This window comes from Zea mays, chromosome 4 (genome assembly GCF_902167145.1).
Source record: "Zea mays cultivar B73 chromosome 4, Zm-B73-REFERENCE-NAM-5.0, whole genome shotgun sequence".
NCBI classification, from domain to species: domain Eukaryota; kingdom Viridiplantae; phylum Streptophyta; class Magnoliopsida; order Poales; family Poaceae; genus Zea; species Zea mays.
This window is the reverse complement of record NC_050099.1, coordinates 216,528,019-216,600,107: the sequence shown is the minus strand read 5'-3', so window position 1 is coordinate 216,600,107 and position 72,089 is coordinate 216,528,019. Positions and strand designations below refer to the sequence as shown.

General features: G+C 43.3%; 4 protein-coding genes and 1 long non-coding RNA gene across 8 annotated transcripts in view; 2 read left to right on the top strand and 3 right to left on the bottom strand.

Moving 5' to 3' along the window:
• Positions 1–16,004: 16,004 nt before the first annotated feature.
• LOC100275087 (uncharacterized) lies at positions 16,005–17,238 on the bottom strand. The gene is made up of 2 exons (NM_001149272.1): positions 17,048–17,238; positions 16,005–16,708 (listed from the first exon to the last, which is right to left on the bottom strand). The coding sequence occupies exons 1-2, from the start codon at positions 17,145–17,147 to the stop codon at positions 16,050–16,052; spliced, it is 759 nt and encodes a 252-aa protein (NP_001142744.1). The 5' UTR covers positions 17,148–17,238; the 3' UTR covers positions 16,005–16,049.
• Positions 17,239–44,554: 27,316 nt separating this feature from the next.
• LOC100303981 (uncharacterized) lies at positions 44,555–50,346 on the bottom strand. The gene is made up of 3 exons (NR_157276.1): positions 49,806–50,346; positions 46,349–46,414; positions 44,555–45,396 (listed from the first exon to the last, which is right to left on the bottom strand). It is a non-coding gene; the product is annotated as an uncharacterized lncRNA (long non-coding RNA).
• On the top strand, positions 44,558–45,262 carry LOC118477007 (uncharacterized). Its single transcript, XM_035967518.1, has one exon. It carries the CDS (start codon positions 44,747–44,749, stop codon positions 45,260–45,262), a length of 516 nt encoding a protein of 171 aa, XP_035823411.1. The 5' UTR covers positions 44,558–44,746.
• Positions 50,347–68,479: 18,133 nt separating the features above from the next.
• The window catches only part of LOC100279214 (uncharacterized), a 7,620-nt gene continuing 4,010 nt past the window's right edge, over positions 68,480–72,089 (bottom strand). The window contains exons 2-7 of one of the 4 annotated variants that reach the window (XR_004857560.1): positions 71,882–71,931; positions 70,966–71,122; positions 70,742–70,852; positions 70,360–70,478; positions 69,040–70,258; positions 68,480–68,954 (exon numbers count right to left, since the gene is read on the bottom strand). Coding sequence is in view for 3 of the 4 variants with exons in the window: in XM_008678842.4 (XP_008677064.1) it covers positions 68,727–68,954; positions 70,130–70,258; positions 70,360–70,478; positions 70,742–70,852; positions 70,966–71,122 (744 nt within the window). In the remaining variant the exon portion in view is untranslated. 4 annotated transcript variants of the gene reach the window in all.
• On the top strand, positions 69,149–69,985 carry LOC109946091 (translation initiation factor IF-2). The gene has a single exon (XM_020552830.2). The coding sequence runs from the start codon at positions 69,164–69,166 to the stop codon at positions 69,782–69,784; it is 621 nt and encodes a 206-aa protein (XP_020408419.1). The 5' UTR covers positions 69,149–69,163; the 3' UTR covers positions 69,785–69,985.

The following is a 72,089-nucleotide window of genomic DNA, read 5'->3' as shown; positions in this document are numbered from 1 at the left end:
TCAAAAGACCATTTTTGGATTCAACAAAGGAGCAAAGGGCCAACCGAAGGCACCTCTGGTCTGGCGCACCGGACTGTCCGATGTGCCACCGGACAGTGTCCGGTGCACCACCGGACATGTCCGGTGTACCAGAGGACTCCAACGCGAACTTGCTACCTTCGGGAATTTCCAGAGGCGACTCCGCTATAATTCACCGGACTGTCCGGTGTACACCGGACAGTGTCCGGTGCTCCAAGGGAGGTCGGCCTCAGGAACTCGCCAGCTTCGGGAAACTCCAACGGCTAGTCCGCTATAATTCACCGGACATGTCCGGTGTGCACCGGACTGTCCGGTGCAACTCCGGAGCAACGGCTATCTCCGCGCCAACGGCTCCCTGCGGTGCATTAAATGCGCGCGCAGCGCGCAGAAGTCAGGCGTGCCCATACTGGCACACCGGACAAGGAACAATAGATGTCCGGTTTGCGGGCCCACAAGTCAGAATCTTCAACGGTCAGAATCCAACGGAACTGGTGACGTGGCTGGGGCACCGGACATGTCCGGTGTGCACCGGACTGTCCGGTGCGCCATCGAACAGACAGCTCCACCAACGGTCAAGTTTGGTGGTTGGGGCTATAAATACCCCAACCACCCCACCATTCATTGCATCCAAGTTTTCCACTTCCCAACCACTTACAAGAGCTAGTCATTCAATTCTAGACACACCAAAGAGATCAAATCCTCTCCAATTCCACAAAAGGCTTTAGTGATTAGCGAGAGAGATTTGCCGTGTTCTTTTGAGCTCTTGCGCTTGGATTGCTTCTTTTCTTTCTCACTTGCTCTTGTGATCAACATTCAATTGTAATCAAGGCAAGAGGCACCAATTGTGTGGTGGCCCTTGCGGGGAAGTTTTGTTCCCGGCTTTGATTTGAGAAGAGAAGCTCACTCGGTCCAAGGGACCGTTTGAGAGAGGGAAGGGTTGAAAGAGACCCGGCCTTCGTGGCCTCCTCAACGGGGAGTAGGTTTGCAAGAACCGAACCTCGGTAAAACAAATCCGCGTGTCACACTTCTTATTTGCTTGCGATTTGTTTTCCACCCTCTCTCGCGGACTCATTTATATTTCTAACGCTAACCCGGCTTGTAGTTGTGTTTATATTTGTAAATTTCAGTTTCGCCCTATTCACCCCCCCTCTAGGCGACTATCAGAAGATTATACCAAAGATGGAGTCCTTGTGCTTTGTGCTCATGCTTTCTCTCCCAAGAATGGAGAGTGACTTGGAGTTACGGCGAAGGATGAGTTACGGAGTGGAAGCCTTTGTCTTCGCCGAAGACTCTAATTCCCTTTCAATACACCTATGACTTGGTTCGAAATAGACTTGAAGACACATTAGTCATAGCATATGAAAGAGATATGATCAAAGGTATGTAAAATGAGCTATGTGTGCAAATCAACAAAAGAAGTTCCTAGAATCAAGAATATTTAGCTCATGCCTAAGTTTGTTAAAAGTTTGTTCATCAAGAGGCTTGGTAAAGATATCGGCTAATTGATCTTTAGTATTAATATAAGAAATCTCGATATCTCCCTTTTGTTGGTGATCCCTAAGAAAATGATATCGAATGGCTATGTGTTTAGTGCGGTTGTGCTCGACGGGATTATCCGCCATCTTGATTGCACTCTCATTATCACATAGCAAAGGGACTTTGGTTAACTTGTAACCGTAGTCACGCAGGGTTTGCCTCATCCAAAGCAATTGCGCGCAACAATGGCCTGCGGCGATGTACTCGGCTTCGGCGGTGGAAAGAGCGACCGAATTTTGCTTCTTTGAAGCCCAAGACACCAAGGATCTTCCCATGAACTGGCAAGTCCCTGATGTGCTCTTCCTATTGATTTTACACCCCGCCCAATCGGCATCCGAATAACCAATCAAATCAAATGTGGATCCCTTAGGATACCAAAGCCCAAACTTAGGAGTGTAAGCCAAATATCTCAAGATTCGTTTTACGGCCGTAAGGTGAGCTTCCTTAGGGTCGGCTTGGAATCTTGCACACATGCATACGGAAAGCATAATATCCGGTCGAGATGCACATAAATAGAGTAAAGAGCCTATCATCGACCGGTATACCTTTTGATCCACGGACTTACCTCCCGTGTCGAGGTCGAGATGCCCATTAGTTCCCCTGGGTGTCTTGATGGGCTTGGCATCCTTCATCCCAAACTTGTTTAGAATATCTTGAGTGTACTTCGTTTGGCTTAGGAAGGTGCCCTCTTGGAGTTGCTTGACTTGGAATCCTAGAAAATACTTCAACTCCCCCATCATAGACATCTCAAACTTCTGTGTCATAATCCTACTAAACTCTTCACATGTAGACTCGTTAGTAGACCCAAATATAATATCATCAACATAAATTTGGCATACAAACAAGTCATTTTCAAGAGTTTTTGTAAAGAGTGTAGGATCAGCCTTTCCGACTTTGAAGCCATTAGCAATAAGGAAATCTCTAAGGCATTCATACCATGCTCTTGGGGCTTGCTTGAGCCCATAAAGCGCCTTAGAGAGCTTATAGACATGGTTAGGATACTCACTGTCTTCAAAGCCGGGAGGTTGCTCAACATAGACCTCTTCCTTGATTGGTCCATTGAGGAAGGCACTTTTCACGTCCATTTGATAAAGCTTAAAGCCATGGTAAGTAGCATAGGCTAATAATATACGAATTGACTCAAGCCTAGCTACGGGTGCATAGGTTTCACCGAAATCCAAACCTTCGACTTGAGAGTATCCTTTGGCCACAAGTCGAGCTTTGTTCCTTGTCACCACACCATGCTCATCTTGCTTGTTGCGGAAGACCCATTTGGTTCCTACAACATTTTGATTAGGACGTGGAACTAAATGCCATACCTCATTCCTAGTGAAGTTGTTGAGCTCCTCTTGCATCGCCACCACCCAATCCGAATCTTGTAGTGCTTCCTCTACCCTGTGTGGCTCAATAGAGGAAACAAACGAGTAATGTTCACAAAAATGTGCAACACGAGATCTAGTGGTTACCCCCTTATGAATGTCGCCGAGGATGGTGTCGACGGGGTGGTCTCGTTGAATTGCTTGGTGGACTCTTGGGTGTGGCGGCCTTGGTTCTTCATCCTCCTTGTCTTGATCATTTGCATCTCCCCCTTGATCTATGCCGTCATCTTGAGGTGGCTCATTCGATTGATCTTCTTCTTCATCGACTTGAGCTTCATCCTCATTTTGAGTTGGTGGAGATGCTTGCGTGGAGGAGGACGGTTGATCTTGTGCATTTGGAGGCTCTTCGGATTCCTTAGGACACACATCCCCAATGGACATGTTCCTTAGAGCGATGCACGAAGCCTCTTCAATACCTATCTCATCAAGATCAACTTGCTCTACTTGAGAGCCGTTAGTCTCATCAAACACAACGTCACAAGAAACTTCAACTTGTCCAGAGGACTTGTTAAAGACTCTATATGCCTTTGTGTTTGAATCATATCCTAGTAAAAAGCCTTCTACAGTTTTAGGAGCAAATTTAGATTTTCTACCTCTTTTAACAAGAATAAAGCATTTGCTACCAAAGACTCTAAAATATGAAATATTGGGCTTTTTACCGGTTAGGAGTTCATATGATGTCTTCTTGAGGATTCGGTGTAGATACAATCGGTTGATGGCGTAGCAAGCGGTGTTGACCGCCTCCGTCCAAAACCGATCCGAAGTCTTGTACTCATCAAGCATGGTCCTTGCCATGTCCAATAGAGTTTGATTCTTCCTCTCCACTACACCATTTTGTTGTGGAGTGTAGGGAGAAGAGAACTCATGCTTGATGCCCTCCTCCTCAAGAAAGCCTTCGATTTGAGAGTTCTTGAACTCCGTCCCGTTGTCGCTTCTAATTTTCTTGATCCTTAAGCCGAACTCATTTTGAGCCCGTCTCAAGAATCCCTTTAAGGTCTCTTGGGTTTGAGATTTTTCCTGTAAAAAGAATACCCAAGTGAAGCGAGAATAATCATCCACTATTACAAGACAATACTTACTCCCACCGATGCTTAAGTAAGCAATCGGGCCGAATAGATCCATGTGGAGCAGCTCAAGCGGCCTGTCGGTCGTCATGATGTTCTTGTGTGGATGATGAGCACCAACTTGCTTTCCTGCTTGGCATGCGCTACAAACCCTGTCTTTCTCAAAATGAACATTTGTTAGTCCTAAAATGTGTTCTCCCTTTAGAAGCTTGTGAAGATTCTTCATCCCAACATGTGCTAGTCGGCGATGCCAGAGCCAGCCCATGTTAGTCTTAGCAATTAAGCAAGTATCGAGTTCAGCTCTTTCAAAATCTACCAAGTATAGCTGACCCTCTAACACTCCCTTAAATGCTATTGAATCATCACTTCTTCTAAAGACAGTGACACCTACATCAGTGAATAGACAGTTGTAGCCCATTTGACATAATTGAGATACGGAAAGCAAATTGTAATCTAAAGAATCTACAAGAAAAACATTGGAAATAGAATGGTCAGGAGATATAGCTATTTTACCAAGACCTTTGACCAACCCTTGATTTCCATCCCCGAATGTGATAGCTCGTTGGGGATTTTGGTTTTTCTCGTAGGAGGAGAACATCTTCTTCTCCCCTGTCATGTGGTTTGTGCACCCGCTGTCGAGTATCCAACTTGAGCCCCCGGATGCATAAACCTACAAAACAAGTTTAGTTCTTGACTTTAGGTACCCAAATGGTTTTGGGTCCTTTGGCATTAGACACAAGAACTTTGGGTACCCAAACACAAGTCTTTGACCCCTTGTGCTTGCCCCCAACATATTTGGCAACTACTTTGCCGGATTTGTTAGTCAAGACATAAGATGCATCAAAGGTTTTAAATGAAATGCTATGTTCATTTGATGCAATAGGAGTTTTCTTCTTAGGCAACTTAGCACGGGTTGGTTGCCTAGAGCTAGATGTCTCACCCTTATACATAAAAGCATGGTTAGGGCCAGAGTGAGACTTCCTAGAATGAATTCTCCTAACTTTGCTCTCGGGATAACCAGCAGGGTACAAAATGTAACCCTCGTTATCCTGAGGCATGGGAGTCTTGCCCTTAACAAAATTAGACAATCTTTTAGGAGGGGCACTAAGTTTGACATTGTCTCCCCTTTGGTAGCCAATGCCATCCTTGATGCCAGGGCGTCTCCCATTATAGAGCATACTTCTAGCAAATTTAAATTTTTCATTTTCTAAGTTATGCTCGGCAATTTTAGCATCTAATTTAGCTATATGATCATTTTGTTGTTTAATTAAAGCCATGTGATCATGTATAGCATCAATGTTAACATCTCTACATCTAGTACAAATAGATTCATGCTCAACAATAGATGTAGAGGGTTTGCAAGATTTTAATTCAACAACCTTAGCATGTAACATATCATTTTTAGTTCTAAGGTCTGAAATTGTAGCATTGCAAACATCAAAATCTTTAGCCTTAGCAAACAATTGTTCATTTTCATTTCTAAGGCTAGCAAGAGATTAGTTTAATTCTTCAATCCTAGCAAGCAAATCATTATTGTTATCTCTAGGATTGGAAATTGAAACATTACAAACATGTGAATCAACCTTAGCATTTAAACTAGCATTTTCATGTCTAAGGTTGTCAATCATCTCATGGCAAGCGCTTAGCTCACTAGATAGTTTTTCACATTTCTCAACTTCTAGAGCATAAGCATTTTTAACCTTAACATGCTTTTTATTTTCCTTGATTAGGAAGTCCTCTTGGGTGTCCAAGAGATCATCCTTTTCATGGATGGCACTAATCAATTCATTAAGTTTTTCTTTTTGTTGCATGTTGAGGTTGGCAAAAAGAGTACGTAAATTATCTTCCTCATCACTAGCATTATCATCACTAGAGGATTCATATTTAGTGGAGGATTTAGATTTAACCTTCTTTTTGTCGTCCTTTGCCATGAGGCACTTGTGGCCGACGTTGGGGAAGAGAAGTCCCTTGGTGACGGCGATGTTGGCGGCGTCCTCGTCGTCGGAGGAGTCGCTTGAGCTTTCGTCGGAGTCCCACTCCCGACAAACATGGGCATCGCCGCCCTTCTTTTTGTAGTACCTTTTCTTCTCCTTTCTTCTTCCCTTCTTGTCGTCGCCCCTGTCACTGTCACTTGATAATGGACATTTAGCTATAAAGTGACCGGGCTTACCACATTTGTAGCAAACTTTCTTGGAGCGGGACTTGTAGTCTTTCCCTCTCCTTTGCTTGAGGATTTGGCGGAAACTCTTGATGACGAGCGCCATTTCCTCATTGTCGAGCTTGGAGGCGTCGATTGGTTGCCGACTTGGTGTGGACTCCTCCTTCTTTTCCTCCGTCGCCTTGAATGCGACGGGTTGAGCTTCGGATGTGGATGGATCATCAAGCTCGTTGATCTTCCTCGAGCCTTCGATCATGCACTCAAAACTTACAAAATTCCCGATAACTTCCTCGGGGGTCATTTTAGTATATCTAGGATTACCACGAATTAATTGAACTTGAGTGGGGTTAAGGAAAATGAGAGATCTTAGAATAACCTTAACCATTTCGTGGTCGTCCCACTTCTTGCTCCCGAGGTTGTGCACTTGGTTCACCAAGGTCTTGAGCCGGTTGTACATGTGTTGTGGCTCTTCCCCTTTGCGAAGCCGGAACCGACCGAGCTCCCCCTCGATCGTTTCTCGCTTGGTGATCTTTGTGAGCTCATCTCCCTCGTGCGCAGTTTTGAGCACATCCCAAACCTCCTTGGCGCTCTTCAACCCTTGAACTTTGTTATACTCCTCTCTACTTAAAGAGGCGAGGAGTATTGTTGTTGCTTGAGAGTTGAAGTGCTCGATTTGGGCCACCTCATCCTCATCATAATCCTTATCCCCTACAGATGGTACATGTGCACCAAACTCAACGACATCCCATATACTTTTGTGGAGTGAGGTTAGATGAAATCGCATTAAATCACTCCACCTAGCATAATCTTCACCATCAAAAGTTGGTGGTTTGCCTAATGGGACGGAAAGTAAAGGTGCATGTTTAGAAATGCGAGGGTAGTGTAGGGGGATCTTACTAAACTTCTTACGCTCTTGGCGTTTAGAAGTTACGGAGGGCGCATCGGAGCCGGAGGTCGATGTCGATGAAGTGTCGGTCTCGTAGTAGACCACTTTCCTCATCCTCTTTTGCTTGTCCCCACTCTGATGCGGCTTGTGGGAAGAAGATTTTTCCTTCTTCTCTTTGTGATGAGAAGAAGATTTCTTCTCCTTCCCTTTGTTGGAGGAGCTCTTCTTCTTCTCCCTCCTCTTGGTGCGCGACTCTTCCGATGAAGTGCTCCCGTGGCTTGTAGTGGGCTTTTCGCCGGTCTCCATCTCCTTCTTGGCGTGATCTCCCGACATCACTTCGAGCGGTTAGGCTCTAATGAAGCACCGGGCTCTGATACCAATTGATAGTCGCCTAGAGGGGGGGGGGTGAATAGGGCGAAACTAAAATTTACAAATATAAACACAACTACAAGCCGGGTTAGCGTTAGAAATATAAATGAGTCCGCGAGAGAGAGGGCGCAAAACAAATCGTAAGCAAATGAAGAGTGTGACACGTGGATTTGTTTTACCGAGGTTCAGTTCTCGCAAACCTACTCCCCGTTGAGGAGGCCACAAAGGCCGGGTCTCTTTCAACCCTTCCCTCTCTCAAACGGTCCCTCGGACCGAGTGAGCTTCTCTTCTCAAATCAAAAGCCGGGAACAAAGCTTCCCCGCAAGGGCCACCACACAATTGGTGCCTCTTGCCTTGATTACAATTGAGTGTTGATCTCAAGAGCAAGTGAGAAAGAAAAGAAGCAATCCAAGCGCAAGAGCTCAAAAGAACCCGGCAAATCTCTCTCGCTAATCACTAAAGCCTTTTGTGGAATTGGAGAGGATTTGATCTCTTTAGTGTGTCTAGAATTGAATGCCTAGCTCTTGTAAGTGGTTGAGAAGTGGAAAACTTGGATGCAATGAATGGTGGGGTGGTTGGGGTATTTATAGCCCCAACCACCAAAAGTGGTCGTTGGGAGGCTGTCTGCTCGATGGCGCACCGGACAGTCCGGTGCACACCGGACATGTCCGGTGCCCCCGCCACGTCATCACTGCCGTTGGATTCTGACCGTTGGAGCTTCTGACTTGTGGGCCCGCCTGGATGTCCGGTGCACACCGGACATCTACTGTTCCATGTCCGGTGCGCCAGTATGGGCGACTCTGACTTCTGCGCGCGCTGCGCGCGCATTTAATGCGCCGCAGGTAGCCGTTGGCGCGGAGAAAGCCGTTGCACCGGAGTTGCACCGGACAGTCCGGTGCACACCGGACATGTCCGGTGAATTATAGCGGACTAGCCGTTGGAGATTCCCGAAGCTGGCGATTTCCTGAGGCCGCTTCTTCTTGGCGCACCGGACACTGTCCGGTGAATTATAGCGCGAGTGCCTCTGGAAATTCCCGAAGGTGGCGAGTTTGCGTTGGAGTCCTCTGGTGCACCGGACATGTCCGGTGGTGCACCGGACACTGTCCGGTGGCACACCGGACAGTCCGGTGCGCCAGACCAGAGGTGCCTTCGGTTTCCTCTTCGCTCCTTTGTTGAATCCAAAACTTGATCTTTTTATTGGCTGAGTGTGAACCTTTAACACCTGTATAATCTATACACTTGGGCAAACTTAGTTAGTCCAATTATTTGTGTTGGGCAATTCAACCACCAAAATTAATTAGGGACTAGGTGTAAGCCTAATTCCCTTTCAGTAGCCCAGGCCCTAGCGAAGCTTTAGAAGGGATTAATCGAGAGGAGAATCGCTATAGTCCTGGGAATTGCTCGTCGAAGCGGGTTCTCCGTCGCCGGACCACCATCTGCGTGGCCAGCCTCGCCGTCATCTTCACCGTCGATAAGAAACCCACTTGCGCATTCGCTGTTGGTTGCACAACGTGTAGCATCACTTTGATTTGTGATGGCTCGTCAGCTTGGCTAGCTGGCCCTGCACCGGCGATGGCGCTGCCAATGGTGCCCTGCACCGCCGTACTCTACCCTAGCGAGGAAGGGAGAATCAGGGGTGCCGTCGATCTCTAGATTGAGGGCTCAAATTAGAAGTGTGATACCCCCTTTGGTTATTTGGATCGTGGCTGTTGGATCGGTGTCAACGGTCCAGATTAGGGGACCCTCATACCGGTTCGGCCAATATCACGCGGGGCGTTGGGTTCTGATTGAGTGGATGCTGTAGGGTCTCAATGTTTTAAATCCGGAGCATTGATGCAGGATCCAATGGCATCAGGCGAGTACCGGTTCAGTGGGGCTTGATTTAATCCCGCGCGTCCAACCCTGATCCATTGGCCGAGATCTAGTCATACCCCTTCGCCGTGCCAGTTTGCAATAGAGCCCTCGAGTCTTTTAATAATAGAAATCGCCGTCCTATGTTACAAACAAAGGCCCTCAGAATAGTTTTAAAATTACAGATAGGGCCCAAGATTTTGCAAAGCAACCCTTAGAAGTGTAATAAACTTCAAAAATTCATAATTAATTCATTATAGCTCTGATTTGACCCGTTCAAATTGTGTTAGTCTCATAATGATTTTCCTACATTTTATTAACTATGTTTTATCAGGAAGAATATTTCTAAAAAATAACTAAGTTGTTTGACCTCTAGTGATCAAATTAACATTTCTTATACAAGTTAAATGTGATATTTTAAATTGTCTATAATTATAAACCTACTACAAGGTAATCTCTAATCAAGTTATAATTAAAGTTAAACTAGTGAATTCCTTCCTCACATGATCAAAACAACATAGTTTTACTATGAGTATCTTTGGAAAAACATAACTTTTTGACCGTAACTCCGAATTTGGTGGTTCTCCAACCTAGGATCTCGTTACGATGCATAGAATATTATTATGCAGTTTGTGCTTATGTTTGGTGTGATGTTAATTTTACCTATACCATGTTTGTTTGTATTGCTACGAATAGCAGTGAGGTCACGAGGATATGAAGATCATCCTGGTACCTGGAATCTCGAGTCCTAGGCAAGTTGTGCCCTTGATCACTCCTTTTTATCTAATAATGTTCGCTGTTAATCACTGTGACATGCTCAGGTTAATTTGATGGGACCTAATAGGTTTCCCTAGCATTGTTTATTCACCACCTTGCAAACAGATGGATTATCGAGTAGATTTTCTATTGCTCTACTTGGTTTTGGGAAACTAATGTTTTATTATGGTCATGTTCCAATTATGTTATTGTTTAATTATGGTTCATGATAAGATCATATTGTTAATTGGAACATGGAGAACCACCCGGGAAAACAGTGCTACCACAAGGGTGGTATGTGATGCCCTTGGCTGACTAATTAGGAAAGCTAGTGGAGGACTACCTTACCCGAAAGGGACAAGGGCAGTAGGGGAGTTGTCGGTATAGGGAGGTTCTCGGACTGATTTTGCTGCGATGGCTTTTTAGACGGGGGATCCCTATACTGCGCTTCCTAGAAACTGTAGCGGGTTTTCTGAAGCTAGTGGAACTTTGTAAAGGCCTCGTAGTGGTACCCTGCCTCGCTTCCTTGATAGAGGTGTATGGGGTCTGATCAACCCCGTGGCAAATGGGTAACACGACTTGTGGGTAAAGATGTGCAACCTGTGTAGAGTGTAAAACCGGTATATCAGCCGTGCTCACGGTTATGAGCGGCTCAGACACTCACATGATTAACTTATGGAATTAAACTCAATTTGTCATTTGCATTGCATTGTGGGTGTTGATTTATCTTGATCTCCTATTTAATGGGTTGGTATCTACTTATACCTAGTAACTGCTAATAAAATTTTGACCAACTTTAAAAGAAATGCTCAACTTTAACCATCCTCTTTGGTAAGCCTTACACTTCACATGAGCTCCCACCATTGGTGAGTTCATGCACATTATTCCCCACAACTTGTTGAGCGATAAACGTATGTGAGCTCACCCTTGTTGTACTCACATCCCCCAGGTTAGGAACATGTACCACAGGATGAGGCGCATGGAGGATGCTGCGATGAGATCGTGAGAGGTCTAGGTCGTCGTCTCCTAGTCAACTTTGGTTGTTGGATTGTTGTCTTCATATGATGTAATTATTTAACTATTTTGTATAGAACTCCCTTATATATTAATGTTGTGACATTCGTTTCTGTACCATGAGTCATCATATGTGTAAGACTTGGTCCTAGCACACTTGGTGATTATATCGCGCCCGGATTTTGGTGCCCCTGGAATCCAGGTGTGACAGTTGTGGAGTCTAGTGCATGTTTCAATCAAGCGCGTGAACGACTGGGTGATGGCCAATTGCTCGCCGGGGTCCGTGGCGTCGTTACAGTCCACACTACTTCGCAGACAGGGATCATCGCGACACAATCAAGGGTAAGGAAGCCACCCATGTGTTCGCCTTGACCTCTTCTATGCGTAGCACCATCGGGATTGAGTGTTGGAGCACCAGCGGACTAGTGAGTACCTCGTTGGCATTTGCGCCGCCGTGGGCGCTTGGGGCTCGCCACACTCTGTTGTTGGGGGTAAAAGATGAAGTAGTGGCCGTGGGATCTCAAGTGATCGGCCCCGATTAGAATGAGCCTACTGGTTCGTTAAGGGGGATTTGGGGTCATGGATCATGGATCCAGTGGTCAGTGGGCACGTACCGTTTTGAGTCAAAATCAATCTAATTTGGTGCATCGATCTCTGATCGGGTGGCCCATAGTGCGCATTGTATCATAAAAACGGGGATCTAATCTGAACCCCCGGATTTAGATCAGGCGACTCAGGATTGAGGATACCCCTTCGGCGTGGTCAATATGCTAAAAAGGCCCTTGACTTATTCAAAACCAACCCGCAGTCCTACCAGTTCAAACAACCTTACGATCAGGTTCAGTTTTATTCGAAATAGCCCCTGTACTCTTTAGAAATATTATCCGCAGTCCACAGCCCTAGGAAATTCATAGAGTAATACAAGAAAATAGATTTCTAGTATATAAATAAATCTACAAGCTTAGGATATTCATATCCCCTTCGTTTAAATATCGATTTAATTCGTTCAAGTTGTGTTAGACTCGGATTAATATCGCTTACACTTTAGTAACCTTATTTTATCATGTAACATATTTTTCCAAAATATATATTTGTTTAACCTATAGTTAGTAGACTAGTCAGGATAAACAAAGTTAACCTGGCTATAGTTATAATTTGACTAAAATATAACCTCTAATCAAGTTATAACTTAAGATTAAAGTTGAATTAGTTATTTATTCATAATATATATGACATGATTCATATAAATTAACATAGAATATATATCACCTACAAACTCCAGAAAACTATATCTTTTGAACTGTAACTCCGAATTTAGTGGTTCTCGAACCTGCGATCTCGTAGCGGCGCGTAGAATATTCTTACATTGTTTGTTCTCATGTTTGGTGTATGGTTTTATTTATTTACTCGTTGTCTATCTATATGTATTGCTATGAGTAGCAGTGAGGTCACGAGTCACCCGAAGACCAATTTGGTGAAGTACTTGGGATCTCAAGTCACAGGCAAGTTGTGCCCTTGATCACTCTTATTTACCTAATAATGTTCCAGTTAATCACTGTGGCATGCTCAAGTTAATTTGATGGGACCCAATAGGTTTCCCTAGTTTTGTTTACCCCACACCATGCAAACAAGTGAACTATTGGGTAGACTTGCTATTGCTCCACCTGGTTTTGGGATTAATGTTACATTTGAATTATGATCATGTTCCAATTTTGTTGTTAGTTTAATTATTGTTCATGACAAGATTATTGTGATAATTGGAACATGGAGCTTAACTTGAGATAACAGTGCTATCACAAGGGTGGAATGGGACACCCTTGGCTAAGTAATTAGGAAAGCTAGGGATAGATTACCTTACCTGAAAGGGGTAAGCTGGGAGGTGTCACTGCAGAGTATAGGGAGGTCCTCGGGTCGAACTGCTGCGATGGCTTTTCGGACAAGAGATTCCTATGATTCCTTCTTCCTGAATCCGTAGCGGGTTTTCTCAAACTAGTGGAACTTTGGAAAGGCCTCACAGTGGATCCCTAGCCATTCACCTTGGAAGTGTCTAAGGGTCTAGCTAACCCTGGCTAATCGGGAAACATGTCTTGCGGGTAAAGATGTGCAACCTCTGTAGAGTGTAAAACTGGTATATCAGCTGTGCTCACGGTCAGGAGCGACTCAAGACTCTCGCATGATTAACTTATGGAACTAAACTTAAACTATCATTTGCATTGCATTGCATTGTGGGTGTTATTATTAATTGTCATGTCTTATTTAATTGGGTTGGTATTTACTTATACTTAGTAACTGCTAATAAAACTTTGACCAACTTTGAAAGCAACTCAGCTGTAACCATCTCCTTTGGTAAACTTTACACTTCACATGAGCCCCACTGTAAGTGGACTCATGCACATTATTCCCCACAACTTGTTGTGCGATGAACGTATGTGAGCTCACCTTGCTGTACTCACATCCCCCAGGTAAAGGACAGGTACCGCAAGATGAGGAGCATGAAGGATGTCGCGATGAGTTCGTGAGAGGTCTAGGCCGTCGTCTCCCAGTCAACTACGGTTGCTCGATCGTTGTCATCATATGATGTAATTATTTAACTATTTTGTACATAACTCCATTATATAGTAAAGATGTGACATTCATTTCTGTACCATGAGTCATCATATGTGTGAGACTTGATCCTAGCACACATTTGAGACGCACCCGGGTTTGGCCCTTAAATCCGGGTGTGACAACCCACCACCAATTGTACAAGACTTGTGATAATGCAAGGCTTGGGGAGACATCCAAACTTAAAAATTTATGATGGATCATTCTACTTCTATCATCACACAATAGTTGTGACAGGGTATGGCCCATTGTTACATGGTGATCTCCATTTCCAATAATCTACCCGTCATGTTGATATCCTTCTCCATGATGTATTATGCCATCCTTCAAGTGACGAGTCCTTCAAGAAATATCTAACATAAGCTAGTAAATTAAATTATATGTATGCCTTGGATCATCACATGTTGACATGCGGGTCATTACATCAAATTGACAACACATATGGCTCCAACTGTATTGACCTACTCATGACACACATGTCAAGAATTGATTACATACATGCATCATATACACATAATGGCCATACCAATCACAAAATTCCTGCAAAAACAAGATAGGCATTTTCGACATCTAAACTTAAAACTCTTGGAACCCTATTTTCCAAGCCAATTTTGAGAAATCTAATTTCACTAAATGCGGCGAAGCAACAAAAATTCACATGTAACTTTTCCTATAGATCAAATTTTGATATAGAATTCTCCTCAATCTGAGTTAACCACGAAAAGTTTTGATTTACTGTAAGACACATTCACAATGATTAATCCGATCGGGTACCAGATACAATCTACTACTGCACATTATATGAGCATGACATATAAAACTATGTTTTGTTTTGAACAATCATATTGATCTTTTCTTACTGCAACTGGTATTACCTGTATCACTTAACTCCGATGGCAGAATTCCGACCGGTAGGAGTATTTCGTCAAATGACCATTGCAGCAAGAACAACAAAACATGTTCATAGATCATCCAGAAAAGTCGTATATCACTATACGAACACACCCCGAACCTAAAACTTGACAACTATGGCCATAATACCATTGTAGGATTATGGGGAGGTTACACTAGCGCAAAACAAAATTTATGGACTCCATAAAGAACAAGAACTATTGCAGTTACAGATCACAGGATTACCAGTAGACACTTAGATGCAGCAAAAACCATCTTGATGTAGACGAACGCGTCGAGCAGTGTCGTATGTTGCTGATGTCCTTCATGTCTTCGCGCAGATGCAGCAGAAACCGTCTTGATTTAGACGAACATGTCGAGCAGTGTCGTGTGTTGCTGACGTCCTTCATGTCCTCGTGCGGTTCGCCCTAGTGCTTTAGATGCAGCACCTTTGAGGTATCCACATGTATAGGGAAGAAGCGTTACACACCGGGCTACTAGTCTGCGATCTGCGATGAGACAAGGAGAGGAGTGCACGACTGATGGTGGGCAAACTAGAGTTAAATTCTTGCTACACCTCCACCCCTCAGTATATAGGCATCCCTAATGGGCTCCTGAATCAGAGGCTCATTAGTGCTCCTAAAACCTAGTCTAATTCAGATCCCATCCAAAAGATATCACTTACCATAGTGGCATCGAGGTATGGAACCTAGTACTTCAAAAGAGAAGTTCAACAGAGTTCACTCATCTATTCAAAATTTCATATAGTGCTGGTTTGGGGTATTAAAGATGAAATGCTAGATTATCTATAAGATGCCATGTTTTTCCATGATGACACAAAATAAGATAGTTGATGCTACCATAGCTCTTCATGATTTCATACGCAAGCATGTAAGCAAGGATGAAAACTTTGATAATTTCGATTGAGATCCAAACTTTGTTCCAACTATCCTAGAAAAGTACAACTAGTATGTAGTGTTGCAACATGCCTCTGATGGATCAACATCAGAATCAATATGCATTTCGTGATACTTTGGCTACTTCTGTCGCCTTAGCATGGAATTAGATACAAATGAATACCATATCGTACTATGAACTATTTGGTTGTAGACAATGGACATGTCATGTTTTGTGATTTTAACGTCTTCGATGGTCTTTTTATTTCATATGTGTGGCAAAATTATTTGTACATAAATTATTTGACTAAAAAATGGAACAAAGGGCAAGAATATCAAAGCAACCTCAAAATCCTATTTTCTAGAGTTAGGGACACCCTGCTAGCCAAACACCTCCTCCTAGTTGGCTCCAACTCCACGCGGAGTCTGCTCCACATGGAGTTATGGAGTTTAGTAGAAATCTATGGAGTTGGAGCCATGCTAAACAGGGCCAAATGAGGCCTTAGGCTTGTCGCCTGGTACACCTTATATTTTTGTATAGTAGCCAATCAAAATGTAGTGGCATGTAGGCAACAAGAAAACTTATCTTATTGAGTTCACATCAAATATATGCTTTAGTTACATTGCTTAATGTTTGCAACAACATTCCCATTTAGCATCCGCTCTCTCAACACAATAGCTTTTTTTGGGTTTAAAGCCATTTTCCTTGCACATGTTCTCGCAATCATGAGTCAGACAAAATCTGTTATTGTAGGGGTAGCACGTCTCGGGCTTTGGCTTTAGGGAAACAGTCTCGGACAAACTACATGGTAGTGATGATGATTGCACCAATGGTAGGGAAGATGACCAATAGTGATGACGTTGTGACATCTCTGATAAACCATGTGGTGGTGAAGATAACACTTGTGGTGATTGTGGTGACCTATGATGATGATGGTGTGATGTCTCAAACAAGCTACGTGGTGGTGACGACGACACTAGTTCCAGTGGTGGTGGTGACGACACTGGCGGCAATGATGGCGACCTATGGGAATAATGGTGTGACATCTTAGACAAACTACATGGTGGTGGCAATGGCACTGCTGGCATTGGTGGTGACTTGTGGTGATGATGGTGTGACTGCTCTAACAAACTGCGTGGTGGAGATGATGGCACCAGTAGGGGTGAAGATGGAGGCGACCTATGACGATGGTGGTGTGACATCTCTAACAAATTACACGGCGGTGGTCTATGTGGTGGCGGTGGCCTAGGGGGACAAGGAAGACGTGCTTGGGGCTGATCTTGGCCTACACATGCAAACAACCAATACAAAATAGTCAAAAACATGTTGTTGTGTATTCCCTTTGTTTCAAACTATAGTTTCTTGGATTTCTCTAATTTTCACCAAATTTATGAAAAATGTACCAACATCTAAAATATCGAATCAGTTTTAAAAATACTCTATCAACCTATTTCGTTAGTGTATTTATTTAAATTTGTACATGTTGATATTTTTATGGAAACTTGTTTAAATTTAAAGTAGTTTAACTTACGATAAAGATAAAGTGAACTGTTATTTGCGACTAAAGGATTAATATGTAACAATGTGATGTGGAAGTAATTATCTCTATATTATATACATATACCTTTGCATGACGGTGAGGCTGAACAAATGATCACAAGTATTAGGAAAAATGTACTTGTCAGGTGTACATTCCTCGTTGTCTTGCATTTTGTAACTACCATGAGATGAGAGCACAATATTACTCTCTTTTCTGTCTCTGTTTTTCTTGTTTTACTTTCTTCGGGAATGAGAAGAGGTGCACTATGTATATGTATTTGTTTTTCTATGTCAACGTGCAAGTGTTTATATATACGCCACAAAATCTTACACAACAATTATTATAAAAAATCTATCCATGCATACCTTAACAATTATATCTATCTATGTATCTACCTATCTACCCATGTATATATTTGTTTGGCTGCGTCTCTGTTTGCCTGTCAATCCATTATCTTTTTATATATCTACCAATCTCGATCTATCTGTCTATCTATTTACCATTTTATCTGTCTGTCCATCTATTTGTCTGCCTGTGTATTTATTTGTCTATCCATCTATCTCTATCTTTATGTTTATCGATATGTCTATCCATCCATCTATCTCTATCTATCTATCTATCTATCAGTTTGTCCATCTATGTATCTGTCTACATATATATCTATTAATTTGAATGACTGTCTGTCTAGAAATAAAGAATATGCAGTTTTTTAGAGCTAAAGTATTCTCAATCATGTGTTTGTGTCACATCATAAAAGACTATATGGAATATATGAACTTGTAGACTTAAACCCAAGGTATGTTTGTCATCTGTTCATATGAGATTATGAATGTATTATAATTTTATATACATACTGTTAGGATTTATGGGTTAGGCCCAATTGAGAAATTCAATTAAATCCCAGGAAAATCTCAAAAGCCCATATATGTGTATGGTTAGGGAATGGTGGAACCAATAGTACCATCTTGCTAGTCCAAGTGGAGTGGAAGTAGTTTAAATATGGAGACCACACTCACTCACCAAGTCATGGATGAGAGGAGAGAGCGTGGAGAGCCACACGCGCGCGCTCTCGCTCGCCTGGCGGGGCGAAGGACGCGGGTGCATGACATGCGCGTGAATGGTCCGCCGAAATCCGGCCCCTCGCCTTGCGGGGGCGCGACATCCTTTTGCCGTTTTAATTTTTTGGTTTCTTGGCTATCAAGTTCAGAATCCTAAACGATTGCTATAAAATCTAAACTGAACGCGAGATTTTCGCGGGCAGATCGGATCGAAGATAGCTATCTGTTCGCGGACTCGGCCCTATAAAAGGCGCCTGGCAGCCAGCATCCAGATCATCCCAGATTTCGCTTTTGTCTCTGTTCACAGCTGCGCCGCCTTCAGTTCTCTTCATCCCAACCGCCGACGTGCATAGGCGATCGGGAGAGCAGGTCTCCGGAAACCTTTGCCTTCGAGATCCTGCACCGGGAGAGGGCGAATAAGGTTTTCGGGAAGCGACCTCATGCCACTTCTCGTGATCTTCTGACGTCGTCGACCCACTGATTCCGCTGATCATCAACCCCTCTGCTTCGACATTGTCGACCCTGTTGATTCAGGCCCGCGCCATCTATCAGTATGTCTGATCAGTACACATCATCTGATTTGACTTTTAACTTCAGTTCTTCTAATTTGGTCATGATTTATATTCGGAATTTCATCTGGAAATTGTCTAATTATTCAACAATCCAAAAACCTTATTGTAGACAATTTCCTAGTTTTTCTATGGCTGCTTTTACCGACGCGCTGAAGCCAGAAAAGTTCAATGGTATGCACTTTAAGAGGTGGCAAGTCAAGGCCACGCTCTAGCTTACTGCTATGAATGTGTTCCATGTTAGTAAAGGCAAACCTGAGGGCGCACTGACTCCTGAACAGGAGAAAGAGTACGACATGCCAATACTTAATTTACGGGAGCAGTTCTTAGCGTCCTTGTTGACCGTCTGGTTGATGCGAATATTCAGCACACAAACGGGAAAGAGTTGTGGGATGCACTTACTACTAAGTATGGTGCATCAGATGTTGGTAGTGACCTGTATATTATGGAGAGCTTTCATGAATATAAGATGGCTGATAATCGCTCTATTGTAGAGCAAGCTCATGAAATACAGTGTATAGCCAAGGAGCTCGACCACCTTAAGATAGTCCTTCCTGACCGATTTGTGGCTGGATGCATTATTGCAAAGTTGCCTTCTACATGGAGGAACTTCGCCACATCTCTGAAACATAAGAGACAGGAGATATCAGTTGAAAATCTGATAGCGTCTCTGGATGTTGAGGAGAAAGCTCGGGCTAATAAGGACACGGTATCTAAAGGAGGCGAGGGCCACTCCAGCGCCAATATGGTTCAAAGGAACCACAACAAGGGCAAAGGAAAGACAAAATCTAACAAGCCCAACAAAACTACCAACTTCAAGAAGAAGAAGAACAAGGCTGAACTGACATGTTTCGCATGTGGCGAGACGGGTCATTTTGCCAAGGATTGTCCTGATCGAGCGGACCGTCGTGGCAAAAAGGGCAATGCCAACACAGTGATCGCTAGCAATGAGGAAGACAAAGGGTATGGTAATTTACTTTTCATCTTCTCAGTATTTCAATCACCGAGTTGGTGGCTTGATACTGGTGCTAATGTTCATGTGTGTTCTGACATTAATTTGTTCTCTTCTTATCAGGGTGCCCAGGATTCTTCTGTCCTAATGAGGAATGGGTCACATGCTTCTGTTCATGGCATTGGCACGGTGGATCTGAAGTTTACTTGGGAAAGATCGTGCAGCTGAAGAACGTGCAACATGTCCCTTCTATACACAAGAATCTCGTTAGCGGAACCCTTCTATGTAGAGATGGGTTCAAGGTATTTTTGGAGTCCAATAAATTATTTGTGTCTAAGTCTGGACAATTTATTGGTAAAGGCTATGATTGCGGAGGCTTGTTCTGCTTTTCTCTGTTAGATTTCAATAATAAGTCTGTGAACCATATTTGCGCTAATGTTGATGATCTTGTGAGTATTTGGCATTCTCGTTTGTGTCATATTAATTTTGGCTCTATGTCTCGGCTTTCAACCATGAGTTTAATTCCGAATATCACCATAGTCAAAGGTTCTAAGTGCCATAGTTGTGTGCAGTCGAAGCAACCTCGAAAGCCTCACAAGGTTGTTGAGGAGAGACACCTGGCACCTCTAGAACTCATACATTCTGATCTTTGTGAGATGAATGGTGTGTTGACAAAATGTGGCAAGAGATACTTCATGACATTGATTGATGATGCATCTAGATTTTGCTATGTATACCTGCTAAAAACTAAAGATGAGGCTTTAGACTACTTTAAAATCTATAAGGCTAAAGTTGAAAACCAACTAGAGAGAAAGATCAAACGTCTTAGATCAGATCATGGTGGCGAATTCTTTCCCAAAGTCTTTGATGATTTCTGTGCAGAACATGACATTATTCATGGGAGGACGCCTCCCTATTCACCCAAATCAAATGAGATTGCTGAAAGGAAAAACCGTACGTTGACTGATCTGGTGAATGCCATGTTAGACACTTGTGGTTTATCTAAGGCATGGTGGGGGAGGCAGTCCTGACTTCATGTCATGTTCTGAATAAAATTCCTATGGGCAAAGAAGAGAAAACCCCTTATGAGAAGTGGGTTGGGAGAAAACCAACACTTTCATACTTGCGCACTTGGGGGTGCATGAAGAAAGTCAATGTACCAATTAATAAAAAGCGCAAGCTTGGTCCAAGGACAGTGGATTGTGTCTTTCTTGGATATGCTTCGTGTAGCATAGCATATAGATTTTTAGTAGTTAAATCTGAAGTTCCTGATGTATATGTTGATACTATTATGGAATCACGTGATGCTACTTTCTTTGAACACATATTTCCAGTGAAAGACATTCATAGCAATTCTAGATACTCTTATGAGATAACTCCTGAACATAGTACACCTGTTGAGAGTTTTGAACAGCCACATGAAATTGTCCTAGAGGAGGATGACAATGATGCTCCTAAAAGGAGCAAGAGACAAAGGGTTGAAAAATCCTTTGGTGATGATTTCATTGTGTACCTTGTGGACAATACTCCTACTACCATTGCAGAAGCATTTGTATCTCCAAATGCAGATGATTGGAAAGAAGCAGTTCATAATGAGATGGACTCCATTCTTTCAAATGGTACGTGGGAAGTCACTGATCGACCCTATGGATGTAAACATGTGGTTTGTAAGTGGGTGTTTAAAAAGAAGCTCAAGCCTGATGGTACAATTGAGAAGTACAAGGCTAGGCTTGTGGCTAAAGGCTATACTCAGAAAGAAGGAGAAGACTTCTTGATACTTACTCACCTGTTGCTAGAATGACTACTATTCGAGTACTACTTTCCTTGGCTGCCTCGTATGGTCTCCTTGTTCATCATATGGATGTAAAGACAACTTTTCTTAATGGAGAGCTATACGAGGGAATCTAAAAGGAACAGCCTGATGGATTTGTAGTAAAGGGTCAAGAAAGCAAGCTGTGCAAGTTATTGAAATCTCTATATGGTCTGAAGCAAGCACCAAAGCAGTGGCATGAGAAGTTTGACACGACTCTAACGTCTGCAGGCTTTGCCATTAATGAGGCAGACAGGTGTGTATATTATCGCTGTGGTGGGGGCGAAGGAGTTATATTGTGCTTATATGTTGATGATATATTGATATTTGGCACAAACATTGATGTGATCAATGAGGTAAAGTCTTTTCTGTCAAAGAGTTTTGATATGAAATATCTGGGGAAGTTGATGTGATTCTAAACATCAAGCTGATTAAGGCAGATGGTGGGATTACTCTCTCGCAATCTCACTATGTTGAAAAGGTTTTGAAGCGATTTGGCTTCTCTGATTGCAAACCTTCTCCAACACCTTATGATCCCAGTGTGACACTGCGAAAGAACAAGAGAATTGGTTTAGACCAATTTACATACTCTCATATCGTCAGTTCACTCATGTATCTTGTTGGTGCAACAAGGCCCGATATTTCTTTTGCTGTGAGCAAATTGAGTAGGTTCATGTCAAACCCCGGGACTGATCATTGGCATGCACTTGAGCGGGTTATGCGTTACTTGCAAGGTACAATGAGTTATGGAATTCACTATTCTGGTCAGCATGCAGTACTTGAAGGATATATTGATTCGAACTAGATATCTGATGCAGACGAGCTTTATGACACCAGTGGTTATGTTTTTACTATTGGTGGAGGTGCGGTATCATGGAGGTCATGCAAGCAGACCATATTGACGAGGTCAACCATGGAAGCTGAGCTAGCTGCACTTGACACAGCAACCCTTGAGGCAGAATGGTTGCGTGAACTCTTGATGGACTTGCCGGTGGTTGAGAAACCAATACCAGCAATCCTTATGAACCGTGACAATCAGACAATGATTGCTAAAGTGACAAGTTCTAAGGATAATGGGAAGTCATCAAGACATGTCAAAAGACGATTGAAGTTTATCAGAAAGTTGAGAAACTCCGGAGTTATAAGTGTGACTTATATTTCAACAGATAAAAATCTGGCAGATACTTTTACCAAGGGACTACCACGTAATGTGATAGAAATCGCATCGAGAGAGATGGGTATGAGACCCGTATAAGTTGCCATGGTGGAAACCTAGTCTATGTGATCGGAGATCCCGTGAATTAGGTCCTGAGAAGAACAAGCCATTGTTTAACTGAGGAGAGTAACCTTTGACCCTCTTGAAGTAAAGATGCAATACTCTCAAATGATGTAAGGCAGGTTGGCTTTGTGCTTTAATGTGTTTTGTTGGCTTGTATTAGCAAAAATGTTGTCCTACAGAACATTCTTGAAAAAACACACCTATATGAGTTAGATTGTCTAACGTCGCAGTCTATGAGATCTGGGTGATCTCTAGTAAACTCATGAAGAGACCTTGGAGTATGACGTATATGCTCCACCCGAGAAGGTATATGCTCCACCCGAGAAGGGGACTACTGGTAGCCAAGTACTGGTCATGGCTTTAAGTGAAACCTATTCACACAAAACTTGCAATTCAAGGCATAGTTCATTGTCCAAGTTGTGGGTTGGTGTAGCTTGGAGTTCTAGGCGGAAGTTCAACTTAACAGTCTCTGCTGAAACACTAGTATATTAAACAGTATTGAACAGTGGCGAAAACTGAAGATGGGCATTTGAGATCTGGTGGGGGATTGTTAGGATTTATGGGCTAGGCCCAATTGAGAAATTCAATTAAATCCTAGGAAAATCTCAAAAGCCCATATATGTGTATGGCTAGGGAATGGTGGAACCAATAGTACCATATTGCTAGTCCAAGTGGAGTGTAACTAGTTTAAATATGGAGGCCAAACTCACTCACCAAGTCATGGATGAGAGGAGAGAGTGTGGAGAGCCACACGCGCGCGCTCTCTCGCTGGCCTGGCCTGGCCTGGCCGGGCCGGGCCGGGGCGAAGGGCGCGGGTGCACGACATGCACGTGAATTGCCCGCTGAAATCCGACCCCTCGCCTTGCGGGGGCGCGACTTGCGCGACTTCCTTTTGCCGTTTTAATTTTTTGGTTTCTTGGCTGTCAAGTTCAGAATCCTAACCGATCGCTATAAAATCTAAACTGAACGCGAGATTTTCGCGGGCGGATCGGATCGAAGATAGCTATCTGTTCGCGGATTCGGCCCTATAAAAGGCGCCTCGTAGCCAGCATACAGATCATCCCAGTTTTTGCTTTCGCCTCTGTTCACAGCTGCACCGCCTTCAGTTCTCTTCATCTCGACCGCCGACGTGCATCTGCGATCGGGAGAGCAGGTCTCTGGAACCATTCGCCTTCGAGATCCTGCACTGGGAGAGGGCGAATAAGGTTTTTAGGAAGCGTCCTCACGCGACTGCTCATCGACCCCGCTGATTTCGCTCATCATCAACCCCTCTGCTTCGACATCGTCGACCCTGCTGATTCCGGCCCGCGTCATCTATCAGTATGTCTGATCAGTACGCATCATCTGATTTGACTTTTTACTTCAGTTCTTCTGATTTGGTTATGATTTATATTCGGAATTTCATCTAGAAATTGTCTAATTATTCAACACATACACATATATGAACATGGAGGAATTTCTTTTGCCATCCAATTATGGTCCAAGTCTGACTATTGGCCACCAAACTAGGTATCTTCGAACATCCAACTATTGAAAAACAAGCCAACTTTGTCTATTAACTTGTTCAAATGGTTGGTTTTTGTTGTATGATTTTTCTCTAAAATGAATGAAAGTATGGTTACATATATAAAAATTATAACTAATTCATTTTAGATATAAAAATCATGAGTGCAAATAATTTTTTTTATAAAACTATCAATCTATTTGTACTTTATTTAGAAGTACTTTTTGTTGTTAGCATTTTATTAGTTAAGTTATGACGACTATTTTCCTAGACATTAAATGCTTGACGGTCGGACACTCTTTGTTTAGTGTTTAGTCAATAAATATGAGAAATTAGAAGGTTTAAACGGTATGCACTGTAAGAGTAAACTTGCATATTTTGTATACTATGAATTCCATATTATTTTTTAAATATAACTTGGGCAATTGACATAGTTGCACAATAAAACATAGACAATTAGATAGACATAATGACTAGATAGTGCTTATGTATTCCTCAAATAACTAAATGATTAGCTGTCATTACCCAATAAGATTACATTAGCCAACAAGTCTTAACAATGACATAAATATCAAATAACGTTACCAAGTTAGTTATTTATCGACAAGACTATCATTTAAACACCTCAACCATTGTTTAGATGCATTGAAATTCACCATCTAAACATTTTTTCATTGCTTTCACAATTTAACTATTTTTGTTTAATTGACCATTTTGGACATAAACTACAAGTATACCAATAGCTTAGCATTTACAATTGTGTAGAAGATGATTTAAACGAGTTTAGGTGAATTGCTGGCTATGACTATTTGTAATACCCAACTTGTGAATAATAAAAGGGAAGAATTAATCTCCTTATATGCATTACCCTCTGTTCATTAGAACATGTGAATAATCATATCTAAAGTGAATAAATTAACTAATGAAGCAACTAATCTATGTATCATGTTGGAGATTTTGCTTGAACACTTAATTATAATAATAATGAGAAATTAATACTAAAATTAGGGTTTAACCTAATTTGAAATCTAGAAATTGAAAATGATATAGAAAAGAAAAGGAAAGGAATCTATACTATAAAGAAAAAGATATAAATAAGCAATTATATCTATTCATGCTGGTACTTTTATTTGTGCATTTAATCTGTGTGTGGGACACTCAAACAAATTTGAATTCAAATGTTGGATTTGAAATTGGGAAAGAAATTCAAAACAGAAAAGGAATAAAAAGAAAAGCGCAGACGGTGTTTGGGCTGAAACCTTCCCGGCACATTGGCCTGCACCGCCAGCCTGACCCAGCTCTACGCGCCGACAGGCGGGCCCGGTTCGTAAGTCTCCCGCGCGCGTGTCTCTGCTGAACTGTCGTTGACGGGAGGACCCACCTATCATCTTGCAGCTCACCGTTGCAACGAACGCGCGGACTGCGCGACGGCTCTCCTTGGAGCAGCTGGCTGACCCCCTCCACCTCGTCTCGGTCGTTATAAGGGAATGCTAGTCATGACCTCTCCTTCCCTTACCCTCGCGTTCCACCATAGTCACGCAGTCATACACTATATCGCCGTTGGGAGCATTTCTGCGTCGCTCATGGTCCGCTCCCGCCGCTGTGCGCTGTGCCGCTGCCCAGGGACCTAAAAGCGGGTCAAGGGGGTTCGTAGAATCACTGGGGAGCCATACATACTCTCGGGCTGAGGGATTTATCACTGGGGTTACCGGAATTCCTCGCCGGAGACCATGTTGAGCCGCGGATCCAATTTCGCTGTGTGCTGTGCGTCGTCACCCCAAACACCGGTACGTAGCCTCGACTGAATTCTACGCTTGATTCTCATCGAGTAGCATTCACCGCGGTGGGGAATCGTGCACTAGGGCGGAGACCGTGTGTCCTCCAGCGGTGCGCCACCGCAAGTTGGGTGGCGCCGCCGCGTCAGGTGGTGGGCTAGGGAAGAGGATCCTCAATTGTTGGATTGAAAAGTGATGGTCGGGATTAGATCTTAGGTATCATTCCAACGCGTTAAATCGTGACCGCCGGATCTACGCGAACGGTGCGGATTAGAATGCGTACCTGTTCGTTTGTTTAGATCGAGAACAATCGTTTGGATCGGACGACTGATGTTTAGATCGGCTGTGGGCTGTTGGATCTAAATCCTGGGGCCCATGTGGCGTGCCAGTTCGTTTTAAGTGTTATTGGATCCCGACGCTCGTTTTCTAATCGGACGGCCGAGATCCAGACATACCCCTTCGGCCGAGAAACTTACATAAGAGCCCCTGCAATATCAAGGATTGAACCCGCAGTCCACACAGAAGCGAAGACTAAAGCACATATGTCCTGAATTTTTCACAGAGCCCCCTGTCATTCAAGGAAATAGTACCCACAGTCTAGTAGTAAATAAGAAGGGGATAAATTAATTCAGAAAATGATTTCTTGTATAAAAATAATAGAAATTTGTTTAATTCATAAGTAATTCATTTCAACTCCTTTTTGATCCATATTCTAGTTGAATTAAATTTGTATTAATATTGTTTATCATCCAGTAACTCTGTTTTATCATGAAACATAGATTAAGATTATCCACTTAGTTCATTCTATACCAAACACTTAAAACTTTGGAATATCATAACTCTTTAGCTGTAACTCTGAATTTAGTTATTCTCGAACCTACGATCTCATTATGATGTGTAGAATATTACTATGCAGTATGTTCTCATGTTTGGTGTGATGTTAATTTCTCCTGTATCATGTTTGTTTGTATTGTTGCGAGTAGACGGGCAGGCAACTGAGGACCCAAGTGCTCAGCAAGTGGAAAATACTGAGCAAGAGCTCGTTGAAGGCAAGTTGTGCCCTTGATCAATTCCATCTACCTAATAATGTTCCTGTTAATCATTATTTTCTGCATAGGTTAATTTTGCTGGGACCCAATAGGTCACCCTAGTTTGGTTATCTTTATACCTTATTTACCACTTAACTTTTGAGTAGTACCTGCTATTGCTCTATGTGGTTTTGGGTGTTAGGATACACATATTCATGATCATGCTTTTATTATTAATGAGTTATTTACTGTTCATGACAAGATCATTATGTTAATTGGAACATGGAGAACCACCTGGGAAAACAGTGCTACCACAAGGGTGGTATGGGACGTCCTTGGTTGACTAATTAGGAAACCTAGTGGAGGACTACTTTACCCGGACGAGGCAAGGGTAGTAGGGGAGTTGTCGGTATAGGGAGGTTCTCGGGTTGATTTCGCTACGATGGCTTTTAGATGGGGGATTCCTATATTGCGCTCCGTAGAAACAATAGTGGGTTTTCTGAAGCTAGTGGAACTTTATAAATGCCTCGTAGTGTTACCCTGCCTCGCTTCCTTGATAGAGGTATATGGGGCCCGTACAACCCCGTGGCAGATGGGTAACATGACTTGTGGGTAAAGATGTGCAACCTCTGCAGAGTGTAAAACTGGTATATCAGCCGTGCTCACGATCATGGGCAACTTGGACCCTCACATGAGTAACTTATGGAATTAAATTTAATTGGTCATTTGCATCGCATTGTGGTTTATTTATTAATTGTGATCTCTCATTATTTGGGTCGGTATTTACTTATACTTAGTAACTGCTAATAAAATTTGACCAACTTATTAAAAGTAATGCTCAGCTTTAACCATTATTTGTTGATCAGCCTTACACTTCACATGAGCTCCCTCCTTTGGTGAGTTCATGCACATTATTCCCCACAACTTGTTGAGCTATGATCTTTTGCGAGCTCACCCTTGCGATATATAAACCCCCCATAGGAGAAGAACAGGTGGCCCAGGAGGAGGTCTACTACGAGGAGTACGAGCTTGTCTAGGTGGCGTCTCCTAGTTAGCTTAATGGCACCAAGGAATAATTATTAGTTCGATTTATTGTTATCATTTATTTGTGTAAGAGTCTTCCGCTATGTAATAATGATTGTGACATTTATCTCTATACACTTGGTCATTATATGTGTTGTTTTTCTTTGGCGCACATATGAGACGCACCCGGCTTTATCCCTTAAATCCGGGTGTGACAGAAGTGGTATCAGAGCAAATGTTGACTGTAGGACAAAACCTAGATAGAACTAGACAAACACCCTTACCTACTTACCTTACTCTGATTCTTTCTATACTTTTTTGATCATGTCTCACCTTTGGTTGTTCTACTCTGACTATTAGAAAGACACGAAGGATTTCACACCTTGGAATCCTACATCTAAGACCCCCTAAACAGATAGGAGACCTAAGACATATATATAATATATTCTCTATCTAAAGTGTTTGGATGTTTGTTCTGATGATAATGCTTGATTTGCTTCTTTCATTGGCTGATATAGTATAACAGGGCATTCTAGCATGTACCACCATAAGGTAATGTATTAGTATTAGTAGGTGACACACTAATCTACTGAGCTATTAAGACCCCAAAAGATCATGATCTAAAAGTGGATGTCTCGTAATTACTCGTCTTATCTGCAATTCTATCTTACCATGTGGTTCTAACTCAGTTGGCCAATACCAGGAAGGGAGGCGGTATCAACCTACCTGCCAACAACCGTCATAGAAGGATTGTTAACCAACCACAACCGGCTGGAACAGATCCCGTTGCTGCCGCTCAGATGCAGCAGCTGCAGCAAATGGCAAACACCATGACAGAAATGCAAGCGCAAATGCGACAAGAACGTCACGAGATGCGCCAGGAGCAGCAGGAAATGTGACAGGAAATGAGACAAGAACCACTAGAACAGCAACAACTACCACCACCACCACCAGCAGCTCCACCCTAGGACAAGCACCGGGAATTCATGAGTCACTAGCCACCAACATTCTCTAGTTCTCCAGATCCTCTATATGCTGATGATTGGCTGAAGACAATGGATAAAATGCTCAATATTGCTCAATGTACTGATCGAGAGAAGGTTCTCTATGCGTCGGGTCGTCTCACTGGCCCCGCTGCTGACTGGTGGGATTCCTACTGTGCTGCCCATGCTACTGCTAACACTATTACCTGGGCAACATTTTCTACACATTTCAAAAACTATCATATTCCTGCTGGCCTGATGAAAATAAAGAAGAAGGAATTCTTATCACTCAAGCAAGGCAATATGACAGTGAGTGAATACTGCAATGAATTCATTCAGCTGTCAAGGTATGCTCCAGAGGAGGTTGCTGATGATGAAAGGAAGCAGGAGCAGTTCATGGACGGACTCATTGGACCACTCTAGTTTTAGCTGGTATCCCACACCTTCCCATATTTCTAGAGGCTTCTGGACAAGGCCATCGCACTTGAACACAAATGTGTTTAGCTGGGCGAGATGAAGCGGAAGGCTATCACCCAGGGTCATGGGAGCAGTAGCATCCACCCTCGCTATTTTCCACCCTAGGGTACACTAGCTCCTCTTGGCGGAGGGAAACAGTTCTACCAACAACCTGCTCAGCAGACACCACAGGCAACTCCGCAGACTCCGCATACTCGTCAGGCTGCCCCCACTAGCACCCTGGCGAGACATGCTGGCTAGGGCACTACTACAGTCACCACCTGCTTCAAGTGTGGTGAGGTTGGGCATTACACCATTGCTTTTCTGAAGAGGAACCCCAACACACCCGCTCAAAGCAATGTTTAGGGCAAGCAACAGACTCTGGCTTCCGACAAGGGGTTCAGTATTGCCAGAGTCAACCAAGTCAGTGTTGATGCTACTGCTGATGGTGCTGATATTGCTATCGGTACGTTCTTTATTATTTTGGTTCCTGCAGCTATATTATTTGATTCTGGAGCTACACATTCATTCATTTCTGCTCGTTATGTCAATACAAATGAGTTACCACTTCAAACTATGCAAAAACCCATGATAGTAATCACCCCCAAAGGGCCTGCTGAAGCAATTTTTATGACCAACCGATTAACACTGACAATCATGGGGAGGGAATTCTGGTTTATTCCTATAGTATTAGAAGAGAGTAGTATAGATCTAATTCTTGGTATGTCATGGTTAAGGAAAGCAAAGGCAGTTATACATTGTGCTAGGGGAATCGTAGAACTCACCAGTCCAAAAGGAGAAAGATTCAAAGTCATGATTACCTTAACCCCCTCCACCAGACCTGCCATATATCTAGTAGATGGTAAATTTGTGGGCAGACACATCCGTGTGGTTAGAGAGTTCCCAGATGTCTTTCCAGAGGAGTTACCCAGAATGCCACCGAATAGGGAAGTTGAGTTTGTTATTGATCTCTTACCTGGAACCGCTTCTATTTCTAAAAGGCCATACAAGATGTCAGTGGAAGAATTAAAAGAACTTAAGAAACAACTAACAGAGTTTTAGGAGGCGAGGTGCATTCGTCCGAGTTCCTCACCTTGGGGAGCACCAGTTCTGTTTGTACAGAAGAAGGATGGTTCACAGAGGATGTGTGTCGATTATAGATCACTTAATGATGTCACAATTAAGAATAAATATCCTTTACCTTGTATTGAAGATTTATTTGATCAGATGAGAGGTGCCAGGGTATTATCTAAGATTGATCCCAGATCGGGTTATCATCAAATGAAAATTAGGCCTTCTGATATTTCCAAGACGACTTTTCTCTACCCGATATCGTCTATAAGAGTTTACTATCATGTCGTTTGGCTTGACTAATGCACCGACCTACTTCATGAATCTGATGAACAAGGTGTTTATGGAGTATCTTGATAAGTTCGTCGTGGTATTCATCGACGACATCCTGGTCTATTCCAAGAGTGATGGTGATCATGAGGAACATCTGCGATTGGTACTACAGAAGTTAAGGGATAATCAACTCTACGCCAAGTTCAGGAAGTGTGAGTTCTGGCTTGACGAAGTACCATTTCTTGGACACATCATCTCTAATGGTGGAATATCAGTGGATCCTGCTAAAGTGAGAGAGGTAGTGGGATGGAAGATACTAAGCTCGGCCACTGAAATCCATAGTTTCCTAAGACTCACGGGTTATTACCAGCGTTTTATTGAAGGATTCTCCAAGATAGCGAAGCCAATGATCTCACTACTAGAAAAAGGAAGGGAGTTTAAGTGGACTCATGAATGTCAAGAGAGTTTCAATCAACTGAAGTTTAGATTGATGTCACCCCAGTATTGGTTATGCCAGATCTGCAGAAGGGATTTGATATATATTGTGATGCGTGCCGCCAGGGCCTGGGATGTGTTCTTATGCAAGAAGGACATGTCATTGCCTACGTGTCTCGCCAGTTGCGGAAACATGAGTTGAACTACCCCACTCGTGACATAGAACTGGCAGCCACAGTGTATGCTCTCAAGATTTGGAGGCATTATATAATGGGGACTAAGTGTTGAGTCTATACTGATCATAAGAGCTTAAAGTATATCTTCACTCAGAAAGATATCAACCTTAGGCAACGCCATTGGTTGGAGCTCATCAAAGATTATGACATGGAAATCCACTATCATCCGGGCAAGGCAAATCTAGTTACGGATGCCTTGAGTCAGAAGGAGCATGTTCATGCAGCTATAGTTACCCAGCTACCAGATGAGTGAGCAGAAGATTTTGAAAAGCTCAACCTGGGAATAGTTGCTCACAAAGGAGTTACCATAGAGGTGGAACCTACCTTGGAGCAAGAGATACAAAAGGGTCAGATCGGTGATGTTAGAATTCGAGAGACCAAAGGCCTGATGGCAGAAGGTAGAGGTCCAGACTTCGCAGAGGATGAGTAGGGACAACCTGGTTCAAAAATAGGATATGTGTTTCTGAGATTGACTGTCTTCGTGAAACCATATTGAAGGAAGCTCATGACTCAGCCTACTCCATTCACCCCGGCAGTATCAAGATGTATCAAGATCTGAAACAAAAGTATTGGTGGTACGGTCTGAAAAGGGATGTTGCTTCAAATGTGGCAGTGTGTGATGTTTGCCAAAGGGTAAAAGCTGAACATCAGAGACCAACTGGATTACTTCACCCGCTGAAGGTACCTGAGTGGAAGTGGGAAGAAATTTGTATGGACTTCATGTTGGTCTACCCCGCACTTCTGCGGGGTATGACTCTAATGGGGTGATTGTGGACAGACTAACAAAAGTGGCTCGCTTCATTCCTATGGGGACTAATTACATGGGGGCCAAGCTAGCTGAATTGTATATGGCCCAGATAGTTTGCCTACATGGAGTACCTAAGAAGATTGTGTCAGACTAGGGATCCCAGTTCACTTCTTGGTTTTGGCAGAAGTTGCATAGTGCTTGGACACGAAGTTGAATTTCATCTCGGCCTACCATCCCCAAACTGATGGGTAGACCGAGAGAACCAACCGAGTACTATAAGATATGTTAAGAGCTTGTGCTCTTAAACATGGTGGCAGTTGGGACAAGAGTATACCCTATGTGGAGTTCTCTTAGAATAATAGTTACCAGTTTGAAGATGTCCCCATTTGAAGCTTTATATGGCAAAAAATGCAAGACCCCTCTGTATTGGGATCAAACTGGTGAAAGACGATTCTTTGGGCATGAAATTATTAAAGAGGCAGAAGAACAAGTTCGGATGATCAAGGAGAACTTGAGGATAGCACAGGTTTGACAGAAGAGCTATGCTGATAATAGAAGAAGACCACTAGAGTTCAAAGAGGGTGATCACGTATACCTAAAGGTGTCACCAATTCGTGGTATGAGTAGATTTAAAGTTAAAGGCAAGTTATCCCTTGATTTATTGGACCTTTCAAAATCCTTAAGCGAGTTGGGGAGATGGCTTACCGGCTTGAGCTACAAGATCATCTATCTGATGTACATGATGTGTTCCACGTATCTCAACTCAAGAAGTGTCTCCGTGTCCCAGAGGAGCAACTGCCATAGAGAAGCCTAGTGTGCAAGGTGATCTAACCTATACCGAGCATCCTATCAAGATCATTGACACTTTAACTCATGTTACAAAGAATAAAGTGATAAAAATGTGCAAAGTGCAATGGAGTCATCATGGAGAAGATGAAGCTACTTGGGAGAGAGAAGAAGAAATGCAAGTAGAATTTCCCCGCCTTTTTCCTAGCTTGTAGTAATCTCGAGGACGAGATTTCTTTTAAGGGGGTAGGATTTGTAATACCCAACTTGTGAATAATAAAAGGGGAGAATTAATCTCCTTATATGCATTACCCTCTATTCATTAGAACATGTGAATAATCAATCATATTTAAAGTGAATAAATTAACTAATGAAGCAACTAATCTATGCATTATGTTGGAGATTTTGCTTGAGCACTTAATTATAATAATAATGAGAAATTAATACTTAAATTAGGATTTAACCTAATTTGAAATCTAGAAATTGAAAATGACATAGAAAAGAAAAGGAAAGGAATCTATCCTATAAAGAAAAAGATATAAATAAATAATTATATGTATTCATGCTAGAACTTTTATTTGTGCATTTAATCTGTGTGTGGGACACTCGAATAAATTTAAATTCAAATGTTGGATTTGAAATTGGGAAAGAAATTCAAAACAGAAAAGGAAAAAAAGAAAAAGAAAAGCGCAGATGGTGTTTGGGCCAAAACCTTCCCGACCCATTAGCCTGCACCGCCAGCCCAACCCAGCTCTACACGTCGACAGGGGGCCCGGTTCATAAGTCTCCCGCGCACGCGTCTCTGCTGGACTGTCGGTGACGGGAGGACCCCACCTGTCATCTTGCAGCTCACCGTTGCAATGAACCGCGCGGATTGCGCGACGGCTCTCCTTGGAGTAGCCGGCCGACCCCCTCCACCTTGTCTCAGTCGTTATAAGGGAATGCTAGTCACGTCCCTCTCCTTCCCTTACCCTCGCGTTCCACCATAGTCACTCAATCATACCCTATATCGCCGCTAGGAGCATTTCTGCGCCACCCGTGGTCAGCTCTCGCCGTCGTGCGTCATGCTGCCGCGCGAGGACCTTAAAGTGGGTCAGGGGGGTTCATAGAATCACTAGGGAGCCATACATACTCTTGGGTTGAGGGATTTATCACCGGGGTTACCGGAATTCCTCGCCGGAGACCTTGTTGAGCCGTGGATCCAATTTCGCCGTGTGTTGTGCGCCGTCACCCCCAAACACTGGTACGTAGCCTTGACTGAATTCTACACTTGATTCTCATCGAGTATCATTCACCGCGGCGGGGAATCATGCACCAGGGCGAAGACCGTGTGTCCTCCGGCGGTGCGCAACCGCAAGTCGGGTGGCGCCGCCGCGTCTGGTGGCGGGCTGGGGAAGAGGATGCTCAACCATTGGATTGAAAAGTGATGGTCAGGATTAGATCTTAGGTATCGTTTCAATGCGTTAAACCGTGACTATCGGATCTGCGTGAACGGTGCGGATTAGAATATGTGTACATGTTCGTTTGTTTAGATCGGGACCAATCGTTTGGATCAGACGACTGATGTTTAGATCGGCTGTGGGCCATTGGATCTAGATCTAGGGGCCCATGTGGCGTGCTGGTTCGTTTTAAGTATTATTGGATCCTGGCGCTCGTTTTCTAATCGGACGACCGAGATCCAAGCATACCCCTTCGACCGAGAAACTTACATAAGAACCCCTACAATATCGAGGATTGAACCTGCAGTCCACACAAAAGCAAAGACTAAATCACACAGGTCCTAATTTTTTCACAGAGCCCCCTGTCATTCAAGGAAATAGTGCCCATAGTCCAGTAGTAAATAAGAAGGGGATAAATTAATTTAGAAAATGATTTCTTGTATAAAAATAATTTTAGAAATTTGTTTAATTCATAAGTAATTCATTTTAACTCTTTTTGATCCATTCCAGTTGCATTAAATTTGTATTAATATTGTTTATCATTCAGTAACTCTGTTTTATCATGAAACATAGATTAAAATTATCCACTTAGTTCATTCTATACCAAACACTTAAAACTTCGAAAAATCATAACTCTTTAACCGTAACTCCAAATTTAGTGATTCTCATCCCTACGATATCATTACGACGCGTAAAATATTACTATGCGGTATATTCTCATGTTTGGTGTGATGTTAATTTCTCATGTACCATGTTTGTTTGTATTGTTGCGAGTAGACGGGCAGGCAACTGAGGACCCAAGTGCTCAGCAAGTGGAAAATACTGAGCAAGAGCTCGTTGAAGGCAAGTTGTGCCCTTGATCAATTCCATCTACCTAATAATGTTCCTGTTAATCATTATTATCTGCATAGGTTAATTTTGCTGGGACCCAATAGGTCACCCTAGTTTGGTTATCTTTATACCTTGTTTACCACTGAACTTTTGGGTAGTACCTACTATTGCTCTATGTGGTTTTGGGTGTTAGGATACACATATTCATGATCATGCTTTTATTACTACTGAGTTATTTACTATTCATGACAAGATCATTATGTTAATTGGAACATGGAGAACCACCTGGGAAAACAGTGCTACCACAAGGGTGGTATGGGACGCGCTTGGCTAACTAATTAGGAAAGCTAGTAGAGGACTACCTTACCCAAAAGGGGCAAGGGCAATAGGGGAGTTGTCGGTATAGGGAGGTTCTCGGGTTGATTTCGCTGTGATGGCTTTTCAGACAGGGGATTCCTATATTGCACTCCATAGAAACTGTAGCGGGTTTTCTGAAGCTAGTGGAACTTTGTAAATGCCTCGTATTGTTACCTTGCCTCGCTTCCTTGGTAGAGGTGTATGGGGCCCGTACAACCCCATGATAGATGGGTAACATGACCTGTGGGTAAAGATGCGCAACCTCTGCAGAGTGTAAAACCGGTATATCAGCCGTGCTCATGGTCATGAACAGCTCGGACCCTCACATGAGTAACTTATGGAATTAAATTTAATTGGTCATTTGCATCACATTGTGGTTTATTTATTAATTGTGATCTCTCATTATTTGGGTCGGTATTTAATTATACTTAGTAACTGCTAATAAAATTTGACCAACTTATTAAAAGCAAAGCTCAGCTTTAACCATTATTTGTTGGTCAGCCTTACACTTCACATAAGCTCCCACTTTTGGTGAGTTCATGCACATTATTCGCCACAACTTGTTGACTATGATCTTTTGTGAGCTCACCCTTGTGATATATAAACTCCACACAGGAGAAGAATAGGTGGCCCAGGAGGTCTACTACGAGGAGTACGAGCTTGTCTAGGTGGCGTCTCACAGTCAGCTTAATGGTGCCAAGGAATAATTATTATTTCAATTTATTGTTATCATTTTTTTGTAAGACTCTTTCGCTATGTAATAATGATTGTAACATTTATCTCTATACACTTGGTCATTATATGTGTTGTTCTTCTTTAGCGCACATATGAGATGCACCTGGCTTTATCCCTTAAATCCGGGTGTGACACTATTATCTATTTAGTTATTCTTAGTGACAAGAAAATGAATAATGTCTACCAAGGGTCATGCTACTATCATATTACAATTTCAATAAGGAGGGTATCTATGCTAGATGCTATAAGGCTTGAATTGCTATGGCATCCACAACTTATCTATCAAGTGCTATTGCATTAGGTTTCCTCTTCAAGTGGTAGCTCTTTTATGTGATAATTGTTCATCTTTATCACGAAGTGCTGCTATTGCCACATTTATTGGTCAGATCTAGTAGTCTATTGAGTATCCTCAAAAAGGAAAATACAATCCTAGAAATAATAATCACTAATGAACAAAAACAGGTCTAGTAATATGGAAAAAATATTGGAATCATTTTCATTGACCGACAATATCAGTTCTTAATTTATTGAGCGACAACATTTCAACATCTGATTCCTTATCAACTACACATAGCCATTAGAAACCTAACCGATTAAGTGGCTCATGGTATGGCTTCTCTGCCTCACACAAGGGCAACATACCATGGTACCGAAATCATAGCTAGAGCTAGAGCTAGACATCCGATGGGTGGTAATCCAATAGTACTTGCATAGGCCCTACATGGTTATATTTTATGATAGAATGTTGGTGGGATTCCCTCACCACCAGACTCTCCATTTAGGATCCCTTCACCTCCTCCACCACCTCATAAAAGGAGCCCTTCATCTACACCACCTCCTCCTAAAAGCCTAAGGCCCCGTTTGTCACACCCGGGTTTCAGGGGCACCAAGACCCGGGAAAGAACATAATCACCAAGTGTGCTAGGACCAAGTCTTACATATATGATGATTCATGGTACAGAAATGAATGTCACAACATTAATATATATTGGGGTTCTATACAAAATAGTTAAATAATTACATGATATGAAGACAATGATCGAGCAACACAAAGTTGACTGAAAGACGACGACCTAGTCCTCCACTAGCTTTCCTAATTAGTCAGCCAAGGGCATCCCATACCACCCTTGTGGTAGCACTGTTTTCCTGGGTGGTCGCTCCATGTTCCAATTAACAATATGATCTTATCATTAACAATAATTAAACACCAACATAATTGGAACATGATCAAAATAAAACATTAGTTTCCCAAAACCAGGTAGCGCAATAGCAAATCTACCCAATAATTCATCTGTTTGCAAGGTGGGGGAAAAACAATGCTAGGGAAACCTAATAGGTCCCATCAAATTAACCTGGGCATGTCACAGTGATTAACAATGAACATTATTAGGTAAAAAGGAGTAATCGAGGGCACAACATGCCTTAGACTCGCGATTCCAGGTACCAGGATGATCTTTAGATTCTCGCGACCTCACTGCTATTCGTAGTTATACAAACAAACATGGTAAAGGCAAAATTAAAATCACACCAAACATAAGCACAAACTGCATAATAATATTCTACGCGTCGTAACGAGATCGCAGGTTCGAGAACCACTAGATTCAGTGTTACGATTAAAGAGTTGTGATTTTTGGAAGATTTAAGTGTGGGATAAAAAGAAACTAAGTGTATAATTTTAATCATAGGTTTCATGATAAAATAAGGTTACTAGATGATAAACAACATTATTATAAATTTAATGCAACTGGAATGGTCAGTTTGGAGTTAAAATAAATTAAACCAGTTTCTAGAATTATTTTTATACTAAAAATTCGTTTACTATAATTTTTTGTTCAATTACGAGGTCACTGGATTGCGCGCATCAATACCGGAAAGTATGAGGTTTTATTTGTAAACATCGAGGACTCGGTTGCCATTTCTTTTGACTACCAGTGAATTGTGGGTTGATTTGATAAAATTATGAGGTCTCTTTTGCATAATTCCCCAGCCGAAGGGGTATCGACTCATGTCATTCGTCCGATCGCCTGCCAGCGGCCCCAGATTAGATCAGCACATAGCCGAACTGGTATGCTATCTGGGACATCCGATTAGGGATCAACGATTAACATTTAATGAAGGGCTTATCTAATGTACCCCGCCCGATCGATTATTGGTGGTCAAGATCGAACGAGCGAAGTGTTAAAATGTGATCGGATCCTGGCCACTAGATCCGTGATCCACAGTTGACACTCTCCCCTCACCTGACCCCAAACCGATAACCTGCCTCTAATCTACACCGTCCATGTGAGATCGACGGTCTGCACTCCCTCTTCTCCCCTTGGTCTCCAGGCGACGGTGTCGCCATAGCCCACTTCTCTCACCTGCGCTTGGGCCCAAAGCACTTTGGCCAGCCCACTACCGAATTCCGCTGCGCAGCCCACGACCGCGCTAGCTGACATGTGGGACCCCCTGCTCAGACCCGCCGCCTCGCGCTCACAGGGCACGAGAACACTGACTAGTGGGGCTCATCGTGCAGGTCCTTCTCCCTCCCGTGAAACTCGTTGTGTTGTTGCAACCGTGCCAATAGCGTCGGGTCGGTGCTCCTTCGCGGATATTTAAACGAAGCTACTCCCCTCATCCACCCCATACTACCGCCGCGGCACCGAACGCCAGATCGCTAAGCTGGGCGCCGCCGTATCATGCAAGCAAAGAAGGGGGTGGCATGCCTGCGGGGAGAAGCGCTGGCTGCTCGCAGCTGGTAGCAAGGTATGGATCCCCTCCCTGGTTCTTCCTTGCTCGCCGCGTCACAGGGAAATGTTTCGGGAGAGGTTAGTGCACCAGGGCGAGGTTTTGGGAAGCTCAACCATGGCGCCACCGTCTGGCCATGGCTCACCACCAGCCGGAGTGTGCAGGGGAGAAAGGAATGCCTGAAAGAACATTGTGGTCCGTAGGATCGGAATGGATGGCTAAGATTAGATGTGACATACCCCTTCACCACCTCGGATCTGGGGCGTTGGATCGTGATCGTGCGGTTCAGCGCGCTTACAGGATCATAATGCGCCCCGAAGTAATCTGGACCATCGGGCATAGATCCGACGGTTGAGATGTGCTCATACCCTTTCGACTTGATGGTTTTGCAGAAGAACCTTCGCCCTTTTGACTTATCAACCCACCATCCCTTTCCATGTTAAGTAATTCGGTATAGGCCCCTGGATTTTACAGATTGATCCCCGGAGCTAGAAAACTAGTATAAAATGATCCTAAAACTTTTTAATGCATATCTTCCACGTTTTAATTCTGATTTAGTCCATTCAAGTTGCGATAGCCTCGTAATAATATTGCCTACACTCTAGTAAACCTGTTGTACCATATAACATGTCTTCAAAAAAATGAACATTTACCTACCGATGTCTATGTATTAAATCAACACTTTCAATCATAGTTAAATATGATACTTTAAATTAATTATAAATATGAAACAACTACATGGTGATCTATAACCAAGTTAAAACCTAGATGAATAAGGTGCCTATTTATAATATGTCTTCTTTCATGATCCATGATAATTAAAATATGATACAACCTTTATTTAAATCACCTTAGGAAAACATATATTTTTAACAGTAACTCCGATTTTAGTGGTTCTCAAACCCACGATCTCGTAGCGACGCGTAGATTATTATTACACAGTTTATTCTTATGTTTGTTGTGATGTTAATTTTTCCTATACCATGTTTGTCTGTATTGCTACGTTTAGTAGTGAGGACACGTGTCATCTGAAGAGCAAGTTGGTACATGGAATCTCAAGTCCCAGGCAAGTTGTGCCCTTGATCACTTCTTTTTACCCAATCATGTTCTTATTAATCGTAATGATCTGCATAGGTTAATTTTGATGGGACCCAATAGGTTACCCTAGTTTGACTATCTTTATACCTTGTTTACCACTGAATTTTTGGGTAGTACCTGTTATTGCTATATGTGGTTTTGGGTATGGAGATACACATTATTCATTATCATACTTTTATTATCAATTGTTATTTACTGTTCATGATAAGATCATTATGTTAATTGGAACATGGAGCGACCACCCGGGAAAACAGTGCTACCACAAGGGTGGTATGGGACGCCCTTGGCTGACTAATTAGGAAAGCTAGTGGAGGACTACCTTACCCAAAAGGGGCAAGGGCAGTAGGGGAGTGGTCAGTGTAGGGAGGTCCTTGGGTTGATTTTGGTGCGATGGCGGTCAGGTGAGGGATCCCTGCATTGGAGCTTCCTAGCTAGAAACTGTAGCGGGTTTTCTGAAGCTAGTGGAACTTTCTAAAGGCCTTGTAGTGGTACCCTGCCTCGCTTCCTTGGTAGAGGTGTATGGGGTCCGATCAACCCCGTGGAAAATGGGTAACACGACTTGTGGGTAAAGATGCTCAGCCTCTGCAGGGTGTAAAACTGGTATATTAGTTGTGCTCACGGTCATGAGCAGCTCGTACCCTCACATGATTAATTTATGGAACTAAATTCAATTTGTCATATGCATTGCATTGAGGGTGTTGTTATCACTTTTGTTCTACTACTTAATTGGGTTGGTATTTACTTATACTTAGTAATTGCTAATAAAATTTTGTCCAACTTTAAAAGCAATGCTCAGCTCTAACCATCCTCTTTGGTAAGCCTTACACTTCACCTGAGCTCCCACCTTTGGCGAGTTCATGCACATTATTCCCCACAACTTGTTGAGCGATGAACGTATGTGAGCTCACTCCTGTTGTCTCACCCCCCACAGGTCAAGAACGGGTACCGCAAGATGAGGCGCATGGAGGATGTTGTGACAAGTTCGTGAGAGATCTAGGCTGTCGTCTCCCAGTCAACTTTGGGGTTGCTGGATCGTTGTCTCCTTATGATATAATTATTTATTTATTTTGTACATAACTCCTATTATATAGTAAAGGCGTGGCATTCGTTTCTATACCATTATTCATCATATGTGTGAGACTTGGTCCCAGCACACCTGGTGATTATTTCGAGTCCGGGTTTTGGACCCCTAAAACCCAGGTGTGACAACATCTCTCTATAGCTGCTAGATTTTGTAAGTGTTTACTATCTCTTTTGTACATGATTGAATACTATATATTTAATGATACATGGCATTTTCTTACACCTACTTTATTTTATGAATCATGGAGATCCATAGATGTCATAAAGAAGGGATTTTCAATATCGGCTTCATTGATCTAATGGTTATTAAGCAAAAAATAATTCAGGACTTATGCGCACATGTCCTAAAAAATACTTATGTTTTTTTTCAGAAGCAACATTATATGCAATACATACTTCTTTGTTACAATTTTAAGTTAGTGTCCACTACCTTTACATGGAAACATATCTGGTGCAAACCAGCCTCTCCGTGCAACCATGCAAACTTGTAATCTGGTCCATATGATGTTGATCCAAGGGACACAGGGGTGTGTATAATTTTACACTTAACCACCCGCTGCTAATCACACTTTTTCAAATCTCCCCTCCCACTCCCCCCGCACGCCCTCTTGGATCAACATCATGTGGTTCAGATTAAAAGTTTGCACGGTTGCACGGAGGGGTTGGTTTGCACCAGAAACGTTCCCCCTTTACATAGCCATATACATTTTGTAACTAAATATATAATCTAATTTTCTCTCTCTATTTATAACATTTCTACAGGTTTCACTAGACACCTCTGCTGATCTCAATAGATGTAGGTATTGTACCTGGTGATCTCAATAGATCTAGGTATTGTACATATCTTTGAGTCCATGGGAAGTCATGTCATAGAGTTACAAGAAGTAGTGCACCTTCTTAATTAGTAATTTTTACCATTCGAACTTAACTCTCTAAACCTCTAAATGATTAAATCATACACGCACCAAGGACTTATCATTTTTGTTATTCAAGGCATGGAGACAGCTACACAAAAAGCAGCCCAGACTAAAGGAAATTCTTGAGCTTAAGTCTAACTTTTTTGTATGTATAAAACTTGCACATCTTCCAAATTATTTGCCAAAAATAATCCATAACCTTTCCTAATTTTACTATATGATGTAGGAAAAGCAAAACAACCTTTATGGATACTATATTTGTGGATTTATTCATACCTTTGTATGTAACAAGTTAGTGGCAAAAGATATCAAGATACATCACTAATGTCTACAATATTGATTTCACGATAATAAAGTGTATCAGCTTTGAATTTAATATAATAATATATTTTTATTAATGGTTTTTGGAAAATCATGGTTGATAAAGTTGAAGGAAGAACTACACCTTTGAAAAAGATTCAATTGTTGGGGGTCTCCTTCACTACCGAAGGTCCTTAGGATGAAAAAATCGTTTGTAATTCATTTTGACAAAGATACGTCAAAGGAACCGAGTGCCGAAGCTGTGACAGACACGCAGGAAATACAACGAAGTTTCGACAAGAATTAAAGATTCGACATAAGAGATCACGAACATCATACATGAAATCAAGCCAGTAATGAAAATACCTGTTTATCCTTGATATTTGTATTAGAGCAACGTATAGATATTAGGGTCATAATTGTACTTTTGCTTGGTCTGCGTCCCATGCATATAAGTAGAAGAACAGTACCCCCATACTATTCACACATTTATTGGAAGGTTGTACTCGCATTTTCTCCTTCGAGCAAGCCGAAGGTACAAATGTAATATGCAACTTGTATCACTTTATTAACATATAATGCAGATCTCGACATTATTCTGACATGCAATATAAAATGAATGCTTGTTATAATATTACATTGTAATATTATTTGTATGAAAAACGAAGACATGTCCTTCATGGCCTTCGTCCAAGATCCATTATCTCTGAAAGAAGATAATGCTTAGAAGGACGAAGGTCCTTAACGTTTAACATTTGTGTTGCCTTGTTTCTGATTCACAGCAATTGAAAACAAGTAACCAACACCAAGCAGTTCAACAACATCTTATATGATTCATATACACCGAGATCATATCCAAAAATGGAGAGTTCTATTATGATGGACAAAATATCCCGATGCCAACAAAAGACGATGTATATTGAGAATATATAAAGATATATTTAGTTAGGAGACTTCATAGCACTTGTTTGTGTGTGTTATATAGTTATTTGGAGCCTAGGGCTTCAAATAGTTATAGAAAGTCCTAGTTGGCTCCCTCCCCGTATGACCCACACACGTACGGCCCCACCACCCCCACATCCCACATCTAGATCATGTGGGCGCGATATTTTATGATCTATTTTTATGTCAATTATATACACGATTCCAGGTTTTGAGCTAAAAATTATCACGTTTGAGCGTAAAATAGTGTCAGACATAGCATAAAATCATGTTTCCGTCACCTCGCATGCGGGGTCCTGTTTTTATGGAAGGTACAATCATCACCCATCAGGCGTGCATGCAATTTTTGATTTTTATGGCAGGTGCGGTTTCAGACCCAAAAATAATGGCAGGTATAAAAATTATGGCAAATCTAAAAATTGATGTGCATGTGAAAAATTTGGATGCGGGACACTATTTGGGTGCAACCCAGATTTGAGCTTAAAAATTCTCAAGTTTGAGCATAAATAATGTCATATATAGCCTAAATGTTGATTCACTCCCAAGAACAGCCCCCGCGTCCATGCAGCCACCATAATCAAGAGATTTGATTGCGGGAGTTTATTAGGGGATTTAAATAGTTATGTTTTCAAGGAATTTGATTTTTTATGGTAGTCATAGACACCATAAATCATGCACTTCCTTTTCACCGTGCTCATGAAAATATGCATGTGGTACATTGGTAGGTGCACTCCAGTTCGAGCGTAAAATGCTTCAATGTTTAGCTAAAACTCCTCAGCTTTGACCGTAAATGTCGAGCCAATGTGAGAGACGTTTACAACTCTTATGCGTTGTATTCATGATCGTAAAAATCCTAAAGTTTAAGCACAAAATAGTGTTATGTACAACGATTCAATCCAAACCAACAGCCACCACGTCCATGCAACAACCATAAATCAAGGGATTTGATTAGGGAAGTTGACTATGAGATTTGATTAGGGGAGTTGATTATGGGATTTGATTTTTTATGGTAGGTACATACACCATAAATTAAGGAGTTTCCTTTTCACTGCGCACACAGAAGATATGCATGCGGGACATTGGTGGCGCACCCCAGATTTGCATAAAATCCTATAACTTTTAGTGTAAAATCCTCATTTTTATTGTAAATATCGAACCAACGTGAGAGCAGTTAATAACTCAAATGTGTTGAATTTATGATCGAAAAAATCATCAAGTTTGAGCGTAAAATAATGGCAAATATAGTGTAAATGCTATTAACATAAAAATACAAGTTAGAGACGCCATATTCATCATCATAAAATCATCTAATGGAATATCTAAAGTACTGCAGTGGTTGGCATAAAAAGCAACCATGGAGGCATAAACATGGATCTGATGAGCTCCATCGCTGGAGGATACCCCAAAGTCGTCGGGTTGGAGGAGACTGTCGCCGGAGGATACTCGAAATGCGCAGGATTGGAGGATGTCACGGGGCCCGTGGTGCGGATGGTGAACCCCGCACACGCCTCTGGGGAGCCACCTCCGGGAAGCCACCGGTGTCGTGCCTTCGGATTAGGGAGCCGCTGTCGTTGTGCCTCCGGGTCGAGGAACCGACATCGCGCCACCGGATCTGCGAGCCACAGTCGCTGCACCACCAGATCGGAGAGCCGGTATCGCCATGCCTTCGGATCGGAGAGCTACCACCGTCGTGCCTCTGGATCAAGGAATTGTCGTCGCCGCCACGCATGGTGCCGCCGTCGCACGCATCCCGGGGTCCACCGCCATCGCGCACTGTCACACCCAGATTTAAGGGGCAAACCCAGATTTAAGATCAACACATATAATGACTCAGTGTATAGAGACAAATGTCACCAACTTTATTACATAACAAAAATGTCTTAAAAAATAACTGATAATAAATAAAGCAAAATAATAATATTATCATCCCTTGGCGCCATCATGCTGACTGGGAGACGACACCTAGACCTCATCGAACTTGTCGTAGTAGTCCTCCTCCGGTGGCACCTGCTCTTCACCTGGGCGGTTATCGCAAGAGTGAGCTCATAAAAGTTCATCGCTCAACAAGTGTGGCGAATAATGTGCATGAGCTCACTTACGGTGGGGGTTCATGTATAATGTAAGGCTGATCAACAAATAATGGTTAAAGCTGACATTGCTTTTAATAAGTTGGTCAAATTTTATTAGCCTTTAGTAAGTATAAATGTATACCATCCCAATATAATAATAGATCATAATTATAATAAAACCCACAGTGCAATGCATATGACAAGTTAAGTTTAATTTCATACGTTACTCATGTGAGTGTTCGAGTCGCTCATGACTGTGAGCACGACTGATATACTAGTTTTACAGTCTGCAGAGGTTGCACATCTTTACCCACAAGCCGTGTCACCCATTTGCCAAGGTGTCTAGAAATCCCATTCATCTATACCGAGGATACAAGGCAGAGTAGCACTAAGAGGCCTTTCCAAAGTTTCACTAGTTCGAGAAAACCCGCTACAGATTCAGGAAGAAGGAAGCATAGGAATCCCTCGTCCAAAAAGCTTTACAGACAGTCCGATCCGAGGACCTCCCTATACTTTGTAGCGATGCACTCCCCGCTTGTCCCTTTTGGGTAAGGTAGTCTCTCCCTAGCTTTCCTAATTACTTGACCAAGGGTGTCCCATTCCACCCTTGTGGCAGCACTATTTACCTGGGTGGTTCTCTATGTTCTAGTTAACACAATAATCTTATCATGAACAACAAATAATCCAACAGTAATAATAAAGCATGATCACGTGTTATAAAATATTACTTCCCAAAACCAAGTATAGCATAGCCAAACTACCCAATAATTCATTTGTATGCAAGGTGTGAGGTAAACAAACTAGGGCAACCTATTAGGTCCCCTCAATTTAACCTGAGCATATCACAATGATTATAGAGAACATTATTGGGTAAAGAAGAATGGTCAAGGGCACAACTTGCCTTCAGCGAGCTCCTGTTTAGTATCTTCAACCTGCTGTGCTCCGGGCTCCTCGGTCACTTGCTCGTCTACTCACATCAATACAAACAAACATTGCATAGAGAAATTAACATCACACCAAACATGAGAACACACTGCATAATAATGATCTATGCGTTGCAACGAGATCATAGGTTCGAGTACCACTAAAATCGGAGTTACGGTTATAAAGATATGATTTTATAAATTTTAGGTGATTAAATAACCAAATTACATTCTACGATAATTAATATAAAATATGTGGGACATACAATTTAAAGAAGTAATTAATTCAACTTTAATCTAACTTATACCTTGATTAAAGATCATATTTAGTCAAATCATAAATGGACAAAGTTAATCATATTAATTGTGATTAGAAAAGTAAGTCCAATAAATATTGGGTTAATCATATATTTACTTATCTTTGAAAACACTAAACAGATGTTGTTATTGTGTAGATAGTTTTAATACGAAGCCAAGCTAAAACAAAGAAGTTATAAATTTATTGAGTTTCTAGAATTGTTTTTTACATTATAAATCATTTTCCAGACATTTTATAATTTATTTTCTTTGTTTTGTCTCGGTTAGGAGTGGTAGCCACTAATATTTAAAAGGTTAGGGACTATTTCGCATAAAACCGGACCTCAGCGCAAGATTCTTAGAACACAAGTGGACCGCGGGTTGGTTCTTACAATTCCGAGGGGCTCTTTACAATTGCGACTGGTCGAAGGGGTATCCTTCGCCCTGATCCGCATGATCCCAAATCAACGACCCGAATTAAATTGTGGTCACAAAGAGGCGGTACACGGTCATGGTCATTGGATCCGAGATCAACGGTTAATAAAGGTCCACGCCAAGACCTATCCCCAGCCATTCGATGTGATCGAACGACTCTAGTTTTAAATAAGCGAAGAGACACGCGTCTTCTAATCCTAGCCGTTCAGCAATAGATCGATGATGTGATACCCAATTTTCAAAAAGAAGAGAAATTGAAGTTTATTCTTTTTTTCTTTGTTTTCTCTTCCGGGTCCTGTGCTACTGAGGTTTGGAATTTTTAGGAAGCATTCACCAGTAAAATAGTAGAATTCTTGTTGGACTTGTGCGCTGGGGTCGGGAGCAGACGTGAGAGCGAGTTGGGTCGTGGATCTCGATTCGGCGGTGGGGAGCCCACAAGTCCCCCCCTTAACCCCAGCCCCCCTATTCCCCTTTTGTTGCAGCCGCCCCCTTCCCCTCTTCCTTTGTTGGCCGCCCCCCCCATCTCTCCCTCATTCTCAAGTTCTTGCAGCAGCCATCCCCTACAACCCTAGTCGCCACCCCCCCATCTCCTCTTCTCCATGTGTCGTCCTTCCTCGTTCGGATCTTCTTTGTGTTGGTGCAAGTTTCAAGTGGAGAATTGGTAGGAAGAAGGAAGGAGGAAAAGGTGGAACTCAAGGTGATCTTGAGGTTATCTATGTTTTTGCGCTGAAATTCAATTGGTTATATGTTTAACTATGTGAATCGGTAGAGGTGCTGTCCAGAATTTTTGTGGGTGGGCGAACAGCAGCAGTTCTAGTAGTTTCTAGGGATTTTTCGTGGGTAATCGGTGGGAGAATCATGTAGAGCTTTGTCATACCTTTCCAACGAGTACTTATGTGCTCGATTCGGAGTTATATTTTAGGAGATATCGTTGTTTGAACCCAGCTAGGTTGCTGTCCAAAAACAGATTGCAGGGTTTATCTTGTGGACTGTTTTGGGCTAATTAGAGGTTGGAATTTAATTATCATTTGAATACAAAACTTGTGGGGAATTTTATGTAGATGCTTCTGAAATTTTTGTTTGTTACCACTGCTGTCATAATTTTAAAGATATCAAATTGTCAAGCAGCGCCGCTGCAGTTGGTGGGTGATGGGGGTGATAAGTCACTCGCGACGGGTTCGGAATTGTGCGTAGGTGCGGCGTCGTTTATGATCATTTGTTATGTGGATTTGTGCACTAAGTTGTGTGTCAAAAACAGGTGGTAGACTTCCGGATCGCACTTAGGGCTTTGTCCAAATTCCCCGGTGAAGGCAAGTAAAATAGTGATGGTTTATCCTGTCGGTTGATTAATGTGTCCTATACTTGATTATATTTATGTCAATTGTGTTCATCCTCATATTCCTTGTTGGGTACCGTTGCTTGAAGATATTTATGTTCTATTAATTACATATGTTGAGGGTGTGGTTTGATCAAGTTACACATGTTGATTATTATTTGGAAGGGGTGGAAGTATATGTTTAACACATGTTATTTGGGGTGGACTCATGTTGTTGACATGGATCGTGCATTCATCATCCTTTGCATGGAAGTTTCGTCGCGATCTTATGGTCCGACCGTACCGGTACAATAAGCATCATACGTTGCCCGAGAAGGGGTATGATGCAGCTTCATATCCTTAAAGGTATGAAGGCAGAAGTCATTACTGCATCTGTAGCCATGTGCATTCATGGGTGAAGTGTGGAACCTGTTATGGTGGTGTGGATATTGTGGATCTTCACTTTATGATTCATTTTGGAACTGAGTAATTGGTTACTTGTTTACTTTCTGCAATTTAATATTCAAGAAGGAAATTGTGAACTACGTGGTTGTTTAAACACGGTTTGTTTACATTGTCCAATTGTTGTTTGATCTTTTTACTTGCTGAGATGTGTCATCTCACTCTTGCATTGTTTGATGCAGGTACTTGATCTTTGCTTTTGGGAAAGAAGGGAAGTAGCAGCACGGCCACTACACCCTTAAATAATTGTACCACTGCTTAGTAATGATGTTAAACAGGGGTTCAAGTCTAGGGGATTGATATGTTCTAGCCTTCATGGTAGTCGAATTTGCTTTTGGGTTGGCTAGATTTCCTTTCTTTTTATTTTGGTCATGAATATTCATTACTACCTTTGCATTCTGATTATACTATGTGGATTATCTTTCTTTTACATTATGTATAAACTTTATGTTCCTCTCGTTATGCTACTTTCAAGGGAGGTGCTGCCGGATTTTTATTTACTTTCTATCTCTATTTCTTTTCTTATGTTGTTTAAGTTTTGTGGGAACGGTATTTGGTAACATTCATTGTGTGGGAGCAATGGGGTGTTATAGACGACCTAGGGAAACTTATCCTACCCTAACGGAGAAGTGCGGTGGCGCGCGCCGAACCGTGGCATCGGACATCACCAGAAACCGGGATTCGGCGACCTATCGCTTGATCCCTATGGAGGGTTGCTGCAAAACGATGTCGTGACCCTAGTGAACCCATCTAGGGCCATAATAGCTAGAACCAGGATGCCAAACCGCCCTGCCCACACGACCAGCAACCCTACGATGGTGCTATCACTCAGGCAAGCGATTTCCGCAGTTAAGGGGACATGCAAACCACGATTCTCGGCGCTATGCATTAGGGAACAGTAAGCGGGCAGCAAGGTTGTTTCTCACCAGAGTTGAGGTTGTGATAAGGCCGAGCTGAATCTCGGTGCGGCAGGTTCACAGCGTAGATTTGCTCTGATGAGCAATATGCCGCGAGCGGGGTGACACCGGCCTCAGAAGGTCCCCGAGCTGGCTTTTACGGATCCACAGGGCACACTGCGATGCTTCAACGAAATGAATTTGTCGGTGAACCCGGGAGACTCGCTTAGACGCCTTGCTCTCACACGGCGGCGTCTTCAATCTCTCCCTCGCAGATTTGGGCAATGGCTATTGGTGTGCGGCGAAGGAAAAGGGAAGGCAGGGCTTCGGCGCAACCTTTTATGGCTGCCAGAGGTCGGTTAGGAGGTTGGCTGTGTTTGGCCAGCTGGGATCTCACTGGCGGCAAGGTTCTCGGGGTCGGTCGACGCAAGAGTAAGATCCACGAGGCGTGGGCTGACTAGTGAGGTCACGGGACAATAATGGAGGGGCGCGTGCGGGTGCGGGTGTGGGTGGCTAGTGAGCGGGCCCAGCTTGCCAGTGACAGGCAACCACACGAGTGTGTGGATGAGGGTTGACGGTGGGTCTACCTGGCGGCGGAGGCTCATGTCCTCGCGACCTCCCAGAGGCTGACCTAGGCCCGCTTATTGACACACGCACCAGTGGCTGTGTTGGCTGCGGAGGTGGGAAGCAAGTTGTACTAGGCCGGTCGAAGGAAATTGGGCCCAGCATAGTCTTTGCCCCCCTTCCTTTTCTTTTCTTTTATTATTTCCTTTCTTTATGTAAATTTCAAATTCCTATTCAAATTTGATTTTTGAGTTTCAATCACAAATCAAATACTCAGACAAAACTCTCAACATGGATGCACATTTATTTTATTTATATAATTGTTTGTTGTTTAAATCGAGCCTAATATTTGGACTATGTAGGAAACGATGACGCCTAAGGGGTGGGTGAATTAGGACTTCTAAAAACTCTTCTCTAAACTAGGCCACAATTAAATCCCTAGAACAAAACTTATGCAAATAAATAATCTAGAATATGTAAACTAGGTTTTGTGTAAGTGTTGCTATCTCTACCGCAAAGCATAAGTTTCAATCCTAAATATTCTAACTGGAAAGGAGAGATTGAAACTTAAGTACTTAATGTAAATGCGAAAGGTAAAGAGCTAGTATAGAAAGCAAACTCTCGTGGATGATGCTGGTATTATTACCGAGGCATCCGGAACCACGCAAGGTCCTGACTAATCCTCGTTGGTGCCTTTATGCAAAGGGTAGCCCATGCGAGGGCCAAGCACCTCAGTCGAGTAACTCCGTAATGAGCCACAGGCATTCTCCATGCGCAAGTGGTGCTCCGCTTCTGGCTCCTCTCGGATGCTCCCCACCATCTCCACTATCGAGCTTTCGGTCGAAAACGTCGTGGGCCTCGTTCCCTCTGGTACATGGTGGCGGCCGTGACACAGACTCGATTGTCATGGTCTCGCAAGACTCTCGCCCCACTCGGTACAATTACAACGACTCGCGCAAGAGTCGAGGGTTGTGTGGTTTTTCTAAACTCACTCAACTAAATAGGATTGACCTAGGGCAAGGGCATAAGCGGCCTAAGGGGGTGTTTGAATGCACTAAAACTAATAGTTAGTTGGCTAAAAATTGCTAGTGGAATTAGCTAGCTAACAAATAACTACCTAAATATTAACTAATTTACCAAAAATAGCTAATAGCTGAACTATTAGCTAGGGTGTTTGGATGTCTCAACTAATTTTACCCACTAACTATTAGCTCTAGTGCATTCAAACACCCCCTAACTAACCTAAGCACTTTGCAAATCACATACGCTAATCATCGACTGATTCTATTAAGCACTTGGGTATATGAGCACTTGGAAATGTCTACAATATGTCTTGGTATGTTGCTTGGGCTCCCACACCTTCAAATGGCCGATTGGTGGGGTATTTATAACCTCCCCCACAATTCTAGCCGTTAGATAGAAAGCTAACTGCTATGTCATCGGGCGCACCGGACAATTCGGTGCACACCAGACATGTTCGGTACCCTGGCCATGTCAGCTGACTGTTGAAGTCTGTAGCAGTCGACCGTTGGTTACGACCGTTACCCAGACTGCCCAGTGCACACTGGACAGTCCGGTGCTACAGCCCCAAGAGCCACTGGTTGCGGGCTCTGTACACAGACTGCTTCGTGCCTCACCGGACAGACCGGTGCACACTAGACATCTACTGTTCACTGTTCGGTGCGCCACGAGAGTGCTGGCTGACTGCCCACTTCATGGATTTCTTCGTTGTTTCCTTGGGCTTCTTTTGTTCTTGAGTCTTGGACTTCTACACATCTTTTAGGTCTTCTTTTGAAGTGTTGCATCCTTAGTGCCTTTAGTCCAATCCTCTTCCCATCATGTGAACTATAAACACAAACACTAGCAAACACATTAGTCCTTAGGTTATGTTGATCATCAAACACCAAAATCACTTAGCCAAATTGTCTGGGGTCCATTTTCCTTACAATCTCCCCCCTTTTTGGTAATTGATGACAACACAACCAAAGCAAGCAAATATAGCAAACATTTTAATGAAAATATGCCTTGCTAAGATGCATGAATGACCCCACACTGTGAGATTATGGACTTAAGCCTCCCTCTAACTCCATAATCCACCTACTTCCTATTTTAGACCAAGGATACTTGTAGAATCAAAAACTACTTGAAAGATCAAGATTTTAAATTTTTTACATTGGGTGGTGTTTGATATATTTTGAGTTGCTTTGGTCCCTAAAACTTCTCCCCTTTGGAATCAAACAACGAAAAGGAAGACATTAAAAGCATATAGGAAGCAAATTAGACTTGCCCTCAAAAGATTGACCACTTGTAGCTCTAAAAGATTACTCCCGCTAAAAGACTGTTCTCCCCATTTGAAGAATATTCTCCCTTTGTCATTGACGAAGAAATACTCGCCCTGTCAAAGATCCTCTACCTAGGAATAGCACATGAGAAAGAGAAGTGCAAGATATGATTTGATTAGACTAACACCCCCTATGCATAGTTAAAAGATGTATTTTAACAACATATGCACTTATAGCAACATGGGAAGCATAAGATATGAAATGTAGTCTAATCAAAGTCTAGAGAAGACATGTAAATGATACCAATTGTGGAATGAAACCACTTGTGGAATCAATTGAAGATTTTGAAAATTCTCGTAGATTTGCAGTGAAAGCTTATTGTCTTTCTCCGAGGACTTCATTTACCTTCAATGAGACTTACTACATATAACAGACTTGAAAACAAGTATTAGTCTCAAAGGCTTAGATTATAGAGTAACCTCGCCCTAAAAGTGTGCATACAAGTTTTGAATACTTGTAGGAGACATGCACTTTGATTTTGATATCAAGAGGGGAAATTATCTATAGTCTGAGCTTTGGCACATATAAGTTAAATGATACCAATTGAAGCATATTAATTGTAGGATATACTATATGAAGATACCAATTGTAGTGTAAGTATCATTTACTTAGGAATGTTAAATAAGCTATGTGTTGTGCTTAACTAAACATTTTAAACCATATAGGTTTTCTCAAGAATATGAATTGAAAACCAGCATTCCTACCATACGATTGACCTAGTATGCATGCAATTCTAATTAAAAGTAAATACCACATGTAGAACTAGGCATGTATGGTAAAAACTAGATATAAGAAAATAGATACGCATATCTAAAAACAAGAAATACAATAAATCTAGTTACCTTAGTCATGGGTGGGGAGTTTGGGTCCAAAGTATTCACTAACCTACTTGGCAATAGACTTTATCCAATATGATGCATCCCATGATATACATCCTAATTTTGCCAAGTCTCCAAATTCCATGAAGTCCTTCAAACTTCTCACTTCCCTCTTGGGATCCATACCTTCTTGGTGCTTTTCATGGTCGAGATAATCTCCTTTGGCACCCAAATGCGTTTGGCCCCCTTTCCTTTGTTGGCTTGATTGTTAGCCTTGATTGCTATCACCTTTCCATTCTTTTTCTTCTTGATCAAATATGGTGTAGCGACCTTTTTATCCATCTTGCTGATGTAGGTGTTGAAGATTTTGTTTGTTGGCTTGAGCCCTTGCTTTTGCTTATCCCCGGTCTTCGCCTTGCATTGGTAAGACTTTAGCCTTCCTTGTGGCATAGCCTATAAATCACTGTTTCTCCCTCCACGGGCTTGTTCACTCCTGCAGTGGTGTTATCCTGAGGAAGTTGGATTTGTTTGGCTTTGCCTTTCTTGTCATACAAGGCCTTGCCAAGTTGAGCCACTTCTTGCCTTAATTGCTCATTCTCCTTTGCAACCTCATTTGAACATGTTTCTATGACAACATTCTCAACAATAACTTGGTTGCAGGGGTTAGAATCATCAAAACAAGAAGTAGAAGCATCTTTCTTAATAATTTTAGGAATTTCAACTAAAGATGCTCCTAGGGTGCTACCGATATTTTCTAGCTTAGTAGTTAGCTCATTATTGTGTATGCTAAGAATTTCCATTTTCTCTAGAAAGTTTTCATATCTTCTTAAGAGCTAGCTAACTTAGCCTTAAGTTTTTCATTCTCTTTGATAAGGCTATTATTGGTAGTTGAGGATGGAGCATTAGACTCTGATTGCTCAATTTTAGTTGTTAGCACACAATTCAAATTTGTAAACGTTTCAAATTTTTCTAGCAAACATTTATAATCATTTTGAGAGCTAATCAACTTATTTTTCAAAGTTTTAAGTTGAGCCTTTTGTTTAGTGCAGACATCCTCAAAAACTTTAACGGCATGTGCAAGTTCATCTAAGGAGGGTTTTCCCTCATCATCACTATCATCACTAGAGGATGAATACTTGTTTTACCTCCTGCTATAAGGCATTTTTGTGATGACCATGAAGAGCGTGATGAAGAGCGGTGGCTGCGTGTTCTTGGAGGTTCATCTTCGCTTGAAGAGTCATCCCAAGTTTTGACACTCGTAAGCGCCTTGCCTTTGTTCCTCCTATTTGTGGGTTCGTCCATATTTGTACAGTTGTCCCTGAAGTGGCCCTTCTCCCTGCATGCGAAGCATCCTCTCTTTCTTTGTTTTTTCCTGTCAATGTTGAAGAGAAGATCCTCGACCTGCAGGGGCACACCCATTAGATTAATCTTGCGAATCATCCCCATTACCTTTCCAACGCGTCGGATTGTTTCTTCGTCCTCGGAGGATGATGTTGAGGGTTCGTCATCTTCATCATCCTCACATTCTTCTTCTTCCTCTTCTTCACTTGAGGGTTCGTGATGATGCTCCCATATCTTTGTTGTGGCAGTAGGGAGATAATCTTCCTCACAATGTCTACATCACCTAGCTTATTAATTCCAATAGAATTGAGATCATTGATGATTAGATTCAAACGATAATACATGTCTCTAACAAGCTCATTATCATCGATAGCAAAATAATTGTAATCATTTAAGACTAGGCAATGTTTTTGCTCACAGACATTGGATGTGCCATCATGGAGCTCATGCAATTTTAGCCAAATCTCATTAGCAGTTTTTATGTAAAAATTTGATTGAAAAAATCCATGCTAAGAGATTCATACAAGCAATTTTTGGCTCTCGCATTCAAATGAATTTCTTTTTCCTCACTCGTGGTGAGCTTCTTAGGATTTTTAGGTGGTTTCATCCCACCACGAGTGACTCTCCAAACAACTAGATCAATGACCTCTAGGTAACAAGCCATTCTAGCACTATAATATGGGAAGTTAGTGTCGTCGAAGTGTGGTGGTGTATCGGTATCCATCCCCTTCCTCTAAAAGCGTCGGCTCGATTAGCGGTGAAGCTAAAACGTTTCAAATGAGCCAAACCGGGCTTTGATACCAATTGTAGGAAATGATACGCCTAAGAGGGGGTGAATTAGGACTTCTAAAAACTATTCTTTAAACTAGGCCACAATTGAATACCTAGAACAAAACCTATGCAAATAAACAATCTAGAATGTGCTAACTAGGTTTTGTGTAAGTGTTGCTATATCTACCGCAAAGCCTAAGTTTCAATCCTAAATATTCTAATTAGAAAAGAGAGATTGAAACTAAAGTACTTAATGTAAATGCGGAAGGTAAAGAGCTAGTAGAGAAAGCAAACTCTCGTGGAAGATGCTAGTATTTTTACCGAGGTATTCGAAACCACGCAAGGTCCCGACTAATCCTCATTGGTGCCCCTACGCAAAGGGTAGCCCATGCGAGGGCCAAGCACCTCGATCGAGTAACTCCATAGACAATCGCGGGCCTTCTCCACGAGCAAGTGCTGCTCTTCTTCCGGCTCCTCTCAAACGCTCCCCGTCGTCTCCACTATCAAGCTTCCGGCCAAAAACGCCGTGTTCCTCGTTCCATCCGATACACGGTGGCGGCCGTGACACAAACTCGATTGTCACGGTCTCGCAAGACTCTTGCCTCACTCAATACAATTACAACGACTCACGCAAGAGACGAGGGGTTTTATAGTTTTTCTAAACTCACTCAACTAACTAGGATTCACCTAGAGCAAGCGCAGAAGCGGTCTAACTAACCTAAGCACTTGGTAAAGCACCTATGCTAATCGTCGAGTGATTCTATTAAGCACTTGGTGTATGAGCACTTGGAAATGTCTACAATATGTCTTGGTATGTTGCGGGCTCCCACACCTTCAAATTGTCGGTTGGTGGGGTATTTATAACCTCCCCTACAATTCTAGCCATTGGATAGAAAGCTGACTGCTCTATCGCCGGGCGCACCGGACAGTCCAGTGCTCTGGCCACGTCAGCCAACCATTAAGGTCTGTAGCAGTCGACTGTTAGATCTGACCGTTACCTATACTGTCTGGTGCACACCGGACAGTCCGATGCTACAGCCCCGAGAGCCTCTAGTTGCGGGCTCTCTGTGCAGACTGCCTAGTGCCTCACCGCACAGTCTGGTGCACACCGGACATCTACTGTTCACTGTTCAGTGCACCACCAGAGCGCTGACTGACTGCCCACTTTATGGATTTTTTCGTTGTTTCCTTGGGCTTTTTTTATTCTTGAGTCTTGGACTTGTACGCATCTTTTAGGTTTTCTTTTGAGGTAGTGCATCCTCAGTGACTTTAGTCCAATCCTTATATGGCTTCCCTACCAATAACAGAAGTACATAACTTCAATAAGCTAAAAATGCATCATGGCACAAATAAGAAAACACAAAATACGATCTTTTGTAGCACATTCATTTCCATGATGAAATACAGTGGAATTGGACTCACGTCCTTAAAGAATGGATTTGTAAATTAAAATTTATATGATACCTACAGTAAACAAATGCAAGCGATTCCCGTGGTTAAGGGGATATGCACACCACGATTCTCGGTGCTATGCATTGGAGAACAGTAAGCGGGCAATAGGATGGTTTCTCACTAGAGATGAGGTCGTGATGAGGCCGAATCACGGTGCGGCAGGATCACATCGCAGTTTTGCTCTGATGAGCAATCTACCGCGAGCGGGGCGTCACCAGCCTCATAAGGTCCCCGAGCTAGCTTCGAGAGATCCATGGGCACACTTCAATGCTTCAACGGAATGAATTTGTTGGTGAACCGGGGAGACCCACGTCGACGCCTTCCTCTCACACGGCAGCGTCTTAAATCTCTCCCTCGCGGATTTGGGCAATGGCTATTGGTGTGCGGCAAAGTAAAAGGGAAGGAAGGGGTTCGGCGTCACCTTTTATGGCCGCTAGAGGTCGGTTTGGGCGTTGGCTGCATTTGGCCAGCTGGGATCTCGTAGGCGGCAAGATTCTCGGGGTAGGCCATTACAAGAGTAAGATCCACAGGGCACGGTCTGACCAGTGGGGCCACGGGACAACGACGGAGGGGCGTGTGCGGTTGTGGGTGGCTGGTGAGTGGGCCTGGCTTGCCAGTGACAGGCAACCACACGAGTGCGCAAATGAGGGTCGACGGTGGGTCTACCTGGCGGCAGAGGCTCGTGTGCCCGCGATCTCCCAGAGGCTGACCTGGGGGCCCGCCTGTCGGCACGCGCTCCAGTGGCTAGGCTGGCTGTGGAGGGGGGAAGCAAGTTGTACTAGGCTAGCCGAAGGAAATCGGGCCGAGCACAGTCTTTGCCCCATTTCCTTTTCATTTCTTTTTTTATTTCCTTTCATTATGTAAATTTCATATTCCTATTCAAATTTTATTTTTTGAGTTTCAATCACAAATCAAATACTCAAACAAAACTCTCAGCATGGATGCACATTTATTTTATTTATATAATTGTTTGTTGCTTAAATCGAGCCTAATAGTTGGATATGAAAAATAAAAAGAAGAGTAATCATATAGAGCTCCCCAATCTCCAAGAGTTTATTATTATTATTATATATGTGTAATATTATTTTTATTACACCCAAATTTTGGGCATGACAAATCATACCCCCTTAAAAGAATCTCGACCTTGAGATTACTATGATATAGGGAAAAAGGTGGGACACTCGGCAAAGGCTCCATCACCGTCACTTGGCTCTATGACGGCGACTTTTCTTTGCCGAGTACCAGGTGGCACGCGGTAAAGGTTTTGTCGAATGTCCGACAAAAAATACTCAACAAATAAGTCGTTGCTGATGTATAGTTCGTCGAGACTTTTTTTACCGAGAGTCACACTCGGCAAAGCAACTGTGTCCGGTAGTGCTACCAGGTTGATAATTCTATTTTTTTACCAGACCTTAATCTCTATGACTCTACTAGCTATTTACAGAAGAATTAGCTACTTTCAACATTTCAGAAATTTCCGCAGCAACGTCAACATGTGGATAATTAATACACCTAGTTATCTATTGAGCTATATCCCTCCACCATCAAAGGTTCAGAAGCATTAAGGATGTTGAGTTTGTGATCCAAATTCTGAAGAAGGCGACCAAGTTGGTGAGAGAAGCGGAGGCCCGTCGCCGGGAGGCTTGGGCCGGAGCGCAGTGATGCCAATTGGCCTTCCCGCGGCCCAGGGACGCCTAGGGGGTGCGGGGGATAATTATCTCAATTGTAAATCTCAATTGTAAATCTCCTACGATCTGTAACCACCCGAAAATAGTGAGAAGTTGCTGGCCGATGCCCGTGGTTTTTTCCCCTTCGCTTTAGAGGGGTTTTCCACGTTAAATCTATGTCTTCTTTGTGATTGATCCCCTTTGTGTCGTATTCATTTATAACAAGTGGTATCAAAGTTGGTTGTTTGGTGATCGGTGTGATAGGGTTTCCTGCCGGCGCACGGATGTCGACAACAATGAAGTACGATCTTCCGCTGCTGGATCTCGACACGCGTTTCTCGCTGTGGCAGGTGAAGATGCAGGCGATTCTCTTGCAGTCTAATCGCGACCTGGATGATGCCCTAGATAGATTTGGCAACAAGGACGCCAGGACATGGACTGATGAGGAGAGGCGCAAGGATCGTAAGGCGCTCGCACATATTCACCTTCATCTGGCTAACAATATCCTGCAGGAGGTTCTGGCGGAGAAAACCGTCGCTGCTCTCTGGTTGAAGCTGGAGTCAATCTGTATGTCAAAGGATCTGACCAGCAAGATGCATGTCAAAATGAAGTTGTTCTCCCACAAGTTGCAGGAAGGAGGCTCCGTTCTGACGCACATATCGGTGTTTAAGGAGATCATGGCCAATCTGACGTCTATGGAGGTAAAGTTTGATGATGAAGACCTAGCTCTTCTTCTTCTGTGTTCCCTCCCTGCATCGTTTAGCAATTTTCGAGATACCATCCTATAAAGTCATGATACTCTAACTGTGGCTGAAGTGTATGAAGCTTTGACTGCGAAAGAAAAGATGAGACAGATGGTTAACTCGGAAGATGCTACTGGCTCGAGTGGAGAAGCTTTGTATGTCCGTGGCCGCACTGAGCAGAAAAAGTTCAACTCAGGTGGCAAAGGAAAGGGAAAGAACCAGAGGGGTCGCTCCAAGTCAAGGGGGCCATCCGATGAATTATTTTGCAAATACTGCAAGAAGACGAACCATGTAATTGAGAACTGTTACAAACTACAGAACAAGGAGAAGAGGAACAAGGATAAGGGTAAGACCGGTGGTACTGTCTCTGTTGCATCCGAAAATAATTTTGATAATGGTGATGTTCTTATTGCCTTTGCTGGTTGTGCTGCTGATGATGCCCAATGGATCCTCGATTCTGCTTGCTCGTATCATGTTTGCACTAAAAAAATCTCTGTTCAGAACCTATGAAGCTGTGCAGAATGGATGTACTCTTCGTATGGGTGATAATTCCCCTTGCACTGTTGTTGGCATGGGCACCGTTGAGATCAAGATGTTCGATGGGATTGTACGCACATTGACTGAAGTGCGGCATGTTCCATCCATGTCCAGGAACCTCTTCTCTCTGAGTACTCTGGACACAAAAGGTTACAAGTATACCGCCGGTGACGGTGTCATAAAGGTAACAAAAGGCTCTCTTGTGGTTATTAAAGGTGATTTGAAAGCTGAAAACTTATATGTGCTTCGAGGTAGTTCTGGCTCTGCTAATGCTGTTGTTGCTTCTGATTCTGAGACTACTAAAATTTGGCATATGCGTTTTGGCCATATGAGTGCACCTGGTTTGGCAGAATTGAGCAAGAGAGGCCTTCTTGATGGTTGCCATGCTGATACCCTTGATTTCTGTGAGCACTGTGTTTTCGCTAAGCATAAAAGGGTAAAGTTCAGTTCTACTGTTCATAATACCGAAAATATTCTTGATTATGTTCATGCTGATTTGTGGGGGCCGTCACGTATAACTTCTCATGGTGGTGCTCGTTACATGTTGATTATCATTGATGATAATTCACAGAGTTTGGCCTTATTTTCTTAAGCAAAAATCAGATGCCTTTGAGTCTTTCAAGGTTTGGAAGACTATGGTTGAGAAGCAGACTGAGAGGAAGCTGAAAGTTCTGAGAACTGACAATGGTATGGAGTTTTGTTATGGTGATTTTAACTCTTTCTGTGGGAAGGAGGGCATTGTGAGGCACCACACTATACCATATACGCCTCAGCAGAACGGTGTGGCAGAGCGTATGAACAGAACAATAATCTCCAAGGCTCGGTGTATGTTGTCCAACTCAAGTTTGAGCCGAAAGTTTTGGGCTGAGGCCGCTTCCACTACTTGTCATTGGATCAATTGTTCACCATCCACTGCTATCGATAAGAAAACTCCAATTGAGGTTTGGTCTGGTTCCCCGTATGATTATTCTCAGTTGAGAGTGTTTGGTTGTACTGCATATGCACATGTTGATAATGGTAAACTTGAGCCTAGAGCAATTAAGTGTGTTATCTTGGGTTATGGATCTGGTGTTAAAGCATATAAATTGTGGAATCCTGATACACAGAAGGCATTTTTAGTAGAAACGTTGTGTTCAATGAATCTGCTATGTTCCCTTCGGTTGTATCTACCAGTGCTACTAACCAGAATTCTGAGTCTATCAGTGTGCAGGTGGAGCACGGGGGGGATGTCGATGATCATGCTCCACCATCTGTTGAACCTGCTAAAAATTCACCTACTTAAAATTCATCACCTATTGTGGAGTCTCATCCCTAGTCTCTTGCTGAAGGCCGAGCTAGGAGGCAGATAGTTCGGCCCCAAAGACTGATTCAAGAGTGCAATGTTGCTTTTGCTTTGGCTGTTGCTGAAGAAGTTGATAATGTTCAGGAACCATTGAATTATTCAGAAGCTATATTGTCTACTGATAGTGAAAAGTGGATGGGTGCTATGCATGAAGAAATGGAGTCTCTTGATAAGAATGGCACTTGGGAACTAGTTCGGCTGCCTTCTGGCAAAAAGGCAATTAAGTGCAAATGGATTTTCAAAAGAAAAGAAGGTATGACTCCAAAAGAGCCTTCGCGCTTTAAATCAAGGCTAGTTGCCAAAGGTTTTAGTCAGATTCCAGGAATTGATTACTCTGATGTCTATTCTCTTGTTGTCAAGCATAGTTCAATTCGTACCTTTCTTAGTCTTGTTACTGTACATGACTATGAGCTTGAATAGTTAGATGTGAAACTGCTTTCTTACATGGTGATTTGGAGGAGGACATTTATATGGACTAGCCTGAGGGGTTCATTGTTCCTGGAAAAGAAGACTATGTGTGCAGGTTGAAGAAGTCCTTATATGGTCTGAAACAATCTCCCAGACAATGGTATAAGAGGTTTGATTCATTTATGCTTTCTAAGGGCTTTCAGAGGTCTGAATATGATAGATGTGTTTATCTAAAATTTGTTAATGGATCACCTACATATTTGCTGCTATATGTTGATGATATGTTGATTGTTGCCAAGAGCATGAAGGAAATCGCTGCTTTAAAGGCACAGCTTAGTAGCGAATTTGATATGAAGGATCTGAGTGCTGCAAAGAAAATCCTTGGCATAGAGATAGTCAGGGATATGAAGTCTGGACTGCTGTACTTGAGCCAGAAGAATTATATTGAGAAGGTCCTTCGTCGTTTCAACATGCAAAATACTAAACCTGTGAGTACTCCGTTGGCTCCCCATTTTAAACTGTCTATTAAACAGTGTGCTGAAACTGATGCTGAGCTTGAATATATGTCAAAAGTTCCATACTCTAGTGTCGTTGGGTCACTCATGTATGCTATGGTTTGCTCTCATCCTGATTTGTCTCATGCTATGAGCGTTGTTGCTAGATACATGTCTAATCCTGGTAAAGAGCATTGGAAAGTTGTTCAGTGGATTTTCAGATATCTACGTGGTTCTTCTAGTGCTTGTTTATGTTTTGGTAAATCAGGAGGTGGTCTGGTTGGCTATGTTGATTCAGATTATGGTGGTGATTTAGACAGGAGGAGATCTCTTTCAGGTTATGTCTTTACTGTTGGAGATTGTGCTATGAGATGGAAAGCTCGTTTACAGGATACTGTTGCTTTGTCTACCACAGAAGCTGAGTATATGGCAATTGCATAAGTTACTAAGGAAGCCTTATGGTTGAAAGGTATATATTCAGAGCTATGTGGAATTAAGTATTGCATTACCATCTATTGTGATAGTCAGAGTGCTATTCATCTCACCAAACATATCGATATTTGTTATCACTTCGTTCGTGATATCATTGAAAAAGGGTTGGTGAAGGTATGCAAGATCAGTACTCATAATAATCCTGCTGATATGATGAGAAAACATGTTTCTGTTGCTAAGTTTGAGCTATGCTCAAACTTAGTTGGTATTATAAATTAACCCTTAGTGGTTGTTGGCGCCGGTAAGATGATGATGCATTTATTTAAGGTGGAGTTTGCTATTATGATGCTACAAGGAATTTGTCTCAAGGTGGAGTTTGTTGAGTTTGTGATCCAAATTCTGAAGAAGGCGGCCAAGTTGGCGAGCGAAGCGGAGGCCCGTCGCCGGGAGGCTTGGGTCGGATCGTTTCTCTACTCATTTAGGGTTTCACCTCTATAAATATCTTTGTAAGCTGCAGGAGATAATTATCTAAATTGTAAATCTCCTATGATCTGTAACCACCCAAAAATAGTGAGAAATTGCTGGCCGGCGCACTACCGGAATACGGCCCTTTGCCGAGTGCCGGCGTCTTTGCTGAGTGCTTTTTATCGGGTACTCGGCAAAGAAGACTTTGCCGAGAGCCGCACTCGGCAAATTCCCGCGCTTGGTAAAGATCTTGTTTACCGAGTGCAGGACACTCGTCACAGAAAAGCACGCGGCAAAGACTCCTTTTGCCGAGTGCAGGACACTCGGCAAAGACGGCTCTCGGCAAATGTTTGTTAGCGGCCGTCTACAGCTGACGTCCATCAGTCTTTGCCGAGGGCCGCCAGCCGGTACTCGGCAAAGCATATTCTTTGCCGAGTGCCACATAGCTAGCACTCGGCAAAGAGTGTCTTTGCCGAGTGTTTCTGTGGACACTCGACAAAGAATATTTGTATTTTTTTTATTTTGGCCACCAAACTTTTTGTGGTATGTTCCTACACTATGTAGACATACATGTACCATTTTGGGACAATTATAACAGTGTTTTCAATAGCTAGTACATTTAGTTCGTTTATTTGGATTTCTTCGGAAAATTCAGATTTGAACTGCAGGTCACTCGAAACTTGGAAAACCGTGCATGCAAAAATGATATCCATGCTACTTAGCACAAGTTACGACCGATTTCAGGAGCGGACCGGAAACTTCGAGCACCATGCTCACTCAACATGGCCGTGAACTTGCCATCCAGTTGTTTAAAAATTGTATAAAACACAAACAAAGTTAGAAAATCATGAAACATGTCCACGTGTCATGATATCATATGTAGAGGCTGTGATAAAAATTTGACAAAATTTCAAGAAAGTTGTGACGCACTATGTGTACAAACCTAAGAGATCCACATTGAAACTCTATGATTTCATGTGTAGTTCTCTTAAGTTTCTACACATACTGTTTCACAACTTCCTCCAAACATTCCAAATTTTTTATCACATCCTCTACATATGATATCATGACACGTGGACAGGTTTCATGATTTTCTGAGTTTATTTGTGTTTTATAAATTTTTTAAACAGTTGGATGGAAAGTTATGGCCATGTTGAGTGAGCATGGTGCTCGAAGTTTCCGGTCCGCTCCTGAAATTGGTCGTAACCTTTGCTAAGTAGCATGGATATCATTTTTGCATGCACGGTTTTCCAAGTTTCGAGTGACCTGCAGTTCAAATCTGAATTTTCCGAAGAAAATCAAATAAACGAACTAAATATACTAGCTATTGAAAACACAGTTATAATTGTCCCAAAATGGGACATGTAGGTCTACATAGTGTAGGAACACACTACAAAAAATTTGGTTGGTAAAATAAAAAAAGTTACAAATGTACTTTGCTGAGTGTCAGCTTGTTGACACTCGGCAAAGTAGGCTTTGTCGAGTGTCAGCTGGGTGACACTCGGCAAAGTAGGCTTTGCCGAGTGCCAGCGATCTGGCACTCGGCAAAGAATATTTTAAAATTTTAAAAAAATCTTTGCCGAGTGCCAGATCACGGGCACTCGGCAAAGAAAGCAAATAAACGACTCTCGTTCTTCCTTCTCTCCTTCTTTCTCTCCACTCACTCTCTATGTTACGACGCCGCGCCTCCCCGCGCCGGCCCCTCCCCGCGCCGCCGCCTCCCCGCGCCCGCCCGCTCGCCGCGCCGCCGCCTCGCCGCGCGCCGCCGTCTCTCCCCGCGCCGGCCCCTCCCCGCGCCGGCCCCTCGCCGCGGTCGTGCCCGCCTCGCCCGCCGCGCCCGCTCGTTGCGCCGCCGCCTCGCCGCGCGCCACCGCCTCCCCGCGCCGCAGTCTCCTCCCCGCGCTGCGGCCTCCCCGCACCGTCGTCTCCTCCTCGCGCCACCGTCTCAAGGTATAAAATTATGTATTGATGTTTATATTAATGTATTGATGTTTCATAGATTAATGTATTGATGTTTCATAGATTATGTATTTGAACAAACACATGTTTATATTAATGTATTGATCACTCATTATCCAAACTAGCCCTAGTCTAATTAAATTCCACCAAACCATGCACAGCATCCTACAGAACCACCCCTTGCATGTAAGCCACCCACCCAAACTAAGTTCCCCCACGCCGCCACTCGCACAACACACTCCCCCATCGTCTACAATTAGCCAAAGTCTGCTAAGATATCATTCAATCCACCACAACACCGACCCTCACCACGCCAACGTCTACAATTCCTCGTCGTCGCACCTCCATTCATCCGCACGCTATATGACTTTTTATTTCGCACCTGTTTTTAAATACATCTTTTTATATGTGCTTATTTGTTTACTCTTAATTGCAGGTTTTTGGACAAATATGGTCGGCGGTAATTGGCTGAGTAGGAGGGGGAAGGGGAGGAGTAGGACGGCGGGCGAGGCAGACCAGCAGCAGGCGGCGCAGCAGGACAACCTTGTCCAGAAGCAGGTGGCGCCTCAGGTCGACGACGACCAGCAGCAGGACGACGACGACCAACAGCAGGACGTCTCAGGTTCTGGCGGCTCAAGTTCGAGGAGCATCTACCTGCGAGGCCCCGTGAGTCTCCCTCAGCGTCCCATACTTCGGGACAGGCGACCACTGATTCGGCCGGATGGGGAGAGATATGTAACTTTATGTTCTTCATTCTTGTTCATATTATGTGTTCAAAATCATAATATAAACTAATACTTTTTATTTATCACTTGGACAGGTCTTGGACGGTTGTGGATTATGTTGGGGGTCATCGTCGCCCCCCAATGGCATCCTCGGCCTGCTGTGTAGGGAACACTTCCCTGGACTGGTGGAGTACGCCGGAGTGACGGGCCCAGCCTTCACCTTCGACCACTACGCCGTCGCCCCCGATGCAGTAGACCGGGACGGCCGGGAATTCAATAACAAGGCGGAGCGGGTGAAGCAAGAGATGTGGGTATGTCTTAGTATAATGTAAAATATGTCGCATTCGTTGCAAATTCTTGAAATAATGTATGGATTCATCGTTTTTGTATGCAGGATTTCTTCAGATGCGAGGCTGGATACGAGGCTGGGGCGGATGTGGTGGCCACCACGAGCTGTAAGAAGCTCGTCGTGGACATGCACTAGGAGGCCCGAATCCAGGCCATCGTCACCTACCACGGCTCCGTCCTTGGGGAGAGGGTGACCAAAACTCAAGCCCGAACCATGTCGTTGACCAGGGACCAGTACCTGCAGGTAAAGTCATGCATGTTTGGTACCAATACTCCATGCATGAATTTTATTTTATCTTCTGATATGCACTTTATGTGTTTACTTTGTAGATGATTCCACATTGGTGCGCCGCACATCCTCTGTGCTGGGAGCAGATGGTGGATAGGTCTGTTCGACTGAGTGGGACGAGGCGCACAACGCTAGCCGGGAACGACGTATGATGATGCAAGGTCCCTCCCACCACCAAGGCAGCCGGAGCCTGGGCCAATATGCAGAAGCATGGGTACGCCATCTTTTTTATTTAGGTATATAGCACTGGATTAGATATTATTTCTAACTATCTCATTGGTTTTCTTGCAGTCAGCGTCACATGGTGGCCGGCCTTCTCCACCTTCTCGGCCTATGCTATGGCCCATAAGGGTAAGGTGACGTCCGACGTCACCTACAACCCGGATGACGGGCCCGAGGCCTACACCAACCCCGCCGTCTACAGCCGCCTCCATGACTACACCGCCATGGCGCATGAGGTCCATGGCCCAGACTATGATCCGAGCACCGAGCCGATCGACCCCGATGTGCTCATGAGGGTCGGAGGAGGCAAGAGACATGGGCGGTACTGGATTGCCGACGGGGCAATCGACTCGTCCTCCACTCCCACTCTGTCTCAGGTGAGAGCAAGGAGCACGGGCTCGAGTCCAGCCATACGACCTCGGCACGACAGCTCACAGCAGCACATACATCAACTCGAGGTTAGTGCTTCTGTAACTCGTCTTTCCTTGAGTTATATACCTTCTCTTTGAGTTACTATAACGCTGGCTTGTAATATTACAGACCCAACTAGAATAAGAGAGGAGGGAACGTCAAGAGATGGAGGCGAGGATAATGGCGGAGCGGGCGGCGACTGATTAGAGGATGGCAGATATGTTCCAGTATATGCAGAGCCTTAGCGCGGCACAGGGTTTCGCTCCGCCACCTCCATTGTTCCCTGCAGTTGACCCTGCTATGTTCCATACTCCTGTGAGTATTGAAATTGTAGTTAGATGTTGGTAATGCATCTGGTATAACACATGCAATCTCTTCTCTGTGTAGGGCCAATCTGGGGCGGCATCCAACAACCCTCCTGAAGGGTTCAGCCCAACGTAGCACCAGACCAACCGCCCACCTCCATGAGTGCCGAGTTATGTTTTTAGTGTTTCGAACACAAAACTTATGTTGAATACTTGTCAGAGCTTGTGAATTTGTGTTGATACTTCTGAACTACTGTTAATCCTGTTTGTGTTGAGAACCTCTCAACTTATGTCAGAATTAGTGTTAATACTGTTTGTGTTGGCTATTTATGTTTGTGATGATATCTGTGATGTATATATGTGATGTATATGTGATATCTTTTGTTTGTATGGATGGAATATAAAAAATAAATAAAAAAGGTGCCTACTAGTCACTTTGCCGAGTGTAACACTCGGCAAAGAGATTCTTTGCCGAGTGTCCAGACTATAGCACTTGGCAAAGAACCAAGACCTCGACACCGGCATAGGTTCTTTGCCGAGTGTAATGTCCCTGACACTCGGCAAAGAAGCACCCTTTGCCAAGTGCCACCGGGGACACTCGGCAAAGAACCTGACATGGGGACCCTCTCTGGCGGGGACTTTGCCGAGTGTCTGATCGACAACACTCGGCAAAGGTAACTCCTTTGCCGAGTGTCACCCAGGACACTCGGCAAAGACGCCGTCTCCGTCACCCGACGTCGTAACGGCTGCTTTTCTTTGCCGAGTGCCCGAGAAAAAGTACTCGTCAAAGAAGGCTTTGCCGATGCACTGTGTGCCGAGCCTTCTTTGCCGAGTGCGACACTCGGCAAAGCCTTTGCCGAGTGTTTTTAAGGCTTTGCCGAGTGCCTGAAGCACTCGGCAAAGGCGGCGATTCCGGTAGTGGCGCCCGTGGTTTTTTCCCCTTCTCTTTAGAGGGGTTTTCCACGTTAAATCTGTGTCTTCTATGTGGTTGATCCCCTTTGTGTCGTATTCATTTATAACAAAGGACAATCAGATGGCTTGACACATGAGGTCGGTAATCACTATGAAATATCAGCACACGCGAAACTCCTGCATACTTTACAAAAAAAAACTTTTTTCCCAGTTTATTCCACAGAAGACGAGAGATTTTATCTTGCAAGAGGCTGAACATACTTGACACCCTCACATGCATGTGCACACAACAACAGAAGCAGCAGCAATTAATTATTATTGCTTCCCTCTCACGCACGAAAAGACGACAAAACCAAATAATTAATTGCATCATCAACTCATCGTACCCAGCAAAGCTTTAGTGCCTAGCTGCAGCAGCAGTCGTCGTCGTCGTTAATTTTTGGGCATGCATGGTCCAGCAGTGCAGGACGCTGCCAGCGACGTCGAAGAACGCGAGGCGGGCCTCCGTCCTGCTCAGGCGCATCGACATGAACCCCTGGCCGTCGTAGAGGAACTCCACCTTGTCGAGGGTGGGCTTGAACTTGCCAGCCCATGCCTTGGACCCGCCGCCGCTGGTTAATAGCTGAAGACGACTGCAGGTTTTCTTTGCTTATTAGTCGTAGCAGTGAACATTCAATTTAATTCAATTCAATGATCGGTGGCGTTTTTAAGGACTACCTGTCTCTGCTGCTGACGCGCTGCAGGCAGTGGTCATGGCCATTCAAGTACATGTCAACCCCGTGTGTAGTCCTGAAAGTTTGGGCCGTGCCTAAAGGGCCGGCCCGAGCACGGCCCGTGAAAAATGGAAAAAGGCCCGGCCCGACACGACTGGTTTAAATTCGGGCTAGCACGGCACGAATCGCGGGCTGGGCCGTGCTCTAAATTTGAGCCCGTCGTGCTACCAGGCCCGACACGTTGTTGTGGGCCGTGCTCGTGCTGGCCCGGCACGAAAACATCCCGGTCCAGCGTCGGCCGCCATTTAATTAGGTTTAGTCGTTTCCCCAGACGTCCGCCCGTCTCCGATTCTCTCCTCGACTCCCCAGGCGTCGGCCGCCGCCAGCCCATCCATTCGTCTTCTCCCCAGGCGCGGCGTCCAGCTCCCCAGGCGCGGCGTCCAGACTCCAGCGGTCCTGCGGCCACGCGCCATGCGGCCATCTCCCCGGCGTGGCGTCCAGACTCCAGCGGTCCTGCGGCCACGCGCCATGCGGCCATCTCCTTAGGCGTGACGCCCAGCGGCCAGCGGCCACGCGCCCACGCCCAGCGGCCATCCAGCGGTCCTGCGGCCACGATGCCATGCATGCCAGCGGCCAGACAGGCGCCCAGCGGCCAATCCATCTCCCCAAGCGCCATCTCCGGATCTCCCGAGGCGCCAGCCCAGCGGCCATCTCCTGATCTCCCCACGGCGACCGAGATACAAACTTAATTGCGTGCCGTGCCTGGGCCAGCACGGCCCAACGGAAGCCCGCCGTGCTTTAGGGCCGTGCTGGGCCTTATTTCTACTCACGAGGCCCAGTAAGGCACGGCCCGATTCTATTTCGTGCTAGATAGGCCCGACTAACTGAGGCCCGAAGCACGATGGGCTCGTGCCGGGCCGGCACGGCACGGTCCAAGTTGCAGCACTACCCGTGTGTCTGCATGCGCAGTAGTGTTAATTGCGTTGCAAAGCAGCAGGAACATTCAGTTTCATATATAGATCGATCGATCATGTTAATGACTTGAGAGAAGACAATTAACTTCATGTTAGATCGAACAGCATGCATATATATACCCTGAGGACCGGGAGAAGCAACTCCTCCAGCTCAGTGTTGTTCCCATGCCCGCAGGCGCTGCTGATGGGGTGGTGACCCACGACGATCTTCCAGGGAGCCTTGGACGCTGTCAGTGCACACTTCAAGTCCTGCAGGGGTTGGCAAAAATTAAGAGGCAATTAGAAATTAAGCTCACCACGCCATGCATAATCAGAACTCGTCATCTATCTCATCCATGTTTTATATATACCTTGAGGAGATTCGCGATGTAGGTGTCTCGAGGAGCGACGCCTCTCCAATCGAACTTGGTGTTGTTCCAGTAGTGGACAATGAACGGCGTTGTGTCGACGAGGAAAAAATCCGCAATCCCTTTAATTTGTTCAAAACAAAAGTACCATCCACGCACACATTTAGAGCCTGTTTGGCTCGTGACTAATTTTACCACACTTTGTCTAAGGTTATTAGTTCGAATTGAAAACTAACCTTACCCAAAAAAAAAAGTTAGACAAAGTGTGGCAATTTAGACAGCGAACCAAACAACCCTTTAATTTTCTTCTTCTTAATTTAGAATAAATATATATATCGTTTGAAATGCTTGCACACTTTGAGGTTCCATATTATCATTTGCTGACCTGAGTTGACAATGAAGGACTTGGCAATGGCGGTGTACCGGCTATCCACTTTGCGAATGGCAGGGTCGAGCTGCGCGAGCGCGTTTCCCGTGTAGTCATGGTTACCAAGGACTGAGACCATTAATTATTTCATGGAGAGAATGGATTAGCTATATGTACGATCGAGCTGAGTACGTAGGATAGTATGTACTGTTGCATGCATGCATGCATGCATTATTACGTACCCAGGTACCAAGGCTTCTGAAGGCTGTTGGCAGTGTAGATATTGGAGAACGATTCCTTGAAGAGGGGGTCGCTGGTGTTGGCGATGCCGTCGTCGTAGATGTTGTCGCCGGTGGAGATGACGAAGTCGATGTCCAGCTTCTGCCCCACCACGCCCATCTACACAGCAATATAATCCCAGTAGTGTTTTATATTACTTGTGTAGCTAGACGTTCATGAATAATGGGGTTATTATTGGATTACTGTCATATTACTTGTTAGTAGATCTGTAGATGGGTACACTAAAGAAAAAAAGCTCAAAACGTGCAGCGAGGTCTAATTTTTACAGGAGGATTTAGTTATCAAACGTCAATGCTATTTGTACAGCAGGTGGTTCTTTAAGAAAACCGTCAATAGAAATCTATGATTTTTATGGGCGGTTGTAGAAATATGATTTCTACTAGCGGTTTTCGTAAGAAAAATGTCACTAGAACTTATTCTTATCTTTTATTTTTTGAGTTTTTCAAATGACATCGAATGATAAAACTATTAAAATAAAAGTTGCATATCTCAAAAAGTTATGAAATTTTGTAGCTGACACCCTTTTTATTTGAAATTATCTCGGCTCTCAAAAATTGCATCCAAATTTATCAAATACCAAATGTAATTTTTTTACAAACGACGACCTCGAGTAGAAAAGTATCAAAATAAAACTGTAGAACTTCAAACTTGATTCAACATTATAGTTGATAACTTTTTTTGTTTGAATTCGTTTAGTGCCTCAAACAATCAATTTACAGTCATTTTGTTATAATATGTATGCAACGAAACTGTAATCTAGACATAAGACACATCATAGATGGAGTGGTAAATGAGGCTTCGCGTGAAGATAAGGTCGCGGATTCGATTCCCACCAAGCCACGTAGCGCGAAATTTTACCTGAAAATGCCGTGACTTGCGACTTCGGCGGAGACGAGCGTGCGAGGTCTCTGTAATTAAAAATAACCTATTTTATGTTTCCTAGAAAAAAAGATTTTCACTAGCGTGAAAATCGATTTCTACTAGCGGTACAAATAAATAGTTCTACTAGCCTCTAGCAGTGACGGTTCTGAAAAACGCCAGTGCAAGACACTAGGGGTCTCTGTAA

Bases quoted from the DNA above. Each gene is read 5' to 3' on its own strand.
- LOC100275087 (NM_001149272.1), bottom strand. From the start codon at position 17,147: ATGGTAGTTACAAAATGCAAGACAACGAGGAATGTACACCTGACAAGT. The intron at 16,709-17,047 runs GTATATGTATAT...TTGCATGTGTAG, and splicing joins AGCCTCACCGTCATGCAAAG to GCCAAGATCAGCCCCAAGCA.
- LOC118477007 (XM_035967518.1), top strand. From the start codon at position 44,747: ATGGATCTGATGAGCTCCATCGCTGGAGGATACCCCAAAGTCGTCGGG.
- LOC109946091 (XM_020552830.2), top strand. From the start codon at position 69,164: ATGGAAAAAGGCCCGGCCCGACACGACTGGTTTAAATTCGGGCTAGCA.